Source organism: Trachypithecus francoisi, unplaced genomic scaffold (genome assembly GCF_009764315.1).
Source record: "Trachypithecus francoisi isolate TF-2019V2 unplaced genomic scaffold, Tfra_2.0 Lachesis_group12, whole genome shotgun sequence".
In the NCBI taxonomy this organism is placed as follows: domain Eukaryota; kingdom Metazoa; phylum Chordata; class Mammalia; order Primates; family Cercopithecidae; genus Trachypithecus; species Trachypithecus francoisi.
Window position 1 is genome coordinate 30,116,794 of NW_022681457.1, and position 72,089 is coordinate 30,188,882.

The 72,089-nt window shown below is 37.1% G+C and overlaps 1 protein-coding gene and 1 pseudogene across 2 annotated transcripts; both read right to left on the reverse strand.

Annotated features, from left to right (window-relative positions):
- Positions 1–21,668: 21,668 nt before the first annotated feature.
- DEPDC1 (DEP domain containing 1) lies at positions 21,669–51,626 on the reverse strand. 2 transcript variants are annotated; one of them, XM_033225260.1, is made up of 12 exons: positions 51,343–51,626; positions 48,400–48,665; positions 36,940–37,096; positions 36,385–36,503; positions 35,834–35,964; positions 34,402–34,449; positions 31,418–31,558; positions 29,514–30,365; positions 28,908–29,080; positions 26,668–26,844; positions 25,306–25,491; positions 23,095–24,587 (listed from the first exon to the last, which is right to left on the reverse strand). In XM_033225260.1, exons 1-12 carry the CDS (start codon positions 51,412–51,414, stop codon positions 24,447–24,449), a joined length of 2,463 nt encoding a protein of 820 aa, XP_033081151.1. In that variant the 5' UTR covers positions 51,415–51,626; the 3' UTR covers positions 23,095–24,446. The 2 variants fall into 2 exon arrangements, with proteins under 2 accessions (XP_033081152.1, XP_033081151.1); XM_033225261.1 differs by lacking the exon at positions 29,514–30,365 and having other exon boundaries at positions 21,669–24,587; positions 51,343–51,473.
- A 4,796-nt stretch (positions 51,627–56,422) lies between these two features.
- On the reverse strand, positions 56,423–56,730 carry LOC117093504 (annotated as a pseudogene).
- Positions 56,731–72,089: the final 15,359 nt, after the last annotated feature.

The window sequence follows — 72,089 nt, forward strand, 5'->3', positions numbered from 1 at the left end:
GGAAGTTTGGGAGTGTCTAATCTTCTGGCTTATACTTCCTACCTCAGAAGCAATCCATTTTTTTTTTTTTTCCTATTCTGCCATTGGTGTGAAGTTAAAGATCAGATGTCCACATCCTTTCAAAGCATGATTTTGACCTCTTTGCTCCTATAGCCTCAAATGTAGACCTCTTTTCTAGGTCTAACTTTATCTTTCTTGGTTTCAGTGTGATTCACCGGATCCACAGTGTATTGCTACTTTTCCTTTCATCCTCTCCTTTTATTCCTTCCCCACCTTAATTTTTTGCCTTTTGGTAAAATCAGATCTTTATGTCCAATTTCTGTGTCTGCCTAAGAAACTGTTTTTGATATACTTTGGTACATTTTGATATACTTTGGTACATTTACCAAAATAATATTCCATGAATTAAAATAGCAAAACATCTTTCTACAGAGATTTCTAAATAGAAATGGATTCCACATTTCTTTGAAGAAACTGGTTTTGAGGGTATTATAAAAGCTGCTTTTTCATCCTGATATTAGGCAGATCAGCTGGGGCCTGCAGGTCATGGTGAGGAGTTTGGATTCAGTTCTGAGAGCTATGGAAAGATATTCAGGGATTTAAACAGGGGAATGACTGAGGGATCTGATTTATGTTTTGGGAAAAAATCACTCCCACTGATATTTGCAGAATGGATTATAAGTGTCTAGAGAGGAAGTAGGGAACTGGCAGTTCATTTCAGGTGATGATGATGATGGTGCTTCGATTAGAGTAGAGCAATGCATATGGAAAAAAGATGGAAAGATTTGAGATATGTTTTGTAGGTAGAAATTACAGGACACATGGGATAGGTTGATATATCTGGGATATAAGAAAATGAGTTAAAGGTCATCATGTATCTATTGCTAATATGGTAGCATAAAAGCCAGACAGCAAACCTCAGTGTCACACAAGAGTAAGTTTCTGGGGTGGTTGGCGAGGTATATCTGCAATATGTCTTGATTTGCTTTCATAACTGGAGTTTACCTTGCTGTCTAGATACTGGCTGAGATAAGTGAGGTTATTTGGCTCTGCTATACCTCTCCTCTCCAGCAGGCCAGCCTGGGCTTATTCTCCTAGCAATGACAGATGAAAGAGCAAGTGAAAACAGGAGAAGCCGTTTAAAGCCTAGGCTCAGAACTAATCTACTGTCACTTCCACCACTTTCTAGCAGCCAAAACAAGTCATGCGGCCAGCTTAGACTTCGAGGTGGGTGAAAATAGCTTCTACCTTGGTAGTCTTTAGTGAGAAGAACTACAGTGTCACACTGCAGAGGTCGTGAAAATAGGGAAGGATGTAGAATTGAAAGCGTTTTTTCAGCTTAGCACATGAGAGACCCAAATTTGATTTCTAGGTTTTAGAATGAGCAATTGAATGACTGTCACACTATTCTCCAGGACTAGGGGAGAAACGGCAGAGTGGAAATGGGTATATTACGAATTCTCAGTTAAACACGAGATGTGAGAAGCCTGTAAGACATTCATCTTTTCCAGACACTTACTTGTCCCTCTTGCTCCTTCCCTGATAGCAGCACTCATCCTCCCTTCCCTGAAGGAATTTTCTCAGTAGAGGTAGGATTTGACCCAAAGTAGTCTGAGCCTATATTTTGTAAGTATTTCTTCCATCCACATATAGAAATTCTAGCAAATATAATTTTCTTGGTTTCGTTACCTGCTCAGTGATACTTTAGTACTCCTTATAGACAGATGATCCTGGAGGCTTCCCAGCTGTCTTGCTGGGAAGTTAGCTGGGAAGGGCTGAAATCTCTCTTCAACCCTTTCCCAACCATACTGCCAGACGCATTCTTTTAAAGGAAAATCTGACCATCTTCCTTCCTTGAGGTTTCTAAGAGCTCTATAGAACTTACTTGATAAAGCACAGCCATAAGATCCTGCCCATCTTGCCCCCTGCTGGCTTCTTAGTGCTATCGTCTGCCATTTTCTCCTTTCCTTTGTGCTCCAGTAGGAGCAAGCTGGCCACTGTCTCTCCTGGAGTGCATATTGTTTCAGGCCTCCCTTCACTCTGTCTAGCCCTTTGCTTGGGCCTCCCCTCCTTCTAGTGTCCATCTGTCAAATTCGCAGTGTCTGTCATACCCTGATAGAGTACAACCTTGCTGGGATGCCTCAGACAGGATGGTATCCTTTGTTCTTTTTCTGAAACTCATATATGCCTATTTTTGTATAGATCACATTATATTATTTCACTTGTTAGCATGTCTGTCTTGCTGTTCTTGCTTATTGTAGAGAAATAGAATTGTCACCCCTAGCACATGGATAGTTGGCTAAACTGTTCAATATCTATCATGGTGGAAACTGGAGACAGCCACCTGTTCCCCCAGGGGAAAATGGACAGACTAACAAAGCTTTGCACTCACTTCTGCTTTACACCTATAAATCACATGCAAGGCAACTTTCCTTGCTCCTCTTGTCTCCCCACCACTGCCAGAACTTAGTCTCTCCTGGCAAGATTCAAAAATGTCATGGGGAAGAGGGACCTAGGGATAGCCCCGGCCACGTATCTTTCTATCTCCCCTCCTCTAGTGGACATCAGAGTGCCCTCTTGCTGGTGAGTTTCATCCCTCATTTAAAGAATCCTTCTTGCCTTCCACATGCCTGTGTGTGTAGTAAACATCAAAATTACTTGTGGTCTCTGGCTTGGATGTGATATGTATTGACATTTGATATCTTGAAAATGTGGAGCATTACGCTCAGGGCATCAGTACTTAAAGAGCTTAGAACTTGTCGATGTTTGACTAAGTTAGTAGAGGCCACTAGAAGAGCTGCCTGAGTGAACTGAGCAGGCAAGAGTAAAAATTTTGTTTATAAATGAGTGCTTAAGGATTTTTTTTTTTTTAGAGAATTTGAAATATTTTACTTAAAATCTTGATTGTACTCTGATTTTAGTTAATCAGCTCTTGATTCACACCCACCAAAAAAAAGCACAAAAGAGGATTCTGGGTCAGCCCTGTTGGATTAATGGTGGCTCAGCTATTGAAGGCCTGTGGTACCTCAGCTATTGAAGTTCTCAGGTCATGACAGTCGGTGCAAATGCAAAGAAGAATGAGCAGCTGAAATCTTCTAGGAGAAGAGACCCTTCTCCCTGACTCTTTGGACCAGAGAACTGGTTTATTTGATCAAAGAACCTCAAGTGTAGATAAAACCACTTACTGTAGGTATCAGACAAAGAGCTATTCTAATAGCATTAGGAATTCTGGTTATGCTGAGCCAGTTTATGGAATTTTTTGGAATTATTAGATTGCTTGGGGGGCCTTCTTAGACAATAAAGAATAGGCTTCCTAAATAGGAGATAGTTATTAATAAATTGACTGAATGTCCACATTTATATTTATTTTTCTTTTTACCAGCGTGTATTTATTATCTGGTTTTATGTTTGACTCCCTACCTAGAGAGTTTCTTGAGAGTAGTGTCCCTGTTAATTTGTCACTGTATTGTAGAACCCATTAGTTAAAAATAAATCCTCGTCACCCCGTTCTTTCTAGATTCTCAGTTTCATCTCCTCGACTCAGAAAGTGTGTTGCCTGGCTTTATCTACGCTCACTTCTTGCATACCACAGCCTGAAAACTTTTTATAACACTAAGATGTTGCAATTGGATGGCTTCCACCTTGTTTAGTGATTATTGTTCTTTATTCGCTGATGTCTTGTATCTTAAACACTGTTGTTTTATTTTTGAATTATTTTAGGCAGAGGCCAACTATGGTCCCTAGTGCTCAATCTTAGTTGGAAGGTGAAGTTCATCAATTGATAAGTACTTGTTTTGAAATAATTTCAGAGAACTGTCTGACCTTCATAGAGAACAGTGTGTTGGGGTGGGAAGCATTTATGTTGTGAATCTTTAGATATGAGAACATGAGATGATAAAGTTTCATGACTAAAACCACTAGGTATGATATGGTGGTAGTGGAAGTTCAATAATATAGGAGGCAAGAAACCTAAGAAAGACTACGGTTAGACTCATAAACTATAAAAGTTTCCTGTCGTATACTGTGTATATGGCAGTGAATTAGAAGACAAAGTCCTTTTTTAAAATCAAACTTCATCCTAGTGAGGCAACAGACAATATAACCAAAAGATACACAACACATGACTTATGTTACATTATAGCCTTATGCTGCCCCTGTTATAGCACTTGTTACATTATTTTGTAACTGGTAATGTATTCATCTCTTTCTCCAACCAGTTTGCATACTTCTCTAGAGTCAGGACCAGGGTATCCTATTTAGTCTTTTATCCCCATTGTCTAGCACAGTACAGAGCCTATAGCAGGTATCAGTGAATGAATAGGTAAATGGACAGTATGAATTTTTTGTATCAAAATTGATGGTTAAGGAAGTTATTTTGGATAAATGGTCTTTTGGTTACTTTTAGCTAATTGCCCTGACATCTCTCAATTGAATAGCCAATGCATTCATTCTCAACCCCCACTGAGGGTGGTGTGTTGTAATATGTTAAGTCTCCGTATATGTTTTCTAAAGTTCTAATAATAATCTTCTAGTGATGATTTTGTTTTTCCAGTTCTTTTGCCTTCACATTTAAACAAGTGAACAGTTATTCACTTGTTTGAATCCACTAAATTCAAAGAAGACAGAAGCTAATTATGTGTCTACTTGTGTATTATTTAGTACTTACTTCATAATATGGTCAAGACAGCTATGTGGCAAAAAATGCTAAGGCAAAAAAGGACAGCAACTAATTGTGTACCATGTCCATGGCAGCAGGATCCTTGTATCTGTCCCCAGGATCTCGAATAATGTTTAGAAACGAATGAATAAATAGATGAATGAACAGTACCTCAGGTATCCTTCTCAAAGCTAATTCACCGTCAGTAAAATGAGTCTGAAAGGTTAGCTGGAAAAAGGAAAGGTAAGTCATTTTCCATAGAAATATCTACATCTGATGAGGATGCTTTTATTATGGTTTATAAAGACAATTCCCATTTCCCAACCGGTGTCCTCTAAAACTGCCTGTTCAGCAAAGTGGGTATTTTAAAACCAAATGGATGGACTTGGGCTACTATATAGAGAATGGGCAAGCAAGCTATTTTAAAAAAATATCTGTGGAATAAAATGTTTTAGCTCAGGCCAAGCTATTCAAGTCATGTTCAATACCTTAAATTTCAATCAAGTTTATAAAAGAGAGCTCGATTTGAAAACCTCTGCCAGAATTAGTTGTATTTTGAAGGTCCTTGTATCCAAACGATAAAAGAGGACAGGAACACACAGGAGAAGAGAAGGAGAAAAGTCACATATAAGAGAAAATGTGGTAAGGTTATGCATACGTTATTAGGTTTTAATCTTATTTTATAATTAAACATTTGGTCAAACATTTGATAAGACATCAAATGTAATTATGAAAAGGTAAAATAGCAGACAATAATCTATTAAAGATGACTAAATCAGACTTGTTAAATTAATTATTTCCAGAATCTGCTTATCTTGCATATGAAGATTTCAAAAAGCTTGATGGTGGGCAGATTAGTAGATTCTAACAGTTTACCATGCAAGCTGTGATGATTAGTTTGCAGCTGCTGATATGTGCATTAAAGCTGTGAAATATTTCATGAAACTGCTACAATGTCATTCTCTGACATCAATCTGTAAATGTAGAAATTCACACTCAATCAGATCTGCTAGCAATTTTTTTTTCCACTGTAAATCCTTCATAATCTTTCTTTAGCTAAGTTAATCATATCTGCACAGGCTGTGTGCAGTTAAGGTAATTACCCAAAGAATCTTGGCCTTAAAAAACACTTTGATCGCTAATGTTCGTACTTCTAAATGAACACTTTATTTTTTGTCTGAATAATCTAGTATTAAGTTCACATTTCATTTCTCTTTGTGAGGACAAGTTTTTGAATACCAAAATTATCATTTTTTGCATTCATTAATTAGAGATGTTTTGTTTAACTAGGAATTTTTTTAACAACTGGATTTAGAAAGGTTCCAATTGCACTTAAATTACATTTCAACTGTTACATTAAAAAAATCTACCTTAGATTATTATGGCTGCAAAATTCATAATTAGCAGATGGTAACAGATTTGAAAGAATCAGTAAAGTTAAAATTTGAAATGGGGTGGAAGAAGCAGCAGGGTGGCTCCTTTCTTCCTTCCCTCCCTCCCTTCCTGCCTTCTTTTCCTTCCTCCCTTCCTCCCTCCCTCCCTTCCTTCCTTCTTTTTCTTCCTCCCTTCCTCCCTTCTTCCCTTCCTCCCTTCCTGTCTTCCTCTCTTCCTTTCTTTCTTCTGACAGAATTTTGCCCTTTGCCCATGCTGGAGCACAGTGGTGATCATAACTCATGGCAACTTCAAACTACTGGAATCAAGCAATCCCTCTGACTCACCCTCCCCAGTAACTAGAATTAAAGGCACATGCCATCATGTCTAGCTAATTTGTTTATTTTTATTTTTGTAGAGATGGGGATCTCTCTATGTTGTCCAGGCGGATCTGGAATTTCTGGCTTCAAATGATCCTCCCACTTCAGCATCCCAAAGTCCTGGGATTATAGTCATGAACCAACATGCCCAGTCTATTTTCTGAAGGGCGTTAAGGGAATTTCTGCACTTTGAAATAAGTGAGCACTATTTCAACAATCGTTGGAGCATGGGACCATTTCAGGTCTGGAACAAGAAGTAAAGGAATGACAAGGAATTCCTTCTTCTTTCCTCTTTCATATCCAAACTTGGATTAAAGAAAAATACTAGCTGGGCTTGTAGAAACACATTATTTATTGGTCTTTATCATATTAATCAATCAGTACAGTAAGTTTGACTAAACTGACTCTAAGAATCCAAGATTCTTGTCTTTAAAGGAGTTTAGAGATAATCTCATTCAAACTTCGCATTTTACATATTGGGAAATTAAATTTCAAAAAGAATAGTAATCTAATCTATTAGTAAAAACCCGAGGGGTATCATTACTTTTACTTTCAATTCAGTTAAAATTGAAATGGCATTGTTATAGCATATAGCAACTAGATTTTAGGCATATTAGAGCATATTTGTTTTTCTATTTATCAGTCTTATTCTTTTCTGCCACCAGAGAATGTTTATTTCCAACAGCCGACGTGTAGCCCATATGGATACTAGATAGCAATTTTCCACATCACATTTAATTATTAGGAATGGGAACCCTAGGTCTTGCCTTCTGTTTGGGCTATACCCAACATGTTGAAACAGAATGCCCAGGCTGAGTTTCCAGGCAAAGTTTACTTCTCACCACAGAAACCAATTTTCATGAACCCAGCTTTTAGGACTTAGTTAAGTCCATCAGAATTAGACTGTATTTAAAGTCAATCTAGTTAATAGGTATGGCAGGATTTACCAAATCTACATGATTATAAGACTCACCAGGGGCACTTGTTAGAGATACAGGTTCTCTCCTGAAGATTGTCACTCATTAGGTGTGTTTTAATATATTATGCAAGGTTGAAAAACACTAGAATAGGATATGTGAGCTAACTGAAACAAGGCAGACAGAGTAGAGTGTATAGATGGCTGTTTCAAAGAAGGAAAAGTTTAAAAGGCAAGCTCTAAACAGAAGCAGATTGGACATAAAGGCAGAGGGTCTTAGACTTATTGGATAGCAAGGACTTCAAAGTTGAGGTTGTTGAGTGACATTAGTGGCTCTGAGGACAGGCTCACTGCTCTTGACTTTCCTATTTGGTGCTTCCTCTAGAATTATCTAATCAGTTGAGTTTAATATGTCAAACCCAAAGTCTCTGTGGATCTTAATATGCCCAGTGCCCGACACCATTGTCACTTGATACATATTGCTGAAATTAAAATAAAAGATTCCATAAAGATGGTGAGGAAATCTTATGCAGAGGAATTCTTCTCATTACAAATGATTGAAAAGGTTTTCTTGTTGTTGTTGTTGTTATTTTGTTCTTGTTTTCTGGCTGAGATGGTAAATGTACAAATATCTCTTTAACAATGATAGGAAAACTTCACTTCCTCAAGTACTTTAGCCTCTGAATCTTGTGGAAAAGATAATGCCTTTTGGTGGGACAGGAGCTTTGTAAAGGTGTTCATGTTCTCAGACGATCCAGAGATTGCTATGAAATTATCATTACTATCACATAGTTTATCCTCTGAGGCCTTTTGTTTCCTGGTGCAAAGGTCTTGGTAAATTGTTTTACCTTCCTGTGCCTCAGTTTCTTCACTGTACTATAGCAAGAATAATCGTACCTACCTCAAAGAATTCTTGTAAAAAATAAATTATGAATATAAAGTGCTAAAAATAGTGTCTGGCAACAAGTTCTCAGTAAATCGTTAGCTATTATTGTTATTATTGTTGGTTAAGCATGAGAGTATCTAAGATACTAAGGGGAAGAAAGAAAAAACCACTGGACAATGGGGAAGATTGACAACAATGGTGGCCCGAATTTGTTTTCCCTGTTTCCATGCTTTCTGCAATGTGTCTGGGCAACTCCTCTTATCAAGAGATAAGGCTATTTTTCCAACTCTTTTTTTTTTTTTTTTTTGAGACAGAGTCTCACTCTGTTGCCTGGGCTGGAGTGCAGTGACCGGATCTCAGCTCACTGCAAGCTCCACCTCCCGGGTTTACGCTATTCTCCTGCCTCAGCCTCCCGAGTAGCTGGGACTACAGGCGCCCGCCACCTCACCCGGCTAGTTTTTTGTATTTTTTAGTAGAGACAGGGTTTCACCATGTAGACCAGGATGGTCTCGATCTCCTGACCTCGTGATCCGCCCGTCTCGGCCTCCCAAAGTGCTGGGATTACAGGCTTGAGCCACTGTGCCCGGCCTATTTTTCCAACTCTTAAATCTGGGCTGGCCATGTGACTTCCTTAGGCCAGTAAAATGCAGTGGAAGGGACGGTGCACCAGTTCGGGTCCTAATCTTCTGAAGGCTTTGAACAATTCCACTCTGTCTTTTGAGACTTTGCCTCTATCTTGAGAAAAAGCCCAGGGTAACCTGCTAGAGAATAACAGACCACATGAGGCAGAAATGAGACATTTCAGCTGAGGCCATTCTACAGCAGCCAAGACCAGAAAACTTGCCCTTCAGATTCCAGATGAAATTGATCACCTACAGAATTGTGAACTAAATAAGTGCTCATTATTTTTAAGTCTCTAAATTTTGGGGTGGCTGTTTAATGCAAAAATACTTACCCGATACAAGCTATAATTAAAAATAAGGGACAGGCATTAAGTCATAAATATTTGCTTATTTGCTGTGAGTCACCTATTATTAGTAGTTAACTAATCCTATAGAACATATTATCATATAATAAAATTTGAAGTAGACCTTAAATGTCTCCAGGTGGAAAATACTCAGTTTACAGGTAAAGAAACTGAGACCCAAAGAGGTTAAGTGATTTGTAAAAGATCATATAGATCATTGTAAACCTTGATTTACAGGGTGGTAGCAGAGTAATAAAAAAGGCAAACCATAGCAAATGAATATCAATTTTGGAAACACAGTAAAGGAAAACGCTCAGAAACTCCTCTAATAAGACTGAAGAGAATGACACATGGAGAGCTTAAGAGAGCAGCTCTGCCTGACTGGGGATCTTCCCATCTTTAACAGTATTCATGTGCTTCTCAACTCTCTTCACCAAAATATGCTCCATGTTTAAGACCATAGCCAGAGGCTACTGGCTGGAGGGACCACCTTTTTTTGAAGTTTCTTAAAAATTCATATAGCCTACTGTCTGGACAGAGGGAGAGGTAAAACAAAGAACAAAGGTGACTAAGATGGCGTACTTCCGGGTTCTTCATCACCAACTTTCCCGCGCCCGGGAAAGGCACAGGTCAACTGCGCAGGCGCAGCATGACATCCCACCGAGGAAACCGAAACCTACCTGGCGGCGCCCACCGCAGGGCCCTCGACCTGCCTGCACCCCGCCTACCGCCCTCCCACTCCCAGGCCCAAGACATAAAAGCCGCTCCTGGCAGGGCGCAGTGCGAACTTCCTCCGCCCCTCCTCAGATGCGGACGTAGGAACCTCACCCGAGAAAGCCTGAGCGACTTCCTCAGCCTGAGACTGGTGAACCTCGCCTCCTCTTTCTTTACATTGGCTACGTAATAAAGTCTCCTTTTTATCTTGCCTACTTGCCTTTTCTCTGGCGCCGGCTCTGGTGGTCGCATAAAACAAATCACCTACCACATAAAATACTATGTTTATATGAGTATATACTTTTTCTTCTCTAAAATGTTATGATAAATTGATTCTGCAGAAAGATGAGTCCTAGCTGTCCTGTGTGTTCACTTACTCCCTGGCATATGACCTTGAATGCTAATGGAAAAGCACATTAGATCAAGATGGTGGGGCAAAACAGTCACATGCTATGCACTGAGGACTCAGTAGTTAGGTCTCAGGTTTTCTCTGTGATTTCTCATTGTGAGTCCTCCCTCGCTCACTCAATTCACAAATGTTTATTGAGTGTCTTCTATGTGCCGGACACTGTTTAGGCACTAGAGATACAGCAGCGAATAAAACAAAAACTCCTGCTTTCAAAGAATGTTATTAGTTTCCAATTGCTGCTGTAACAAATTACCACACATTTAAGTGGCTCAAAACAACACAAATTTATTGTGTTATAGTTCTGGGGTTCAGAAGTCTAAAATAGTTTCAGACTTCCCTTTCTTTAGCCCATTGAGACCTTTGCTTGGACCACCCTTCCTTCCCTTGTCCGTCTGGCAAATTCCCAGCATCTGTCACAACAAACTCCTTCTGAAGCCCCTGGGGGATAAGATGCTCCCTTACTGGTTCCGGTTTCTAGAGGCTGCTTATAGTCCTTGGCTTGTGGCACCCTCCTCCCTCTGTTAAATCAGCAGCACAGCATCTTCTGTCCTCTCTGATTTCTGCTTCCATCTCCACACCTTCTCTCTTTGACTGATCCTCCTGCTCTCTTTTCATAAGGACCCTTGTGATTATATTGAGTACATCCAGATAATCCAGGATAATTTCCTCATCTCAGAATTCTCACTTTAATCACTTCTGCAAAGTTTTATTTTATCACATAAGGTAACAGAATCACAGGTTTTGGACATTAGGATGTGGACTGATTTGGGGGCCCATTATTCTACCTACCAAAGGAGGTTATATTTTAGTAAAGCTCATTTTTCTTTTCTTTTTTTTGTTGAGATGGAGTCTCTCTGTCACCCAGGCTGGAGTGCAGAGGCGTGTTCTCGGCTCACTGCAACCTCCCCCTCCCAGATTCAAGTGTTTCTTCTGCCTCAGCCTCCCCAGTAGCTTAGACTACAGGCACATGCCACCCCACTGGGCTAATTTTTGTATTTTTAGTAGAGACGAGGTTTTGTCATGGTGGCCAGGTTGGTCTTGAACTCCTGACCTCAGGTGATCCGCCTGCCATGGCCTCCCGAAGTGCTGGGAATACAGGTGTGAGCCACTGCACCTGGCCATAAAGCTCATCTGTCCAGAATAAAATTGAAGTTCTTGAATATGACTCAAATGAATTTCTGTGATGTTCTTTCTTCCTAGCCCTATCTCTAGTAATTCTCTACTACAAATACATAGTTCAGCAGTCCTGACCTTCTTCTATTATCCTCCCCAACTCAGAACACCTCTGCTGTTTCTCACCCTTGTGATTTCCAGCTGTCTGCCAGGCTATACACCCCCATTCATCTTCCCTACATCTCTACACCCTTTGTCTGGCAAAATATTCAGCTAGGGCATCACCTTGTCTAAGAAATGGGGCCTCTCCCATTTACTCTCAAAAGACTCTGTGCCTGCCTCTACCACCAACTTCATCACACTATATAGATCTGTTTAGGTGTTGCCTGTCTTACTCCATTAGTTAAAAAGCTATTTGAGGGCAGGGAAGGTGTCATTCATTTTTCTAGCCCCATCACTTAGCATAGTACCTGGCACACAGTTAAGGGTTTAAGAAATGTTAACTGAACATGTGAGTATCACTGAAACTGTTTATCAGTTAATTAGGAGAGGAAGAAGCAGGGGAAGAGAAGGGGAAATAGTTTTTATCTTGAGTTGGTAAGAAAGTTTAGTAAAGAGTGGATCTCTGCTGGGTGTGGAGAAGGAACAGCAGACAAGAGAAAGATGAGATGAGATATACATGACTTTCAGGCAGTGAGGAAAATGAGCCTGAGGCGCTGGAGCCTCAGGGCTGCATTTCTCAGCAGGGTTGCTTTTGATGTGTGCCTGCTTTGATCCCTGCTGTGTAACTATGGCCCAGGATGTTCTGGAATGAAGAAAAGCTACTTATTGTGTCCTGTTCTCAGGACCCATGGTGTGTGAGAGAAGAAACACTAGGGGAAAGGAATGGTTTTCTGGTGGCAAAATAAAATCATTTCCCAAAGGTAAATAGTCTTTCCTACATGGTGGAGCACTGAAGCAGAAGAGAACATGCAGAGAGAGGACATGATAATGTAAGGTAGAGAGACACAGAATGCAACATAAAAGCTGAGATAAGATCAAACAGACAAATGCAGAAAGGCTGCAACCCATGGGAGAGGGGAGCAAACTCTGTTCATGGGAGCAACAGGACATGGGGCCATAGGTGGAGAGAATTTTTCTGCCTCTTGGACAAAATATGAGAACACAGGAAGTGACATTTCAAATGCCCCTACACCCAACACAGCAACACAGGTGGGTAGATCATGGCTGGCAGAGAAACACAGAAGTAAGGAGAAACAGAAACACATTGCTACCCCTCCTTGTATGAGAGGCCAAGGGGAACTTCCTTGTATTGTGTAGTTTAATTTTAGAAGCATAAATTCTGTCACTAATTATGTTCAAGTTAAATCAGCCTTATTAAACGTAACTGGGATATGAATTCAGTTATTCTCAAAAACTCCTTTTAGAAATAGTTTCCATTTTAGAAATGTTAAATGTGTACACTAGTCAGGTCCTGTTGACCGTCGCAGACTAACCTAGTGTAAGTGTACTGCTATGTTAGTCTGCCCAGGTTGTCAGAAAGAGAGAGGAGAATGTCATGGACTCTCAAAGGAAGGGAACATGTGGAACATGCTTTGGAGAATTATTGTTTGAAAGAAAATCAAACACTCCGATGCCACACATATTAAGCAGTTTAAAGAACAAACAACTGGGGTGGTCCTTGAGCAACTACTTGATGGGACTTGATTTGAAAAAGAAGCACTTTTTAGAATATGCTATATTTTATGGTTAATTACCTTAACCCTATCTCCCCGTATTCAAAGGGGTATATAAGTGGAAGTCAAAATCACTATAGTTCTCCTACAGAGGTATAAATTACATGTTTTAACCCATGGCAAGAACCAAGGCAAGATCCTTGTCTATTTTAATCAACATTAGTAGAGTACCTGTCCATCATGAACACTCAAGAACAGTTGATAGGCTGGGTGTGATGGCTCATGTTTGTAATCCCATTGCTTTGAGACGCTGAAGCGGTAGGATCACTTGAGGCCAGGAATGGACAATATAGCAAGACCCCGTCTCTATGAAAAATAAAACAATAATTAATTGGGTGTGGTGGTGTGCACCTGTGGTCCCAGTGACTACGGAGGCTGAGGCAGGAGGGTCACTTAAGCCTAGGTATTGGAGGCTCTAATGAGCTATAATTGTACCACTGCATTGCAGCTTAGGCAACAGTGTGAGACCCTGTCTCTCCTAAAAAAGAAAAAAAAATTGATAGCATGAACATAAGGGATGAGAAGCTGAGGCACTGAGTCTGTAAAATTTGTGCTTTTGAGTGGGGATAATAACTAGGATAAAAGTCATGATTTCCCAAAGATGTGTAAGCCATTGAGGCTTGATTTCCTGCAGTTTAATCCTAGGAGAAAGTTAATAATATTCATGCCTGCATTTTTATTGCATGTCCATTGTATGCTAAATATTGAGCTGGATAACTTAGCTATATTGTTTCTAATCCTCAAAATAAGGCCCCATAGTGTTATCCTGGTTTTACAAATGGGGAAATAGGTTATGAAAAGTTAAACAACTTTTCCAAAGTTATATAGGTACTAACACTTACTACATAGGTAGTAAGTGGCAGCATGGTGACTCAAACCTAGATCTGACTGCTACGTAATTACCTCTTATTCATACTACAGTATCACAAACAGTGTCTCTATTTTTAAAAGCTTTATTCCTTGTCACAAAATTAGTACATATTCATGATTATAAATTTGGAAAATATAGCAATATGTAGGGAAAACAAATCAACCATGATACCGCCACTGTTTTGTAAACATATGGTAATACAATTGATTCTCGTTATTTGTAGAAGTTATGTTCTATAAAGTCACTGCAAATACTGAATTAGTGAATACTGAACTTTTGTTCCTAGCAGATACGCAAGATTAGGCTACTGTAAGCCCAACATTTTTATCAACCAGTCAATACATTACCTTATTTTATGTTTATTTCTATTATAAAGACACATTATTTTATATATATTGCTGATCCATTAACATGAAACTCACAGCCAACAGCACTATAGCTCAGACCTGAAGTTTATCTAACATACATGTTTTATCTGTAAGTAAGGCACATTGGCCTTGTCCTCAGGGATGCTAGACAGTACCTTAGAACCAGACTACGTGGCCATTTCAGACAGTGAAATCGGCAACAAAAAGCAGAAAAATGTGGCACTAAACACACCTCAAAAAGGACACTTGTTTACAGTATAAAAGCCGAAACAAGATGGTAGAATTATCACCTTGTTTGACTTTGATGAGAAATGTGTATGTTGGGTGACTCAAATATTGCATGACTCTGGGTAAGTCTTTGAATAGCCATGAAAGTGCTGCAAGTACTGATTTGGGGGTTACAAATACATTTTAGCAAGTAGGTGCATTTGTAAATATAGAATTATGAATAATGAAGATTGACTATTTCCTTCTGAGGAGTCAAAAATCTGATTGATTTTATCAAAATCAAGAAACCATAGAAGAGGACTTTTCAGAAACATTTTCAAAGCTTTCTTATGTACAGACTATGGTGCCACAGGCTTGACACAAACCCATCCTTCCATTTATTTCATTTAACATCTTTTGAGTAACTTCTAAGTATATGTTAATGTAGGAGCTAAGGGAAAATGTCTTTACCTTGTGAAGGTTCACTGAAAAATCACATGACAAAAGCCAGCTTGGAGAAAAGGCACATAAATCTATTAGCATGCACACGGGGAGAGTCTCGGAGTGATGAAATTCAGAAGCTCATATACTATCTGGAGGATACAGGAAAAATAGGGGCTCAGAGCATGGCCCAAAGTAGATGATGGTGGTTAAATCAGGTTGTATTGGCAAGACATGTTATGGGAGAGAGAAGAGAAGAGGAGGCCTGGCTAGCAAAGGTAGTCTTGTTATATAAATGAAATCTCACAGGTAGTAACCCTCAAAGAGAATAGATGGTAAATATTTCTTTCAGACTTTTAAAGCGTTCTTACTCTCAGTTAATCTTTTCTAGATTTGGACAAGGGAAGGCCTGCGTGCATCAATGCAGATTCTCTACAGATGTAAATCTCCTCCACAAAAGACAGCTTAGTAGAGCTACTTCTGTTTACGAGATTTCTAAACAGCTATCTCAAAATATGTCAAGGAAATATATTTTGGAGTGAAATAGTTTGATTTACTTCACTAGGTACTGTGATAGGTATTGGAGTTAACAAGAATGAACAAGAAGGTTCCTGTTCTCCAGAAACTCATGGTTTGATGGAAGAAGCCAGGCATATAAACAAAATATTTTAGCAAAATGTGGTAAGTTCAGTAATGGACACAGATTACAGGGTCTTTTGGGAGCACACCCAGGAGGAGATCTACTTAGTAGGGTGGGTGGTGCCTCAGCTGAGTACTAAGAAATTAGTCTGATTTAGTCAGGTGAAGGGTGGTGGAGGTTGGAGACTATTCCTGTGGATACTATGCAATAACATAGTAGATGATAAAGTCTAATACATTTGATTCAGAAGTCTTTGGAAACTACAGGTAAGATGATTAATTACCGGCCGGGCGCAGTGGCTCAAGCCTGTAATCCCAGCACTTTGGGAGGCCGAGACGGGCGGATCACGAGGTCAGGAGATCGAACCATCCTGGCTAACACGGTGAAACCCCGTCTCTACTAAAAAAAAAAAGATGATTAATTACCAATTATTCTAGCCTATATCTTCCAGATAGCACAGATTTTATTGTATCTCTTCTCACCTAACCTGGAATTGTTGCATCATCATAGTATGAGGAATACATGTAACATGCCTTAAGTGTTTTGTTAGATAGGTAAAGAATCTTGTCTTCTTGTAGCATATACCAAGGTAACCGTACTTATGTTAGTTTCCACATAGATGGTAGGCTCACTTCAAGGCAGAGTGCTTTGTTAAAAAGTCTGCAAATAGAAACCATTATCTACTACATGACAAAGAGCTAGCAGTTGAATATGTCTAGCTCAACCTCTGCTTCCTAAGAGAATTATAGGTAGTTTATTCTAATCAATTTTGAGGAAAATTGTATACAGATTCCTTTAATAGTATATTTTATGATTTCAAAGGAAGTTTATACAAAATCTGATTGCTCTATTAAACTTTTTTTTCTATCTTGTTATACTTAGCAGCAAAGATTAGATGGGGAGAGATAATTATCTTTTGTTTTGTTTTGTTTTTGTTTTTTAAGGCAGTGTCTCACCCTGTTGCCCAGGCTGGAGTGCAGTGGTGCAATCATGGCTCACTGCAACCTCAACATCCCTGGGCTCAGTGATCCTCCCATTTCAGCCTCCCAAGTAGGTGGGACTTCAGGCCTACACCACTGGGCTAATGTTTGTATGTTTTGTAGAGATGGGGTTTCACCATGTTGCACAGGCTGGTCTTGAACTCCCGGGTTCAAGCAATCTGCTTGTCTTGGCCTCCCAAAGTGCTGGTACTACAGGCATTAGCCAACATGCCTGGCCTTATCGTCCATTTTTAATGTAAGAGTAGTCTCATATATTTTTCTTTTCTAGGTGTTTATTTTTGTGTGTTTTTATTTTCAAAAAGTAATATTGTACATGACTGAAGTTAAAATAATACTAAGGATATACACATTAAGAAATAAGACCCTTTTATAGCTCCAAAATTCAACAACCACTATTTATCAATTTCTTATAACTATCTAACAGTTATATTCTATGCAGATATTAACATATACATCTATAGGTAAATTTTAAAGGATGTCAGAATGAAAACAGGTGGATGAGTTTTCTAGGAAGACAGTTCCTTCATACTCTGTTTTCTCTAAAAGGGTAATGATATGTTCACAACTTTAAAATTTTCTGGACACAAAAGCAATAAATGGTCTAGAGATATTTCTGTTTTAATTTCAAGGAAAAGGGCACTATTATCAATTGAAGGCATACTGTATGCACATTCTGTACTAGGCACTTTATCCATGTCATTTAATTTCAACTCTCAAACATGTAGTGAAGAAAATATTATCCCCATATTATAAATAAAAAGCCAGCATCTCAGAACGTTTAAGTAACATTTTAAAGGTTTCACACAGCTGGTAGGTAATAGGGCCCCAAGAACGCAGTTCTGTGTGATCTCAAAAATCCATGCTCATTCCATATATATTCCAGATGCTGTACATTATGTTTGATATTTTGATTATAAATATAGACAGTCGATATTAGCTTAGTGGTTAAAAAATTTCTATCAGAGATCTATACCTGTAAATTCACCCTTTTAAAATCTGTGAATAACATCACTGTGTATTTGATATTATAAAGCTATATTTAGTGGAGCCAAATCCCTTTTAAGAAGAGATTTTCACAAACTAAAAAGAGTTGCATCAGAGGAGGCCTGCAGATGGCACTGCTGCCTGAGAGTCACTTAAAAAAAAAATGCATAAAAAATTACTTTAGAAATTATCCAATGCTGATTCCAAAAGTTAAATTTCAACCAATATTTGAGTAATTTATAGTTTGTGTAATTCCTTCCATTTTATGGTTGATGTTGAAATTTAATTTTCAATTTAATGAACAAGTAGAGTAATGCTTAGTAGCATTTCTATCCAGTAAAAGGTAGAATATAAGCCTTTGTGGATGGGACACATGAAGATCCATTAAATTGGAGAAAAGAAAGAGATTCAGATTCTTTGCTTGGGCATAAGGTGCTGCCTGACAAATCAGATTACTGAGGAATCAGAAGACAGATGGAGACTGCTAAGATCTACAAATGAATGCAGGAATTTCCAAGTTATAAATTAGAAAGCTAATGAAAACACATGAATACAAAAGTCTGAGACATCAATTGTAATAAAAAAAATGGCAGGTCTTTTATCAGTGTATTTTTAGTGTTATCGTGAATTTTTTTTTTTTTTTTGAGATGGAGTTTCACTCGTTGCCCAGGCTGGAGTGTAATGGTGCAATGTTGGCTCACGGCAACTTCCGCCTCCTGGGTTCAAGTGATTCTCCTGCCTCAGCCTCCCGAGTAGCTGGGATTACAGGCATGGGTCACCACACCCGGCTAATTTTGAATTTTTGGTAGAGACAGGGTTTCTCCGTGTTGGTCAGGCTGGTCTTGAACTCCCTACCTCAGGTGATCTGCCCACCTTGGCCTCCCAAAGTGCTGGGATTACAGATGAGAGCCACCGTGCCCGGCCTCATCAATTTTTAAGAAAAATTATTGCAAATCCTTAACCCTAGCTAATCATGTAAGCTTTAGAAGACAAAAAGATACTTTTTCTTGAGTAGTTAAGATATATAAAGTTCTGGAAATAGAATACTCCAAGATTTTCATAGGGTCATATCTGGATGATAAGATTATAGGTGATTTAAACTTTCATTTTCAAATCATCTATAATATATATTTTTAAAATAAGAAATAATCAATAAATATTAAATTTTAAGATAACCAAAACCATTGTTCTCATTCCTTCTGTCTCTGTCTTTTATATATTAACACAAACCATTTTTTTTTTTTTCTTTAGTTTTAAGGCTACGGATCCCTTGTTGTGAATGTGGGGTAATCTGCACAGATCCTTTCAGAGCTGAGTCATTTATTCCTCCAGCTGTCAGGAATATTGGCTACATTCCTCTTTAGGAACTGTGCTTGGCTAAAGGGAACTACGTTACAAAGCTTACATCTCTTCCCCAGGATCAGTCCATATCCATTGACTGGTTTATATGAAGATAAAAGACCCAGCTCATTTATTAATTTGGGACAATTCTGAAAAGTCATCACAGCTCCCGGACCCTGCCATGGGATCAGCTGAGGCCTTTATTGCAATTGCATTGTGGTTAAATTTTTTCTTTTGCCCCATCCCACTTCCATCACTTTCTTACAAATGTCATTCCCAAGTAAACCTCATAAACACAAACATTTGTCTCAATATTGTGGGGAACATGACCTAAGACAAAACTAGGAGTAGTCCTAAGAAGCTGACATCAACTCGCAGCCAAGTTAGCAAATCTACAATAACATATCACTCAGTTGTTTTCTGGATTGCATAGTTTTTGACAAGAAATCTACCTTCATTCTTACTTTTTGTCCCTCTGTGTATGTTTTGTCTCTGGCTACTTTTAAGATTTTTTTTTTTTTTTTTTTTTTATCACTGGTTTTCAGCAACTTGATTATATGTTGCTTGGTGTGGTTTTATGGTTTTTTTTTTTTTTTGAGACGGAGTCTTGTTCTGTCTCCCAGGCTGGAGTGCAGTGGCCGGATCTCAGCTCACTGCAAGCTCCGCCTCCCGGGTTCACGCCATTCTCCTGCCTCAGCCTCCTGAGTAGCTGGGACTATAGGCGCCCGCCACCTCGCCCGGCTAGTTTTTTTGTATTTTTTAGTAGAGGCGGGGGTTTCACCGTGTTAGTCAGGATGGTCTCGATCTCCTGACCTCGTGATTCGCCCGTCTCGGTCTCCCAAAGTGCTGGGATTACAGGCTTGAGCCACCGCGCCCGGCCTTTTTTTTTTTTTTGAGGTTACTTTAGCTTCTGTGAGTTTGTTTTTCATCACATCTAGAAAAAATTTAGTCATTATTTTTGGCCAATAATTTTGTGTTCTCCCTCTTTCTTCTCTCCTTCTCAGCCTCCAATTGCACACATTAATGTTTCGTATTTTTACACAGCTCACTGAGGCTCGTTTCATTTTTTTTCAGTTTTGTTTTCTCTGTATATATTATTTTAGTTTCTATTGCTATTTTTGAATTCACCAACGTCTCTTCTGCTGTATCTAATTTTCTCTTAATCTCATTCCATGTATTTTTTTCAATTTGGATATTGCATTTTTCATTTCTTGAATTTTTTATTCGGATCTTTTTTATGTCTTCCATTTCTATTACTTTATTTCTGATTTCCTTTTTATCCTATATTTATAATAACTCCTCGGAAGTTTGCCTGTTAATTCCACTACTTCTACCATTTCTGGGTATGTTATGATTGATTCATTTTTCTCCTGACTCTCATATTTTTTATTTCTTTGCATGTCTGGTAATTTTTGATTGGATGATCAACATTGTGATTTTTACATTGCTGAATGCTGGATTTTTCTCTGTTTCTTGAGTGGGAAACCTTGTTTTGGCACACAGTGCTACTTGAAGACCAATTTGAACATTTTAAGGCTTGCTTTTAAATATTAGAGTAAATCCATAGCAAATTACTTTTATTCTAAAACTAATTTGGCCCTGCTACTAAAGCACAACCATGTTGAGGATGTCACCCAATGTCCCCTGTATTACAAGTTTTCTCCATTTTGGCTGATGGGAATGTGAACTATTCTTAGCCCTGTGAGACCCAGGAACTGTTTACTGCTTTCCAATCATTCTTTCCTTGGCTTTGTTACATTACCACTCAACTCATTTCCTTTACCCCATGCTAATTAATACTCAACAAAAACCTCTAGGGAGGACTACTCTGCAGATCTCTGGAGCTTTTTCTCTGCAGCTCCCTGAGTCATTCTGAACTCAGTCATCTTTGGTTTCTCAATTGCAGTGAGATCACTGGGCTTTAGTTTGGTTCCTCTGCTGGCAACTGCCTTCAGGCAATAATTTGGGGAAATCACAAGGCTCATCACCTGTTTTTCCTCTCTTGGGGATCATAGCCCTGCATTACCTGTAGTCCAATGTTTGAAAAGCGTTGTTTCATATATTTTATCTCATTTCCTAGTTGCTTATGGTAGAAAGGACAATTTGGAAGTCCACTAATATACACCAAGCTAGGCTGTGGTAGAAAAATTGTGAGTTTTTATAATGAGCAAAAGTCAACAATACTTACACTTGTCTTATAAATTCTGTTTCCTCAGTACACATTCTGAGAGGTTTTCAGATGACATAAAAACAAGTAACATATATATTTCTCCCAGTTCTGAGAAAACAAAAAAAATCCTTTATAAAACTTAATTCAGAGTAAATACGTAAGTCTGAGTTGCTGTACTTACTGTATTTAGAACTGTGAAATTTATTTTGGTGAAACGATTTTTCTTTCAATTTAATATTAAAACTAGCTATCCTTCATTTCTTTCCCAGAAATACTTCAACAATAACACCACACACACACACACACACACACACATGCATGCACACACACACATTTTCTCTCTCCACTTTCAAAATAAAAGGGTGGCATATCTCTTGGTGGTACAGATTACCAGGATATAAAATTCCATAACCATTTCTAATTTCACCAAAAATGAGGTAAACAATATTACCACTGATAGGGTAGAAAATATATTGTGAAATACAAGAAAAGAAACTTGATAGCAAAAGAGTTTTAATCAGTAGAGATCTTAAAGTCAATACAAAGCAAGAGGAAAGGATATAAAAATTGAGCATGGGCTTGCTAAATTCAAGATTTAAATATATTGCCTTTCTTTCACTACAATCACAACTCAGTTAGGTAGATACTTTAATTCACATTTTATAGATGAGAAGATTCAGAGTTTAAGTTTCCCAAGGACAGAAAGATAAGTCAGTGGGAAATTCCATGTACATTCCATTACTAAATGCCACATAACTGTTTGGATAACGTGAGAAGAGTGGGTCATTATATGATACCAATTAGGGATGGTAGAGGCAGTAATTTCTGGGATAAGAACTATAATTTACAGAATAACCAGACATCATTTGATCTGGTGAAACCTGTGCATTCCCACAATTAGACTTCACACTTTCTCTCTTTAAATGTGCAACACCTTTCCCATCCCCTCTTTACTTGTAGCAGTTGATTTTCTTATATTCTGAGAAAGCAACCACCACCAAATCTACCAGTCAACTCATCTATATTTGAACTTAAAGATCTTTCTGTTAGAATGGAATCTATCCATGCTCCAGCTTAGGCAAAGCTCTTCTGAAGATATCCATTCCTTCCTTCCTCATCAAATTTTCCCTCTCGACTAGATTAAAAAATTTCAACAAGTAGGCATAATAAGAAGCTTTGTCTCATAATGAAAAGATAGTTATTAACTTATTAACTAAGACTCATCAATTGTTCGTAATTTTGTTTTGGTTCATGTCTGTCCAAAGCAACAGAAAGGACCACATTTTTGCTAAGATCTCTTCTAGTGCTATAATTCTAGGTGATTCTAGTAAAAGCTAATATTTGTAGAGTGCTTATTCCATGCGAGACACTGTGCTAACACTTTATATGCATTATCCTACTTAATCCTCACAATCCTAAAGAGAGGTACTATTATAATCTTCATTTTATAGATAACAAAACTGGGGCTTAGATAAGTTAAATAACTTGCCTGAGTTTACCAGCTAGTTAATAGCACAGTAGGATTCAAACCTGACTGGCAGAGTTTATGTTATTAAAGCATTGTACCATGTATTTTGTAATCTCTATTGCATATACATTAATGCAAATGAAAGTTTCCTGCCTTTATGATTTATATATTTGTTAATAATACAAAAGCAAAATTATATTGTTATAAAACCCCAAATAATTTTAATCTCAATTTGCAACGTAATCCACATTTTACATATCTGTAAACAATAAAAGTTTTAGTATACAAATGCCTTAGAAAGAATTCAATTTGGTCCAATAATTTTATAGCCAGGATAAAGTCATACTTATAATTATAATTTTCTGTCCAGGTTTTTAACAAAAATCACTAATGGTAAATGGAACACTATCATTTTATAGAGAAATAGTATGAAATTACATTGAGAAATAAGAATAGTCATTAAACATTAAGATTTTATTACAACCCAGGCATGATATATTTCTTTACACTTAAGGAATACATATGAAACAATCTTAGAGTAAAAAATAGAAGACAACTTGCTTTTTTGTACCAAGTCAATCAAACAGAAACCTGAATAATCTTGTTTTAAGATGAGAGTCATTTATACTTGGCAGGCATTTTCTTCCAATGAAAAAACAAAATCAATGTGCCATTATCTTGACCCTTATAAAAATGTTTATGAAAAGCATTTAGGCCATTGATTCTCACAGTTGGCTGAATATTGGAATCACCTAGATTAAAAAAATACTAATCCCTATACAACATCCCCAAATTCAGATTTAATTAGTATAAGTTAGGCCCTGGGCATATAGACTGTTTTAAAACTCCTCGGGTGAGTCTAATGTGCTGTACCAGTTTGAAAACCACTAGCTTAAAGACCTGTTCCATCATCATAGAAGTCAGTCTTTAGCTGAATGATTCTATACACCCTGATTTCAGTGGGTAGTGTTGTTATTTTAAGCATCTGATAGGTGTATCTCCCTTGATTAAAAAATAAATACCTTATGGAAGAGATTATATGTTTTATTTATCATTGTCTCCGCATATCTGGAACAATGAAAGGCACATAGCAGTTGCTAAATAAATATCTTTTGAATGAATATATGATTGCCTTATACATCTTTTATATCCCCATATTCTAGTAGATTATGAAAATGAGAATTCAAAATATATATATATTGAACAAATGAATGACTGAAGCAGTTGGGGATATTTAAGGCAAAGTCAAATCTGATAAAATATACACATATTATAAAAACACATACATATATATAAATAGATCAAAAGTAGAAAAAGAATATATAAGAGAGTGCAACATTTGGCAGCTGAGAATTATTTCATTGAGTTTTCAAATATTCTTCACATTCTTATACTTAGAAACAAAGAAGTAACCCCAAACAACTAAATCATTAGCTAATATTTCAGAACTTGCATGTATGCAGATAAATTTTCTTTTAAAAACAGAATTATAGTTTAATCCCTAACACAGCTCAGTTTTCAAAATTCAAGTAAATAAAATTTTAGCACACATCATGATAGCCTTATTGGATAGCTGTGTTAAAAACAAAAAGCATTTGGTATCACCTATTGTTATGTGCTCTCAATTGAGACCTAGTTAGTTTACTAGGAGTCTCACATTGATAAATAACTATTTTGGCACTTCCTTACATACTGTGTTTATTTAGAAATACCTTATTAATGACAGACTTCCTTTTGAGTAGCTACATTCTCAGATATGGCTTCATTTATCAAAGTTCCACAAGTATTACATAATTTTTAATTCAGTTAGTATCTTAGACTACGGAACTTTGGTTTTCTTAAAATCAGCATTGGTTGCTTGATTGCAGGTTTGTCACCAAAAAGTGCTGCTTCACTCTCCGTGGTTGGAAATCTTTTCTGATATATCAAGGGATATTCCTTCTGAAACTTAAAAATGAGGTGAGAAATTAGAAGGTATTTAACATTATTTCCCCAGCTGAAGCAGTGCTCAACATTTTATAAGAATTCAGTGTCTTTCTCAAAGAAGTATTATAGAGATTAGTATCCTTTCATTTTATCCTTGCCTTTCCCTCTGTCTTCTCATGTGAATACTATAAGATCTGTTAGATCTCATTAACATTCACATTCTAGGATTCTTTCTCTTCTGATGTTAATTCTCCCCCTAAATTCCAGATCTTCTTTCCCACTGGTGAAACCTATGCAGGGCATAGGCATCTAGTATTCATACTTCTTTGAGTGTCTCAGACTTAGAATTGGATGTGCCAAAATCATGTGGCTACTGGGCTTTCAGAGCTAAAAATTCTAAAACATAGCGGTAAATCACTCAAAGATACATATCCATACCTTATAATTGTTTTCCCAGGCTAATCCAAGCTATAATTATACAAAATACTAGTGAAAAAGGAGAGTATATATTATTATTGTTGGTATTATTTCAAAATTCAGGATAAAGAGCAAAATCAGGTAGGTACTCACATGTTTTAGGTTAATGCACATATATAAGACATCATAATATATAGTCCATATACCTCAAACTTAAAATCTAAAATATTAAAATAAGAAAGTAGATTCTAAATGTTATTAACAACCAGGAACAGCAGATTAGAAAATATTTACATATTTGAGAACTTGCTCATTCTCTTACCTGTTTTAGTTTTTTTCTTTTCTCTTTTAGAGGTAAACTCCTGTTTTTAATAATATTTTCTAAAAGTTCTGCAATTGCAGCTTGAGAGGTAGAAACTTTTTGCTCATCAAACTCCTGAGCACTAATCTGCTTACAGTATGAGTAAGTTGGCAAAGGAGCAAATAGTCCATCTCCAGGATTTTCAATCTATAGTGAACAAAATGATATAACTCTGTTAATTCATGTTCTTATATGATAAGGTATTCTTTTGATGGGATCTAGCACCTATTAAGTTACCACCAATCAAACATTCAGCACATTATAAAAACCATGCATTATGCAGTAGAGGTGTGTAAGTCAGCAGGTTCTAAATCCAGCTCCATAATCTACTTCGTCTGTAGCATTCAACAATGTATTTAACTTTTCTTGGTCTGTTTCATCATCATTAAAATGGAAATTACATAAGAAAATGTATATAAAGGGCTCAGCACACAATAAGCATTAAATAAAGACAGGTGTTATAATTATTACCATTAACTATGGATTTTATTCTTTTAACTATAAAATAACAATCTAAGTATTATTCTAATTCATCTTAAGACTTTAATGTTCCGACAGTACAGATAGTAGATGATCGGCATATTTACTGAAATGAAATATTTTTAGTTTTCATGTATTTTTTTTTTTTTTTTTTTGAGGCCTAGGGACATAGGCAGCGCTTCTAGCGTCTTCTGATAAGAGAAAGAAATTCTAGGAGATAGTTATAATTATAAGCCAGGGCAATATTAGAATGGTATGTGTGGGAAAAACATAAACATGTGTTGGGCAGCCAAAGACAGAATACAGTAGATGTCTGTCATTTTGGCTGCTCAATATTCCTTCTTTCCTTCTTTTAATAGTTCCTTTCCATTTTAACCCCTCTACCTTCACCTTTTGTGAAGAATAAATTCTCCTTTAATCTGTGTAGAACCAATCAGAGTAAGGCCCTGTCTCCATCCTACTCACTCTTAACAACCTAAACGATGCATATTTAACCTCAACTAGGCTAAGAGTCTATCTTCAGAGCTTTTAAAATTGGAGATGGAGGAATGACTCTTTTTCCTTCGAACTGCAAATGTAAGGCTCTAACTCATGAACTTCAACTAGCCACATTCCTCATCATGTGAAGGAGCCACTGTCAAACACAGGATCAACACAGAAATAAGAGATGGAGGGATGGAAAGAATCATACAGCTATTTGAGTCCCAGATTCTGTCTACATTCCTGACTTTTAGAGGTTGTTTACGGGAGCTGAAAAAGTCTCCCTTTTTGATTAAGCTACTGAGATGAGTTTGCCACTTGCAACTGACTACTGCAGAGAATTTTAAGACTCACAATACTTACATGTCCCTTTTTTAAGTAGTCAAGATGTTTTTCCACTGCAGTCTGTAAGTAAGAGGGTACTTGAAGAATTTCCTGATGATGATCCATTAAGAAAGAAACTAATCTTCCAGCAAGAAGCTCATCAAGATCCACTTCTTCAGCACAGCATAACACACATCGAGAAAAGGTATGTATCATCTAGAGAAATATTAAAAGATGTGCATTTCAAAAGCTAAGGTTGCATACAAACTAGAATATCAGTAATTTCCAGGTAGCATTATGTGAAGTATTGGGATAAAGTGATAAGCAGCCCTCAGTTTAAAAATGAGGACAATGATTTATACAGTTAGAAATGTAAGAATTTGATTATACTTAAATCCTTTTTAAAGTTTTTCCATGGCTGAGCATGGTGGCTCATGCCTGTAATCTAAGCACTTTGGGAGGCTGAAGTGAGAGGCTCACTTGAGATAAGGAGTTTGAAGCCAGCCTAGGCAACATAGTGAAACCCTGTATCTACAAAGAAATAAAAAACCAGCCAGGCATGATGGTACATGCCTGTTTCTTGAGCCCAGGAATTCCAGGCTGCAGTGAGCTGTGATCACACCACTGTACTCCAGCCTGGGTAACAGAGCAGGATCCTGTGTAACCAGAAAAAAAAAAAAAAAAAAAGGTGTATCCATAATGTAATTCCCAAGAATTATAAAAGGCTTTGGTTTTTCTACAATTTTGTCACAATTTTATCAGTAAACACCATAGGTTCTATTAATACCACATATATATGTTGCTTAAGCTTAAAGATGGTCAGAGAACAATAACTAATTACATTAAATGAACCCCACAAAAAACAGAAAACAGGAGAATGTATAACATATAGAACACTTATATTCATAAGTGGTTGCAAAGTTGATGCCACTTAGCTTTTGAAATGCTGGGAAATAGTTTTAAAAAAGGCTTATTCTGTCAGTCTTTAGACAGCAATTTAAAACACACATTTTTCAATTCCATCTTATGGGATCTTCAAATCCTGGGATAAAATTAATTACTATCACTTATTACTCTCACTTATATCTATGCAACCCTCTGACTGTAACACACATACACACCTCATTCTAAAATACTTAGAAATCAGAATTCTGTTTTAAGTATTTCATACACAGTAGAAGATTAGCATATTTACAGAATTGATAGATTTTTAGTTTTATTCCTACTACACATCAGTCAGGGTTTTCTGTCTCCTTCCATGGCTCAGACCTCAGCCTTTTGCTCTTTCTCCACATTCTCAGCCTTGTAGAGCTCATCTACTCTCATAGCTTCAAGTACTATCCCTATGTAAAAGACCAAAACAATTTGCCTTCTCCCCTGATCTTTCTTCACCTGGCTCATAATTCCAACATTCTGCTGGATAAATTTCACTTAGAGGTCCTATGACTTCAAATCCTAAAAGTGCAAAATCAAAATTATCGCCTTCCCAGTCATGTATCTGAAAACGTCTTCCTCTATAAACTTCCTATGCTTTTTAATAGTGCTATAATTTCTCAAGAATAATTCCTCTTCTTTATATTAGGTCTGTCATTGTTAAAGAACTATCTTTAATAACAAGTGGAAGAAAGCATAACTCTAGATTCCTTGCTATAAAAGCCTCTTGTCAATTGAAGTTGCATTTTGAGGAAGTGGTGACTTAAAAAAAAAAGAGAGAGAGAGATTAAAGATACTATTTCAAGAGTTCATTTGCAATCAATTATCTGCATATGAATGCCCTTGTCCTCATTCTCACAAGGAGCCTAAGGCTGTTTGGCAATAGTGCTTCCTAACTTCTTGTCCACAATGACCTACTTTCCTATCACTATATTCTCTGAAACACTGACTTACTGTATTAAGATCCATTAGTTCTCTACTTCCACAGTTACAGTCTCTTTAAGCTTTCAACAGTACCTACATTTCCTCTTCCTTATCCACCAAACAAAACTGGCACAAGGCAACATAACGTGTTCTGACTGGTCAATCACTATGAAGTGATTCAGGATGAATGAGCAGGCAAAGTCCTCAGTCAAGATTAACACCAGCATGTGAAAGTATAACGATTGTGCACAAAAGATTAATACACTAAAATTCTGCTGTTAGGAAAGGGTAAAGAGCCTTTCCAACCTAAGAATCTAGCACTTTAAGACTAAGACATCACTTGAGTAGTACTTTTACATAGTTTGGTTTTCTTATTTTGGTTTATGAATCAGATTTATTCTTTCCATAAGAAATCAACTTACCAGTGATCTCGTACCCATTGTATCATGAAGTTTGGGCATATCAACATTTTGACTCATTCGGGAAATCATACGCATTAAAAGTTGCAGCTTTCTACGATTTGGTGGGGGAAGTAACAAACAACATAACTGTAGAGCATCGATGGCAACCCTCTCTAAATGAGGTTGCAGCAAACCTAGAATACAAAAATACCCCCCCCAAAAATCATCGATGACACTAGTTTCTTTCATATTACCAGTATATACACCTATAGAAAGAAGGTAAAATAATATCTTAGTATTTCATTTCTTTTAACTATTTCTAGATATTACATTCCTCTAAAGCATGGTAAGATTCTCATTTTCTTTACAACTTATTTCTAAGTATAAAAATTCTTCACTTATTACAAATAAAGTGACTTGGAATAAATGAAATTGCAAACAAGAAAATAAGTGCTTTAGGTAAATAGAATAAATCTTGGTTATGTCATAGACAAAAGTCTTTTATAATAATTCCTCTTGGAGGAAAAAAAATTAAGCAACTTCAAGGAATAAAAGCGAGGTAAGCAAAACACAGAGTTAGTAAACACTAAAAGTTAATATTGCATGCATTGAGAGCAACAGCCTTACTTTGTGTGCCAGTCAACATAGAAGAAGCTGGAAGTAAAGAATTTTCTGAAAGTTCTATTGTACTTTTGCAGAGTCTTTTATTGATTGTGGCACTAGACTCTCCGAGTTCACCTTCCATAGCTGTTTGCACACTTGTGCTGCCTTGTCCAACATTTGGTTTCATGATAATTTCAGCCACTGGTGTATTGATATAACTATTCCTTCTTGTACTACTTGTTAAAAGCAAACTCTGAGACCTACAAAGCTCTTTTGACTTGCATTTCCCATTACACAACTCCTCTTGGTCTTGAACAGTCAAAGTAGAGGTTCTCTTAAAACCAGCACTGAATGGCTTTTGAGTATTTTCCTCTGAATGAAGATTCAACAGGAATTCCTGTTTAGGTTTAGACTCTAAAAATAGTTTATTATTTTGTCCTTTTATGTTCAGAAAAGATTGATGAAAGACACTGGATGCCTCTTTACTTGAATTCCCTGACACATCTACAATTCCTTCCAAAGAACAGCACCTTGGTTTGTTGTTAGAGGCTAGATCATGCATACTGCTTAACCCTATTAAATTATGACAACTTCCTCCCATTATGTCATTAGCACTCACTCTTCTGTTTCTTAAAGTAACTAGCTGCGTTTTCTTAGCACATCTTTCTTGAAATCCTGGATTGCTTATCTGTAGTCTCTCAGTAGAATCTGATTCTTCTTTGTTTTTTTCTCTATGAAGCAGACTGAGAAGAAGGCACTCAGTTGATTTGAAGGAATTCAAATTGTTTAAGTGAAGGAATTTTGAAGACTGTGGATCATCTTGGATTTTATGTATCCCACTGGATCTATCTGAAACTGTGACGTAGCCACAAACAACTACCAGGAAATGAAACAAAAATTAAGATGCAACTGTATGACAGTGGACAAAAATAAAACAAAAACAATAGTAAAGTTAAAAAATAAAGCATTACTACAGTGTATGTTGTTAGTATAGTATACATAGTAGTTGCTTAATTCAGAAGCCACTTAAATAGGACACATGCAACATTCGGTTACAAACGTGCAAGACAGATGAGTGGTTTTCCCACTTGTAATATAACTTTAAAAAATTATTTCAACAGCCTAATTAAATGGATTGAGCCAGAATACGTTTAAAAATATCTGTTCTCAGTCTGCAAGTACTAGAAACCTCATAAATATAAGACAATTGTGGTGTTATAAAATACATATATTTGACCTTTGTCCTTAGTACCTGGTATGGAGCTACTAAAATCCTTGGAATTTCCTGAATGATAAAGGTCTTTGGTTATTCATAACAAGCCTATTTCAACATATCTGAGTTCATGCTAAGGTAACTGAGGGCTGGCCATGATTGGAATTTTCATCACCAACTACAACCTTGTGGGAGGAGAAATGGGCTAGAGATTGAGTTCAACTGACAACAGTGACTAACCATTGGGTCAGTCATGCCTTGGTAATTAAACTTCAATTAAAACTCTAAAATATGCAGCCTGAGGGAGTTTCTAGGTTGGTCAAACACATGGATGTGCTGGGATCACGACATGACTAGAAAGGGTAGAGAAACTCTGTGCTACCCTCACCCTCATACCTTGTCCTGTGTAACTCTTCCATTTGGCTATTCTTGAGATCTAGCTTTTATAATAAACTAATAGTTATAGGTAAAGTGCTTTTCTGAGTTCTGTGAATCACTGTAGTGAATTATTGAATCTGGTAGGGGGTTGAGGGAAGTCCCGAATTGGTAGTTGGCTGGGTGGAAGTATGAGTAACCTGGGGACCTTATTTCACTGAATTTTAAAATAATCTGTAGGCTGCCACCTTCATATTTACCTATGGTTTTAGATCTTCTAAATTATAAGAAATTTGAAACTTTAACAAAATGAACGAAAATCAGTAAAATCCATACATACCCAAAATGTTCACAAATAATTCGTAATATTCAAAAGTAAGTAGAGGTTCAGGGAGATCTAGAAAATAATCTGCGATTGTTCTGAATACATCTCGTTCAAATCCAACATAAGTTGGATTATTCATATCATTGCTTCTTGGCCCTAAGAAGTAGAAGGCAAAAGAAAAAGGTAAAGTATATTTTAATTTAAATACAATTTTTAAATACAAAAAGTATAACATCTGTGTTTCATGAAGGAGTTATGTTTAACATCAAATTCTGCCACAGTTCAAAAATTTAAAGGGCATATCTCATTCTTCCTCATTATCTTTCCACTAGAAGCAGTCAGTTGCTAGTATTTTGTTTTATTTTAACATTTGTATACCTGAAAAATCATACATAAAGCAAAATTTTAATATCATTTTTAAAACATTAGGGAAGCTTAGTTTACTAAGATTTTACTGTAATTCATTTTGTAAAGGAAAGAATATTTGGATAATACAAATAATTCCTTCAAATTGTCTTTTTGTAAATTTACATTTTCATGAATACATTTTGTCTGACATGAAACATAGCCTTAATGAATTTAAATAATATCTTTACATTGTTGTTTCTTAAGCTTGACACAAATATTGAAATAATCATACTTACTCATTTGTATTTTCCTCAAAAATAAGATCTGATCTCATTTTATAGAGAAGAAAACTGAGGCTAAGAGTACCTTGCCCAAGATGAAAAAGACTTTGGTAGCAAAGTTTGAATTAGAAGTTAGAGCAGTGTAAAATAAGAGCAAGGCCCAGGACTTTTAGCTCCAACAACACTTAAAGTGTGGCTCATGGATTATATCACAGAATCATCCAATGTGCCTATTAAAAATACAAACTCCTCTATGGAGACCAGAATCCATGAAGGTGGGGCCAGAAATTTACTGACCTAGAAATGTTTGCTTCTGGTTCACTAACTGAGTGGTTTCCAAACACTAACCTGAGAACCTTCACTGTAATCATCTTCTGGGGGCTTTTTTTTTTTTTTAAAGATTCCTGACCTACTAAATCAACCACTTCAGAATCTCTGGAGAGTCTCTTTAGTGACTGTGGTGTGCATCCAGGTTTTAGAGCCATTATACTATCTTCCAAGTTAAAATGTTTCTCTTCCCAAGTCCAAATACTATTTCTTACTTCCCTGTTTCCAAACTTTTGTATGGACATACAAATGTGAGAACACACTAAAAAGAATTAAAGAAAACAATTCCCACTCTTAACAATAGAGCAAAATAGATATTTTTTTTAAGGACATAAGAAATAGTATGTGGAATAAAAGATTTGATAATCATTAGAAAGTTCTCTAAGACAGAAAATACATGTTTACAGGAATTAAAAATATTAAAAATATAGAATTTGTAGAGAATCTAGGTTTGAGCTCTAGCTCCTTTGCACTAAAAGAAGATACTCTAAGCTTTGGTTTTCTCTGTTGGAAAAATTGGGATGGTATACTGATTACTAATTCCTACATCTCACAGAATTACTCTAGGGGATCCAATAACAAGTAAAGTAAGTCTTAACTGTGCCTCTGGCTAAATACATTGTTGCTAATTTGGAATCCAGTAAGTTATATAATTGGCATCGTTTAGGTATTACATAGACTGGAAAGAGAAGGAAGACAGGCTCCCTAAAGACCGGATGTCAGAGAAATCCCTGTCAGTATGCCTATCTGAATTCCTAACTGTGAGCAAAGGAAAGAAAGAGAAGAATACTTAACTATACTTGGAAAGTAGAAAGACAAATTCAAGTCTTAAGTTCATAATAAAGATTTTTATCTTAATTTGACAAATAAACTGTTTCTGTAAATGTATTTACTTTATTGCTATTTATTCAATGTCATTTTATCATATTGACACCCAGCGGACAACAAAGGAATATAAAGTTACCCTGAACATTAATAAATCCCTATTAGCATTTTAGAAAACGCTAATTTTACATGAACTAGAAAATTATATTTGTAACTAAAACATAATTTAGTTTTTGATGATTTAGCTTACACCTTTGTACATTTAAAAAATTAACTTTGAAAGCAATTAGGATTTTGTACTCATACTAGGGTTTTATGTTACAAAAATCAATTATCACTGATCATGATGAAAAAGCTCGATCAACTAAATGCTAAAAAAATTTCTGGATTAGTGACTGATAAGGTTTGGATCTGTCCTCACCCAAATCTCATGCCAAATTGGTAATCCCCAGTATTGCAGGTGGGGCCTGGTGGGAGGTGATTGAATCATGGGGGTATATTTCCCCTTTGGTGCTGTTCTTGTGATACTGAGTGAGTTATCACAAGATCTCGTTGCTTAAAAGTGTGTACCACCTCCGCACACAACCTTCCTCCTGTTCCAGCCACGTAAGACGTGCCTGCTTCTCCTCCGCCTTCTGCCATGACTGTAAGTTGTAAGTTTCCTAAGGCCTCCTCAGCCATGTTTCCTATAAAGCCTGTGGAACCATGAGCCAATTAAACCTCTATTCTTTATAAATGACCCTGTCTCAAGCATTTCTTTATAGTAGCACGAGAACAAACTAATACAATAACAGATAATCTTTTTTTCATAACATAAAGTCACATTAATATATCTAGTATTCTATGCTTCTACACTATAGAAATCCCATTGAGTTCAAGCCATTTGAACTCTGTGCCTTATTCATGCAATTAGTGTGGATTTCACTTAAAAAATCCTTTGAGATCCTCTAGGCTATGACTTTAGAATTTATGTGAACTAAACCATAAATAATATGCTTGAATTAAAAAATCACCTTCTTTCTAAACAGAAAAAGTTAAGGGCTCCATAATGTAATAAATTCCACTAGACTGATTTATATGTCAAGATAAATGATATACTTTAATTTTATCAGGACTTTAATAAATTATTTTAAAAATTTCCTTGGTTCGTGTTAAATACTATCAATATAAAACACACACACACACACACACACACACACACACACACATTTAACTTACAATTTGCTAGGCACTTCATGGCAGATAATACCCAGTGAGGGAGGTCATCTACACAAAAAGAAAAATATTACTAAGTAAACCATACAATTTTTATGACAGTATATTTCAAAATATCACCCTTATGTGCAATTAAATGTATCTATACACATACACATACATGTTACATTTGTATATGTGTGTATTACCAGGATTAAAAAGTATTATATGTGTAATAAGACACAGGATCAAGTCAATATTTTAAAATAGAAAAAGTCTGAAAAATTATAGCGATTCTGAGTTTGGTCCATATTACATATAACAATTAAATACTGCCAAATTGAGGATTTATTATTTTGAGGGAGTGCTTAGATATAAATTCGACATTCATTTTTATCTACTACCACTACCTTTTCTTCATCCCTGTTTCTATTCTGCCTATTGCTATGCTATTTGAATATTAATGATTTGGGTGAGACCTATGATTGAAATGAACTGTATCTCATTATTATGCTCCTTTTATAGTGAAGTTTGCTTAAAATCTTTCAAGTGCTGCTGAATAAAATATGTTCCATAGAAATCTAGCACTTTTTTTTACACAGGGTTACAAAGAATAGAAATCTTAAATGAGGGCATATACTGTTAACCATGTTATTTTTGGTTATGGAAGAAGGGACTGGTCTACAGCCACATGCATAAGTTACATAGCAAACTCATCAGTTTTAACATTTACCTTTTGCTCCTATAATTAAAAACTCAATGTTATTGCCCATAAAAAGAAAACCAAAGTAATATATGTCAGTTAATTCCACAGCCAGAAACTTAGCACAAAAACATTAGCTACAATTTTGAGAGATTTATTGATACCTTTCTCATAATCTAAGTTTTCTAATACATCTATCTAGCTTGAATCATTTCCCTGCTTTTTGTATCTACATCTGAAATCAATCAACTATATAAATATATAAAACAAAAAAGCCAGTCCCTTTAGAATCCTCATCTTTAAAGTCTGAGCTTATTTTGTTGTGTTATTACAGTTTTGTATATATGTTTGACTCCTGTTAATTTGTACATAACTACTCATGTAAGCCTCATGAGCGTATGGACCATTTCTATCTTATCATTAAACTTTAGCACAATGTCTGACATGTTGGAGGCCCTCGACAAAAATGTGCTTAATCAAAACTTTTCTTATACTTGTATACCTTTTGGATGCTTAACTTTGTCATTTTTTAAATACCATGCATAAATCTATCTTAGCAGATAAAATATTTCTTATAATAGCATGAATAATACTCACTTAAAAATTACTCCACTGTTATTACTAAAGCATTTATGATAGCCCCTCTGATGCTCCATGAAAGTATTCTACTTTCAACATTTGGGTCTCTCTTTACACCACTTGCAACCTTGTTGGCAAGTTTTTAAAAGTTCCAATTATTTTATTAATACCAACCTGATTTGTTTTGTAGTATAACTACTCCATGTTTACTTGTATTAGCCATGTTGTACATTATATATTGGGGAATTACTTGTTTTGGATTTATGACTTCTTCTAGGGATGGCACACCTAAAATGGTTTGCAGGCTAAATAGAAGAAAGAATATTAACTTTTTTTCTTTGTAAATAGGATAGATTATACATGTGAATGAATATGACTAGTAAACAAAGCCATCAGAATATTTTATTTTTCTTAACCAAATTTCTAAGACTTATATTTAGTATCCCCTTTCAAATGTATTTATCTCGATAATCTTAAAAGGATTCCAACATATATCCCAAACTACGGCCACAATGTTGATTCAAAGAAAAGCTGAATCATACCAAAGCACTCAATTTCTACTCTCTTAAGCTGTAACAAGAGTATTTATTTAAAAACACATATACAGGTTGCATTCTAACCTTTGATAATTAATCTGTTCTGATTCATTTGCATATTTTGAAGAAAATGTCAAAATAATAATCAGAACACTTCAGGAACTTCATTAAAGCTTAATTTTATCTTACTAGATCAGAATAACATATCTCCAAACTTCTTCAACATTTTCCTGGCTTAATTCTCTATTATCAGCTGCATTTTCTTGATCTTCTTTGATTATTTCATGCTTTATTTTCTCGGCATTTTCCTGAAAAAAGGATTATTTTGGTTTAATCTGGTATGCTCAAATTTTTAAATACTGAAAGCAACAATAATTCTATTACTATCAGTCCATTGTGGAGTTATAAAGTATCTCCCGAAGAAATAATGTGACACGGTAATGGGGTTTTTAATTTTGCAGTTGTCCCTAGCACCCTCAAATCAATTTAAACCAAAACACACTTAAATTATATAACTGTTGTTTTCAATTATGTCTCACTACCATTTTTATTATTCTTTCTATGGGTCACAAACAATTTTATACATACATTTTCAGAATGTAATGTAGGTTAGAAGGTTTCAGTTCTGGATTTAAATCCAGAGACTCCGTCTCAAAAAAAAAAGAATCATTTACTTTTAATGATTCTATTATTGAGTACACCATAATTATATTTAAACTAGTAATTAGTAAAAGGATGTGTTACCTGAGATAAATGTAATCCATGCTTTTTAGGAGTTCTACGAGATAAGTTTCGTAATTTAAAAATACTATCTTTATCTTTGGAAAAGTTCTCTATGTTGTTTTTTCGCAACTCTGGATGCCTTCGTGGTGGAGTTTTAAGTGGCGAAGCTGCAGGAAATCTGGTTTAAAAATAATAAGTAATTAAATAAGGTGAGATTAGAAACAAACTTTAGAGTCTATTTATTTTAAAATTCACATAAAGAGCCTGATTTATTAATACTACCAAGTAATAAAGATTCTAGACAAATAAATTTTCCCATTAAATCTTTAAAAAATAGGTTTCTTCTTTCTTTAGTATATTGTGTATATTTTAACTTTATTTCTGGATAATTCAGGGTTATTACTAGGGTCAATTCTGGTAGAGGGGTATTGCTTACAGAAAAAATGGCTCTAGAATGCTACATTTTCTAAATTTGTTTCATGAGTTATCTAGTTTGTATATTCCCCCTTTTGTTTGTGCTTGTCCTACATTCTGGAACTTAGTTTCTGTTGTTTCTTTTGATTGTAATATTTTGGCCTCCTTTTAATATAAAATATTTCAAAGATATAATAAAACAATACCCATGTATGTAACTGGCAACCAATGTAATTGTTGACATTTTGCGACTTCTCCTTTATTATTTTTTTTAACTTTTATTTTAAGTTTAGGGGTACATGTGCAGGTTTCTTACATAGGTAAACTTGTGTTGTGGAGGTTTGTTGTACAGATTATTTCATCACCCAAGTATTAAGTTGAGTACCCATTAGTCATTTTTCCTGATCCTATCCCTCCTCATACCTTCCATCGTCCAGTAGGCCCCAGTGTCTATTGTTCCCCTCTATGTGTCCATGTGTTCTCATCAGTTAGCTCCCACTTGTAAGTGAGAGCATGTGGTATTTAGTTTTCTGTTCCTTAGTTAGTTTGCCTCCATCTCCATCTATGTTCCTGCAAAGTACATCATCTCATTCTTTTTTATGGCTGCATAGTTTTCCATGGTGTATATGTATACTTTTTTTAATCCAGTATGCCACTGATGGACATTCAGGTTGATTCTTTGTCTTTGCTATTGTGAATAGTTCTGCACTGAACATACGTGTACATGTGTCTTCATGACAGAATGATTTATACTCCTTTGGGTATATACCTAGTAATGGGATTGCTAGGTTAAATGGTAGTTCTGGTTTTAGGATTTTAATAAACCACTATACTGTTGTCCACAATTCATATGGAACCAAAAAGAGCCCAAATAGCCAAGGCTATCCTAAGGAAAAAGAGCAAAGCTGGAAGCATCATGCTCCCAGACTTCAAATCATACTATAGGGCTGCAGTAAGCAAAACAAAATGGTACTGGTGTAAAAACCAACACATAGACTAATGAAACACAATAGAGAGCCCGGAAATAAGACCATGCACCTACAACCATCCGATCTTCAGCAAAGCTGACAAAAACAAGCAATGGGGGAAACGATTTCCTATTTAACAAATGGTGCTGGGATAACTGGTTAGTCACATGCAGAAGATTGAAATGGGACCCCTTCCTTACACCACATACAAAAATGAACTCAAGATGGATTAAAGACTTAAGTGTAAAACCCAAAACTATAAAAAACCTGGAAGAAAACCTAGGCAATCTCATTCTGGACACTGGAATGGGCAAAGATTTCATGATGAAGATGCCGAAAGCAACTGCAACAAAAGGAAAAACTGACAGATGGGATGTAATTAAATGAAAGAGCTACACAGAAAAAGAAACTATCAATGGAGTCAACAAACAACCTATGGAATGGGAGAAAATTTTTGCAAACTATGAATCTGACAAAGCTCTAGTATCCAGCATTTACAAGGAACTTAAATTTACAAACAACTCCATTGAAAAGGGGGCAAAGGACAAGAACTGACACTTTTCAAAAGAAGACATATATGCAGCCAATAAGCATATGAAAAAAGTTCAATATTACTGATTATTGGAGAAATGTAAATCAAAACCATAATGAGATACCATCTCACACCAGTCAGAATGGCTACTATTAAAAAATAAAAAAATAACAGGTGCTGGCAAGGTTGCAGACAAAATGGAATGTTTATACACTGTTGGTGGGAGTGTAAATAACTCCTTTTTGGGGGGCGGAGCAAGATGGCCAAATAGGAACAGCTCCAGTCTCCAACTCCCAGCGCGAGCGACAAAGAAGACCGGTGATTTCTGCATTTTCAACTGAGGTACTGGGGTCATCTCACTAGGAAGTGCCGGACAATTGGTGCTGGTCAGCTGCTGCAGCCCGACCAGCGAGAGCTGAAGCAGGGCGAGGCATCGCCTCACCTGGGAAGCACAAGGGGGAAGGGAATCCCTTTTCCTAGCCAGGGGAACTGAGACACACAAGACCTGGAAAATTGGGTAACTCCCACCCCAATACTGCACTTTAAGCAAATTGGCACACCAGGAGATTATACCCACACCTGGCCGGGAGGGTCCCACAGCCACGGAGCCTCCCTCATTGCTAGCAGAGCAGTCTGCGATCTAACTGCAAGGCAGCAGCGAGGCTGGGGGAGGGGTGCCCGCCATTGCTGAGGCTTAAGTAGGTAAACAAAGCCTCTAGGAAGCTCGAACTGGGTGGAGCTCACAGCAGCTCAAGGAAACCTGCCTGTCTCTGTAGAATCCATCTCTGGGGACAGGGCACAGCTAAACAACAACAACAAAAAAAGCAGCAGAAACCTGTGCAGATGCAAACGACTCTGTCTGACAGCTTTGAAGAGAGCAGTGGATCTCCCAACACGGAGGTTGAGATCTGAGAACGGCCAGATTGCCTGCTCAAGTGGGTCCCTGACCCCTGAGTAGCCTAACTGGGAGACATGCCCCACTAGGGGCAGTCTGACACCCCACACCTCACAGGGTGGAGTACACCCCTGAGAGGAAGCTTCCAAAGAATCAGACAGGTACATTCGCTGTTCAGGAATATTCTATCTTCTGCAACCTCTGCTGCTCATACCCAGGCAAACAGGGTCTGGAGTGGACCTCAAGCAATCTCCAACAGACCTACAGCTGAGGGTCCTGACTATTAGAAGGAAAACTGTCAAACAGGAAGAACAGCTATACCAAAACCCCATCAGTACATCACCATCATCAAAGACCAGAGGCAGATAAAACCACAAAGATGGGGAAAAAGCAGGGCAGAAAAGCTGAAAATTCAAAAAATAAGAGTGCATCTCCCCCTGCAAAGGAGCACAGCTCATCGCCAGCAACGGATCAAAGCTGGTCAGAGAATGACTTTGACGAGATGAGAGAAGAAGGCTTCAGTCCATCAAACTTCTCAGAGCTAAAGGAGGAATTACGTACCCAGCGCAAAGAAACTAAAAATCTTGAAAAAAGAGTGGAAGAATTGATAGCTAGAATAATTAATGCAGAGAAGGTCATAAACGAAATGACAGAGATGAAAACCATGACACGAGAAATACGTGACAAATGCACAAGCTTCAGTAACCGACTCGATCAACTGGAAGAAAGAGTATCAGCGATTGAGGATCAAATGAATGAAATGAAGCGAGAAGAGAATCCAAAAGAAAAAAAAGAAGAAAAAGAAATGAACAAAGCCTGCAAGAAGTATGGGATTATGTAAAAAGACCAAATCTACGTCTGATTGGGGTGCCTGAAAGTGAGGGGGAAAATGGAACCAAGTTGGAAAACACTCTTCAGGATATCATCTAGGAGAACTTCCCCAACCTAGTAGGGCAGGCCAACATTCAAATTCAGGAGATACAGAGAACACCACAAAGATACTCCTCCAGAAGAGCAACTCCAAGACACATAATTGCCAGATACACCAAAGTTGAAATGAAGGAAAAAATCTTAAGGGTAGCCAGAGAGAAAGGTCGGTTTACCCACAAAGGGAAGCCCATCAGACTAACAGCAGACCTCTCGGCAGAAACTCTACAAGCCAGAAGAGAGTGGGGGCCAATATTCAACATTCTTAAAGAAAAGAATTTTCAACCCAGAATTTCATATCCAGCCAAACTAAGTTTCATAAGTGAAGGAGAAATAAAATCCTTTACAGATAAGCAAATGCTTAGAGATTTTGTCACCACCAGGCCTGCCTTACAAGAGACCCTGTAGGAAGCACTAAATATAGAAAGGAACAACTGGTACCAGCCATTGCAAAAACATGCCAAAATGTAAAGACCATCGAGGCTAGGAAGAAACTGCATCAACTAATGAGCAAAATAACCAGTTAATATCATAATGGTAGGATCAAATTCACATATAACAATATTAACCTTAAATGTAAATGGACTAAATGCTCCAGTTAAAAGACACAGACTGGCAAATTGGATAAAGAGTCAAGACTCATCAGTCTGCTGTATTCAGGAGACCCATCTCACATGCAGAGACATACACAGGCTCAAAATAAAAGGATGGAGGAAGATCTACCAAGCAAATGGAGAACAAAAAAAAGCAGGGGTTGTAATCCTAGTCTCTGATAAAATAGACTTTAAACCATCAAAGATCAAAAGAGACAAAGAAGGCCATTACATAATGGTAAAGGGATCAATTCAACAGGAAGAGCTAACTATCCTAAATATATATGCACCCAATACAGGAGCACCCAAATTCATAAAGCAAGTCCTTAGAGACTTACAAAGAGACTTAGACTCCCATACAATAATAATGGGTGACTTCAACACTCCACTGTCAACATTAGACAGATCAACAAGACAGAAAGTTAACAAGGATATCCAGGAATTGAACTCATCTCTGCACCAAGTGGACCTAATAGACATCTATAGAACTCTCCACCCCAAATCAACAGAATATACATTCTTCTCAGCACCACATCGCACTTATTCCAAAATTGACCACATAGTTGGAAGTAAAGCACTCCTCAGCAAATGTAAAAGAACAGAAATTATAACAAACTGTCTCTCAGACCACAGTGCAATCAAACTTGAACTCAGGACTAAGAAACTCAATCAAAACTGCTCAACTACATGGAAACTGAACAACCTGCTCCTGAATGACTACTGGGTACATAATGAAATTAAGGCAGAAATAAAGATGTTCTTTGAAACCAATGAGAACAAAGATACAACATACCAGAATCTCTGGGACACATTTAAAGCAGTGTGTAGAGGGAAATTTATAGCACTAAATGCCCACAAGAGAAAGCAGGAAAGATCTAAAATTGACACTCTAACATCACAATTAAAAGAACTGGAGAAGCAAGAGCAAACACATTCAAAAGCTAGCAGAAGGCAAGAAATAACTAAGATCAAAGAAGAATTGAAGGAGATAGAGACACAAAAAACCCTCCAAAAAAATCAATGAATCCAGGAGTTCGTTTTTTGAAAAGATCAACAAAATTGACAGACCGCTAGCAAGACTAATAAAGAAGAAAAGAGAGAAGAATCAAATAGATGCAATAAAAAATGACAAAGGGGATATTACCATCGACCCCACAGAAATACAAACTACCATCAGAGAATACTATAAACACCTCTACGCAAATCAACTAGAAAATCTAGAAGAAATGGATAATTTCCTGGACACTTACACTCTTCCAAGACTAAACCAGGAAGAAGTTGAATCCCTGAATAGACCAATAGCAGGCTCTGAAATTGAGGCAATAATTAATAGCCTACCAACCAAAAAAGTCCAGGACCAGATGGATCCATAGCTGAATTCTACCAGAGCTTGTACAAGGAGGAGCTGGTGCCATTCCTTCTGAAACTATTCCAATCAATAGAAAAAGAGGGAATCCTCCCTAACTCATTTTATGAGGCCAACATCATCCTGATACCAAAGCCTGGCAGAGACACAACAAAAAAAGAAAATTTTAGACCAATATCCCTGATGAACATCGATGCAAAAATCCTCAATAAAATACTGGCAAACCGGGTTCAGCAGCACATCAAAAAGCTTATCCACCATGATCAAGTGGGCTTCATCCCTGGGATGCAAGGCTGGTTCAACATTCACAAATCAATAAACGTAATCCAGCATATAAACAGAACCAAAGACAAGAACCACATGATTATCTCAATAGATGCAGAAAAGGCTTTTGACAAAATTCAACAGCCCTTCATGCTAAAAACGCTCAATAAATTCGGTATTGATGGAACGTACCTCAAAATAATAAGAGCTATTTATGACAAACCCACAGCCAATATCATACTGAATGGGCAAAAACTGGAAAAATTCCCTTTGAAAACTGGCACAAGACAGGGATGCCCTCTCTCACCACTCCTATTCAACATAGTGTTGGAAGTTCTGGCTATGGCAATCAGGCAAGAGAAAGAAATCAAGGGTATCTAGTTAGGAAAAGAAGAAGTCAAATTGTCCCTGTTTGCAGATGACATGACTGTATATTTAGAAAACCCCATTGTCTCAGCCCAAAATCTCCTTAAACTGATAAGCAACTTCAGCAAAGTCTCAGGATACAAAATTAATGTGCAAAAATCACAAGCATTCTTATACACCAGTAACAGACAAACAGAGAGCCAAATCATGAATGAACTTCCATTCACAATTGCTTCAAAGAGAATAAAATACCTAGGAATCCAACTTACAAGGGATGTAAAGGACCTCTTCAAGGAGAACTACAAACCACTGCTCAGTGAAATCAAAGAGGACACTAACAAATGAAAGAACATACCATGCTCATGATAGGAAGAATCAATATCGTGAAAATGGCCATACTGCCCAAGGTTATTTATAGATTCAATGCCATCCCCATCAAGCTACCAATGAGTTTCTTCACAGAATTGGAAAAAACTGCTTTAAAGTTCATATGGAACCAAAAAAGAGCCCGCATTGCCAAGACAATCCTAAGCCAAAAGAACAAAGCTGGAGGCATCACGCTACCTGACTTCAAACTATACTACAAGGCTACAGTAACCAAAACAGCATGGTACTGGTACCAAAACAGAGATATAGATCAATGGAATAGAACAGAGTCCTCAGAAATAATACCACACATCTATAGCCATCTGATCTTTGACAAACCTGAGAGAAACAAGAAATGGGGAAAGGATTTCCTATTTAATAAATGGTGCTGGGAAAATTGGCTAGCCATAAGTAGAAAGCTGAAACTGGATCCTTCCCTTACTCCTTATACGAAAATTAATTCAAGATGGATTAGAGACTTAAATGTTAGACCTAACACCATAAAAGCCCTAGAAGAAAACCTAGGTAGTACCATTCAGGACATAGGCATGGGCAAGGTCTTCATGTCTAAAACACCAAAAGCAACGGCAGCAAAAGCCAAAATTGACAAATGGGATCTAATTAAACTAAAGAACTTCTGCACAGCAAAATAAATTACCATCACAGTGAACAGACAACCTACAGAATGGGAGAAAATTTTTGCAATCTACTCATCTGACAAAGGGCTGATATCCAGAACCTACAAAGAACTCAAACAAATTTACAAGAAAAAAACAAACAACCCCATCAAAAAGTGGGCAAAGGATATGAACAGACATTTCTCAAAAGAAGACATTCATACAGCCAACAGACACATGAAAAAATGCTCATCATCACTCGCCATCAGAGAAATGCAAATCAAAACCACAATGAGATACCATCTCACACCAGTTAGAATGGCAATCATTAAAAAGTCAGGAAACAACAGGTGCTGGAGAGGATTTGGAGAAATATGAACACTTTTACACTGTTGGTGGGATTGTAAACTAGTTCAACCATTATGGAAAACAGTACGGCAATTCCTCAAGGATCTAGAACTAGATGTACCATATGACCCAGCCATCCTACTACTGGATATATACCCAAAGGATTATAAATCATGCTGCTATAAAGACACATGCACACGTATGTTTATTGCGGCACTATTCACAATAGCAAAGACTTGGAATCAACCCAAATGTCCATCTGTGACAGACTGGATTAAGAAAATGTGGCACATATACATCATGGAATATTATGCAGCCACAAAAAAGGATGAGTTTGCGTCCTTTGTAGGGACATGGATGCAGCTGGAAACCACCATTCTTAGCAAACTATCACAAGAACAGAAAACCAAACACTGCATGTTCTCACTCATAGGTTGGAACTGAACAATGAGATCAGTTCGACTCGGGAGCGGGAACATCACACATCCGGGCCTATCATGGGGAGGGGGGAGGGGGGAGGGATTGCATTGGGAGTTATACCTGATATAAATGACGAATTGATGGGTGCTGACGAGTTGATGGGTGCAGCACACCAACATGGCACAAGTATACATATGTAACAAACCTGCACGTTATGCACATGTACCCTAGAACTTAAAGTGTAATAAAAAAAAAAAAAGAGGAAAAAAAAATAACTCCTTTTTCTAAAAAAATGAAATTCTTTGCTCACTCATATCCCCCTCTTCCTAAGGGAGAGTAAAATATAAACTTATAGTTTCATGAAATAAGCCTATAGTAGTATTTCTTTTTCATGCTTTTATACTTTTAATAAATGTATATAAACAATATGTGGTTTGGTGCTTTTTCACTTTATTGTATCTTTTACATCTTTTTTTTTTCTTCTCTGTCACCAAGTATGGAGTGCAGTAGTGTGATTATGGCTGACTACAGTCTTAATCTCTCGGGCTCAGCCTCCCAAGCAGATGAGTCAACAGGCACCAGGCACGTGCCACCATGCCTAATATTTTTTTTTTGTAGAGACAGGGTCTCCCTATGTTGTCCAGACTGGTCTCGAATCCCTGGATTCAAGTGATACTCCTGCCTTGGCCTCCAAAAGTGCTGGGATTACAGGTGTGAGCCACCCTGCCTGGCCTCATACATCAAATTTATTGAAAAAGTTTGTAGTGATCTCAAAAGTTTGAAGACTTCAGAAGTGTGACCTTGGTCTTCAAAATTCTCTTAGACTTTTACCAAATGAGTTTTAGAATCTGCTTATCAAGTTCCACAAAGAAACTATAGTGAAGTTTTGAATGAAAATGCACTGAATTTCTATTTCATTTTGGGAGGAATTGACTTGTATATACATGATACTAAGTATTTTCATTCATGAACAGGGTATTTTTCTCCATTTATTCTATTTAATACAATTTAATACTTTTCTCCAATAAGGTCTTACACATTTTTGGTAAACTTTATTTTTACATACTTTATAGTTTTGTTACCATCTTTGTAAAAGACTAAGAGAGGCCAGGCGTGGTGGCTCATGCCTGTAATCCTAGCACTTTGGAAGGCCAAGGTGGGTGGATTGCTTGAGGTCAGGAGTTTGAGACCAGCCTGGGAAACACAGTGAAACCCCATGTCCACAAAAAATGCAAAAATTAGCTGGGCGTGGTGGTGTGAGCCTGTAGTCCCTGCTACTTGGGAGGCTGAAGTGGGAGGATCGCTTGAGCCCGGGAGGCAGAAAAGGCTAGGGGCAGAGAGACTAGTTGAGGATTTATGCAGAAATCCAAGTAAAACATAAACAAAACAAATAAAGAGAAATCCAGGTAAGAATTATAGCCTAACAAAAAGAAGAAAAGATTCATCTTGGAGAGAGATGTGCACAGATCAGAGAACTACTTAGGCAGCACAACAGACTAAATCATATTTAAAGAAGAAAGGGAAAGAATGAAGGCCGCTAGAGGGAAGGCAATGCCATTTATTCAGATAGAAAACCTAAGAAGACAAAATTTAGGTTAGGGGTGATAGTCATTTTTCTATATGGTATATTTGAAGTGCCTTTCCAGGAGGCAGTTGAAAAAAATGGGCCGAAGGCTCAGGAGAGATATTTCAGGAGAGGCCTGAAAGTCTTAAGAAAAGTAGGTGAAGACATGACATCAGATTGCCTAGGGAGAAGATGAAGTAAGGACAAGGGCAGGAACTTGAAGATGGGTGAGTTAAAGGATGAGCAGCAGTAAAGGAGCCCACAAAGATAACTGAGCAGTAGTTAAGATAGGAAAGATTTGTAGAGTGCTATACAAAATGGATTATTCATATGATTGTTATTGTAGTTTACTTGTACGACATAAACCATTTTTGGTACATAGGGAACAATAAATTCTTAGACATTTCATGTGAAAAGTACCTAATGTTGTAGAAAAAAAAAAGCATGGACATTAGATTTCACAGGCCTACTTTAATGGCTATATAACAAAGAACCGTAGGTCATAAGAGAAAAAGCAATTAGGCTGACCTCTAGGAGTCAGAAAAGCTCCACACAAGAGGTTATAAAAGAGCTGAGATTAAAATAAATGTATAAGTTTACTAGCCTGACAAATGTGTACAGTGTCTCACAGTGGAAAAACATTTCAGGCAGACAGAACAAGATTTGTTGAAGCATGGTCTCAGCTTCCCCATCTGTTAAAAGGGGTTAATACCTACCCTGCTTGGCTACTACAGCAATTAAGTAAGAACACATATGTAAATCATCAAACGGAGTTTCTGTTATATCTTAACTGCTTAATAAATATTCTCTTTAACCTGTGGTATACTTCTTCTGTTATCATTGTTATTTTTTGAGAGAGTCTTGCTCTGTTGCCCAAGCTGCAGTGCAGTGGTGCAATCTCAACTCACTGCAACCTCTACCTCCCAGGCTCAAGCACTTCTCGTGCCTCAGTCGCAGGTGTGCACCACCACACCCAACTCATTTTTTGTATTTTTAGTAGAGACGGGGTTTCACCACGCTAGTCAGGCTGCTCTCAACTCCTAGCCTCAAGCTGATCTGCACACCTCAGCCTCCCAAAGTGCTGGGATTACAGGCATAAACCACCTCACCTGGCCCTGCTATTTGTTATGTAAGATTTGCTATTATTCTATTACACGTATTCTTAAATTAAATGTTTGAAGGGAAGGATCTGTGAACTTATAAATCTAGAAACTATGCAATTAAGGTCAGTAATATGTCCTTAAAATGTTATAAAGTGTTCAGAAAATGCAGAAGTGATATCTCACTATTTCCCTTCCAATTCCCTACTTTATTATATATGCTAACACTTAAAAACTTTAAATTTTGGCCGGCCGGTGGCTCAAGCCTGTAATCCCAGCACTTTGGGAGGCCGAGACAGGTGGATCATGAGGTCAGGAGATCGAGACCATCCTGGCTAACACGGTGAAACCCCGTCTTTACTAAAAAAATACAAAAAAACTAGCCAGGCGAGGTGGCGGGTGCCTGTAGTCCCAGCTGCTTGGGAGGCTGAGGCAGGAGAATGGCGTAAACCCCGGAGGCGGAGCTTGCAGTGAGCTGATATGCGGCCACTGCACTCCAGCCTGGGCGACAGAGCGAGACTCCGTCTCAAAAACAACAACAACAACAACAACAACACTTTAAATTTTGTAGCAATTAAGTTTCATATTACATTTGTTCTAAATGATTTTAATTGAACTGAGAGCATTAATAGTTTTCCAAAAAAATATTACTTCTTTGAAGAAGCTGCTGTTATAGTAAAAGTGTTAAGTAGAGATAAAACTACAGTGATTCAGTTTTACAGTTACATATCTGTTCATTACCTGAAGAGCTGGTTGTTATCATCAACATTTTCTGATCCCCACCTCCCTTTGATATCTTCAATTACATGATTCTTAAGAAATTTCCTCAACAGTTGGATAGTCTGTTGCCTTGTAACTTCAGGACCAAAATTGCTATTATTTCTTAATAGGTCATAAAGCCAATCCACTGCTTCTCCTGCTGTGAAACAATTACCATATTTTTTAAAGTGCTGTCTGTGTTTTCTTAGAGGCATTCCTGCGCGAAAAGATGTGGTAACTTCATTCCACTGTAAAAAGAAGGAAAATATTTTTAAAAATTTGAAGAAAAATTAAGTCTCATATTGATTTGAAGTACATTAGGTAAAGATAATTCTTTAATTCACATCTGATTACATCATAAAAATTCTTGAAGAATCATTCATCTTATTTCTGCCATATAAAATTTTATATCTGGCCGGGCACGGTGGCTCACCAGAAGTCGGGAGTTCGAGACCAGCCTGACCAACATGGTGAAAACCCATCTCTACTAAAAATACAAAATTAGCCGGGCATGGTGGTGCATGCCTAAAGTTCCAGCTACTCGGGAGGCTGAGGCAGGAGAATTGCTTGAACCTGGGAGGCGAAGGTTGCAGTGAGCTGAGATCGCACCATTGCACTCCAGCCTGGGCAACAAGAACATAACTCAGTCTCAAAAAAAAAAAAAAAGAAAGTACATCTTACACTGCTTTCTTTTTATTAATTCTAGTGCTGTAGTAATATTTTTATGTAATAGTTTTTTTATTAGAAGCACTTCATTGGCTTATCAGCTTGTTTAAGAAACCTAGAAATAAGGAAGAACTACAATCAATATAGAAAACATTCATCCTTGTTTTTTACCTCAATTAATATTAATGTTGGTAGCACTGTGCTTCACATTCATTATTTCACTTTAATTATCACAATTCTATGAAAAGGTACTATTAATTTCTCATTTTTCAAATAAGGAAAATAAAGCAGAGAGATTAATAAAATGACCAAGGTCACAGAGCTAGGTGATGAATGCAGGCATTCAAATCCAGGTGTGATTGACTTTAAAACCTGTACTCTCAACTACTGTGCTGGCCAAACAAAGCTTATGGCAGGCGAAGTATCTTTAACATGAAAAATGGCTTATGTATTTACTATAGCATCTCTTTTGTGAAGATTCCTGTAATGAACATACAACAGATGGGATAAATTAAGTAAGTTGAAAGTCCATTGCATGTTTAATGACCCTGTGACACTTACATTTTGCAAAGATATTGATAGTTTTTAAACTGTCCTCAAATCAGCCAGACCTCTACATTTATGACCGCTCTAACGGTGAAGCATGGAGGTGATGCTGGTATAGAATAAACACATCACTTTTTAATAGAAAAATCCTACGTTAGCGGTCAAATCTAATTTGCAACCCATTATGCCACTACTAGCTATGTTACTGCTTTTCTAACCTTTGTGGCCCCGATACCACAAGACAGAATTTAAGGGCTGAAAACTTGATGATTATATTGTTTTCTTTCCACACTTTCCCACTTTATATATTTATTTATCGAAGAAACTGATATTGAGCTGCTCACTCTATACTGGCCTGAGGATACAGTAATAAAAATGACAGAAAGGGTCTCTGTACTAAGGGAGATTACAGAATGGCTTTCCTGAGATGTAGTACAGGGGAGTGGTTTTAAGAACAGGCTCTGGAGTTAAGACTAGTAGGGTTGGTTTCCCAGTTCTAGCTCTGCCACTATTGTTTATGACATTTTGGACCTATTTTCAATCTCTATGCCTCAATCTCCTTAACCACAAAACAGGGACAAAAGGACCTAACGAATGGGCTTATTGGAATGATAAAATGACATAATATATGTGAAGTACTAGTAAGCATTCAGTGCATGTTTTCTTTTTCAGCGTGTTTATACTACTTTCATCTAATGGGTTTTTAAATTATGTGGCAGGACTACCCGATTGAGGTTTCTTCCTGTCCTAAATTCTACCCTTCATATTGATAAATATGGCCAATAACTTCCTAAGTAGCAGAATCCATGTGAGATTGCCATACCAGTAAGATCTGAATTCTACCTCTGCCATTTTCTGTTGATGTGACTTTAGAAGGCATGTAACGCCTGTGAGCCTCAGTGTGCACACTGGTAAAGTAGGGCTAATAATACATGCTCGCCTGAAGGGCATTCCTAAGAGGAAAGTGCTTGTTATTCTGCAGATCACAACACACTTTCAAAAACAGCATCCTCCTGGGAAACCCCTTAAGGCAAGCATGTATTAGTAACCTTTACCAGTGTGGAAACAGGCTCGCAGAAGGTAGGGGACTCACCTGACGTCACATAACCAGTACCACAGTATCCTATAGAACCGAAGACCCAACTGCACGAAACGCATTAGGAGTACTATACATGCAAATTCAGGAGCCAGCAGCACTGGTTCCTGATGGGTACTCAGAAGTACCGTTTTGAAACAGGCAGCTGTTATCCTAGTGCTATTCGGCCGGTACATCCTGCGTTAAATTCTATGGGTTCAATAAACAAAATTGTCACATTCGGGCTTGCCCACAACCTAACCCTACAAAGCTTTGGAGCTCATTCCCAATTGCTCCCTAATTGTGAGGCGGGTAGAAAACCAGGCGTGGTGAGCGGCTAAATCGGAATATTCTAAGACGCCCCCAGGGCACAGGAGTTGCTCCTCAAAGCGAGTCTGGTGCGGCCAAGCGCGGCGCTTCCTTTCGGACCTGAGACCCAGATCCTCAAAACAGAGCGAGCGGTGAGTTTGGCAAGGGTCGCACACCCGTTACTTCTCGCCAGCGTTTTCACTGAACCTAGGGCTCCTGGGACTCATCCCTCCGACCGAGGTAAAACTGCGAACGGTCGAGGTGAAACTGCCAGCAGTGGTGACTGCCGTCAGCCCGCTGACCGGTCCCGTCTATCCGAGCTGTCTTACCAGCTTGGTGGCCCGATAAGGCCCGGGAGGCACACCCCGACTCTCCATAGGTCTGTCAGCGCCTGGTGGCATCCATGGCGGCGAAGGCGACACTCAGGCCCAGCGGCCCGGGTAGTGGCGAGTCTCGGCACAACCGTTGGCCCCGCCGCCGATTTGAATAGCATAGAGGGCTGCGCGGATTGGCCGCGCCGCGGGTCACGTGATGCCGCAGCCGGCCTCGGGACTGAGTCGGCTCCACGGCTGGGGCCGAGGAGACTCGGCAGCGTCCCGGAGCTCCGGTAGCTGGCGCGGGCTGGGGTGGGCTGGGCTGGCCTGGGACCGCCTGGGTGAGACAGGCTCGGGTTTCCCTGGCGCTGCTTCTCGCTCCTGCGGTCTACGGCGAGGCGGAGTCCTGTTTTCGTACTCAGAAGGGATGAGCTGTTTAGTTCCAAACGAAATCATTTGGAGTCCAGCCTTTGGTTTAAGGAAATTTGAAAAGACAAGAAAATACGGTTTTTCTGCCTGGCCCTACAGGATCTTCAGCAGTTAGCTTAGAAAGCAAAGCAGCCCGATGGATATATGTCGCAGTTTTTCTCTCTCTGCTCTCTATCCTCTCTCTCAGCAGGGGCCATGATTCTCTGAAGTGCTAAAATGCAGGTTCACAACCCCCTAATTGTGCAGTAAAATGGATCATTCAGAACCCCCCTGATTGGGTAATAAAATGGATCATAGGTAGACTTTCTTAAGTACATACAATGTGGGGCTTGGGAAAGGTTGTGTATAACTTGCCAAATTGCTTCCCTTAAAATCTGCCACTGTATAAGAATCCTGGTTATGTTTGGATCATGATTATACACTTAAAATTTCACTGGGATCTTAGAAAATAAATCTTCAATAGAAGTCAGTTTTCAAATGACAAAAACTACATTCCGAAAGTTGAAGAGACTTAGTCTTAGGTCTCCTTGGCAAAGCACAGACTTCATGATTTTAATAAATACCCTGTCACCAGTCTGAAACTGTTTGATGCTAAGAATCCCTTAGTACAGTGGGAGATTGCTTGAGTGATTTGAAGCTGTGGAAGAATTCACTTGGAAATTAAATAGCAGTTTAAGAGGATAGGATGCAGTAAAAAGAAGAGATAAAGGAAAATGTTCAGTGAGCGGTAGTGTGGGTCTGTGGAGTTTTCCTTAATTTGGGTTATTTAGGCAGAAACACATCTGTTTTCTACCAGAACCAGTGGGTAGGAATTTTCAAAACACACTTGGTAACCAGGAACAATCTACTCAATTTTCCACTTATGTTAAGGAAAAGTAAAATGATTGATGTTACAAAATAATGTTAACCGTTTCTTACCTGGCTTTATGATACATTGTCCCAGGATTCCCTTTTTCTTTTCTTTTTCCTTTCAGAAGGAAATGGAGATGAGACTGTGGAAGCCAGACTTTATTTTTGCCCAGTTCCCCAAGTTGAAAATCATCTCACATACAGCCTTTGATATAAGTAACCACATTTTAATAGTACCTTAATAATCCACTGTGGCTGTGGATTCACTGCACCATCTGCTTTCACATTTATAGTGTCTTTAGATGATAAAATATTCAAAAGTTAGGTTTTTGTTAAATGTAGGTGGTCTGAGTTTCTTTAAGGTAACGTTGCATACCTCTGCTCTTAACAATTATTCATTGATTGCATAGTTTAAATCCTGGAAGTAATTTTATTTCCTCTCATTACCAATTCTGTGAGAGTCACTTTATCATCCTTTTCCTAATTCTACATCAGAATTTCTCAGAGTGGGTTACAAACTACATGTTTTAGGATTTCCTGCAATACCTGTTAAAATGCTGATTCCTGGGATTCCCCAAATCCTAATCAGGTGTTTGTGTGTGTGTGTGTGTGTGTGTGTGTGTGTGTGTCATGGGAGGGAAAGTAACAGGGTAAATGTGTGGGGTTGGAGGCGCCTGGATCTCTGAAGGCTATGCAGCTGAGATGCTGTAATGCCCATGAACTGCCTAGCTGTGGACTTACATATGAAAGAAATATGAGCCTCTGTTAATTTACTCTTCTAGCTGAACCTAACCTAACCTAACCTACTCATTGTGATACAGTGAGTATCATGAAAGAAAATGAGCTCTCTTCTTTTGTCTGCCACCATGTGAGATATGCCTTTCACCTTCTGCCATGATTGTGAGGCATCTCCAGCCACACAGAACTTAATTCAGGTAGCTGGAGAGAGAATGGTGGATGGGAGGCAGGACTAGATGGCAGCTCCCACTTGGATGGAAAGAGCAGAGTGTGGAGGCTTGCATTGTGAACTTTTGCTCCAGAATGACTGCAGGAATAAATCAGGAAAGCTGAGAGAATTGATAGACCATCTGAAGGAAGCAGATTGCTCCTGCAGGACCCGGGAGACACCCCAAATACTCTGCTGGCTGGTATCCATGACTGAGAGACCCAAAGACAGTTCACATCACACGATTCTGTGCAGACAACCCCCAGTACCAGCCCAGAGCCTGGTAGACTTGCTGACTGAATGGGGAAAAGTTGAAAGCATTCCTCTGAGAACTGGAACAAGACAAGGATGCCCACTCTCACCACTTCTCTTCAACATAGTACTGGAAGTCCTAGCCAGAGCAGTCAGACAAGAGAAAGAAATAAAGGGCATCCAAATCGGCAAAGAGGAAGTCAAACGGCCACTTTTTGCTGATGATATGATTTTTTACCTAGAAAATCCTAAAGACTCTTCCAGAAAGCTCCTAGAACTGATAAAATAATTCACAAAGTCTCTGGATACAAAATTAATGTTCACAGATCAGTAGCTCTTCTATACACCAGCAGTGACCAAGCTGAGCATCAAATGAATAACTCCCCTTTTACAGTAGCTGCAAAAAATAAAAACAAACAACAACAACAACAACAAACTTAGAAATATATCTCACCAAGGAGAAGAAAGACCTCTACAAGGAAAACTACAAAACACAGCTGAAAGAAATCATGGATGATACAAACAAATGGAAACACATTCCATGCTCATGGACGGGTAGAATCAATATTGTAAAAATGACCATACTGCCAAAAGCAATCTACAAATTCAAAGTAATTCCCATAAAAATACCACCATTGTTCTTCACAGAACTAGAAAAAAGAATCCTAAAATTCGTATGGAACCAAAGAACATTCCACATAGCCAAAGCAAGACTAAGCAAAAAGAATAAATCTGAAAGCATCACATTACCTGATTTCAAACTATACTGTAAAGCCATAGTCACCAAAACAACATGGTACTGGTATAAAAATGTCACAGAGACCAATGGAGCAGAATAGAGGACGCAAAAATAAGCCCCAATACAGCCAACTGATCTTTGACAAAGCAAACAAACACATAAAGTAGGGAAAGAACACCCTATTCAACAAATAATACTGGGACAATTGGCAAGTCATATGTAGGAGAATAAAACGGGATCCTCATCTCTCACCTTATACAAAAATCAACTCAAGATGGATCAAGGACTTAAATCTAAGACCTGAAACTATAAACATTTTAAAAGATAACATTGGAAAACCTTTCTATACATTAGCTTAGGCAAGGATTTCATGACAAAGAACCCAAAAGCAAATGCAATAAAAACAAAGATAAATAGCTGGCACTTAATTAAACTAAACAACTTTTGCACAGCAAAAGGAGCAGTCAGCAGAGTAAATAGACAATCCACAGAGTAGGAGAAAATCTTCACAATTTATACATCTGACAAAGGACTAATATCCAGAATCTACAATGACTCAAACAAATTGGCAAGAAAAAAATAGATTCTAAATTATTTGACATGTTTACTTATAAGCATTTATTCCATTATATTACCTAACAGTTAATTTTTAAAATAGTTTACCTACATTACTTATGAAAACTGTGACAGTCATTATTTAAAGATGGGAATAATTAAGCTTAAGAGAATAATTGATAATGTACAGAGAGATAATGCAAACTCTACGAGAAACTGAGAATAGAGTAGAAGTGGAGAGACTGGCCTTTAAAGGAGCAGGAAATACTTCCTTTTTTATATTAAGGAGACAGTGATAGGCCTTTTCTATTGTAATAGAAAGAGTATGGGAATGGAAAATGGGTCAGAAAAACTGTCTTGTGTCTCAACTCCTACCTCTATTATATAATTTATTGAAGAAATTACTCTTTGGCACAAAGTTTCAATTATTCATTCATTTGACAAGTATATTTTGAACTCCCCAAAGTAGAAGTTACTTTGGCAAAATAATATAATATTTTTCTCTAGGAAATTAAAACCTACTTCAGAAATGGTCATGCAAAGAAGCACTGAACTGCAGTTATTTAACTGTGATAATGGAGGTGTGTTCAAAGTGCTATGGGAACACAGTAAAAAGAAGGACCCATACCTTTTCAGGAGAGACTAGAAAGACTTCATGGAAATGTTTAATGACAACTAGAAGGAGAAGCAGAAATTTATATTTGGGCTGGTTAAGGTTAGCTGTGATAATAAAAATTGCAATGCAATGATGATAAATGATGAACCTAAGAAACCTCACTCACATATGGGACAACACAGAAAATTACTTTTCACTTTTCTCCCTTGGTTTATATGAATGCTTTCACATAATTGCACATTATTTTCTTAGAAGTAGAATTAATATTTTATTCTCATTCATAATCAGAAGGCAGCTGGATCTCCATAGTTCATACTTCCTGTAAATAAAACATTACAAGTTTTAAGGAGCTAATGGCTGGTTATGTTTTCAGAAAACATGATTAGGGTTGGGTGCAGTGGCTCACACCACAAAGTATTAAGACAAAATAATTCCAGCACTTTGGGAGGCCAAGGCAGACAGATTCCTTGAGCCCAGGAGTTTGAGACTAGTCTGGGCAACATGGAGAAACCCCATTGCTCCAAAAAATACAAAAAATTAGCCAGGTGTGGTGGCACATGCCTGTAGTTCCAGTTACCTGGGAGGCTGAGGTGGGAGTATCACCTGAACCCAGGAGGTGGAGGCTGCAGTGAGCCATGGTTGCACCAGTGTACTTCAGCCTGGGTGAGAGCGAGACCCTGTATAAACAAAAAAGAAATAGAAAACATGACTAGGTTAATTTATTAATAGTGACTTCAAGCTTTTTCTTATTAGAAAATTTACACACTTTTTGTCCTTTAAAATAAAACTCAAAGGTTGGCATGCATTTAACTTCACACTCTGAAGCAACTTCCTGACAGTCTTCTATGTCTACTTCAAGCAACACCGTCTTGGAATACTTTGCAGAGAGGGAATGAAAGTCTCAATTATTTTGTAAAGCTTGCAACACGTGGCTGAGAAATCAACTACTATAGGTTTATCTCCTGGATTGTCCAAGGCCTACTGAAAAGCATACTTGTTCTCAATATGCTTTACCATTTTGGCTGTTGGGGTCTGACTAGCAACTGTAAGAATAGACAGAAATGAATCCAAAGCACCAGGCTGAGCTTTTTGCATATTAGATCTTTAGTGGACTGTCTTTGGAGTTCTCTGTAGTAGCACATCAATGTACTCACTTAAGCTTGACTACTTTTAACTCATACCCCATTTAGAAGTCTTCAGATAGGGAATTCAAAGTGTTTTTAAAAGATGAATACCAATATCTTAGACTTTCCAAATGTAAATACTGCATTTTAGAGTTTATTCTCTGTGAAAAGACTGTTTAAGCATCCTGACTATATATCCATATATCTACTTCTATATATCATATATGTATATATTTGAAATTCAGGTTAAAATAATACTTAAGTGTGTATGAGGTATACTAGTTAATCAGAATTTTCTGTTTAATGAAAATACTATTGGTTTCAACATAATTGCTGAAAATCCTCCTAAAATAAATCACTTCCTTTGATGTCCTGTTAATGCTTAATATGTGTATTAAAAGTTATGTGAAAATGTTTTTAATTAAGCACTTCTTAATTTTGTTTTGCCTGGGTTTTACTATACTTGAATATTATTATTTTTAGCTTCCCTTGAATTTCTTCACTCTGAATAATTCTTATTTGTGTGTGTGTGTGTATTTAGTGCATGATAATAAAAGTAACGCCATTTTGTAAATTATATTCCACGGTTAATACAGAGTTTTAGTTTTTCCATTATAATCATTCATATGCAGTAGTTTCCTCTTACATCTTCCTTCATTCTGTCTGCTTTTTGCTTTTCTTTCTTTATCTTTTGTCTTTTCTGCAGAGAGATGAAAGTACGGGATGTAGCTGTAGGAAATTCTAGGCTTCATATCATATGTAATTTTATAGTCTTCTACTTTTCTTTGAACTCTAATGCCAACTTTTTATTCTCTTTTAACTTTGCTTAGTCAGAGCTTATCTGCAGGGAGATAAGCTATGAATTTCAGTTAATATACATGAAAAATGTTATTTTAATATACAACCATCAAATGTCTGGATTTGCCCTTGCTTAATGTAATTTTTTATGTTTTTCAATAAAAGTGATTTATTAAAAATCAGTCGGTCTTTAGCTATACAATTATACAGGTCTAAGACACAGATACGTATATATGCATTATGTTTATGTTAATTTACAAAGCAGAAAATTATTTGGCTGACTGCTTTGTAACTATAGTGTGTACATGGGAAACCTGATAAACTCAGGGTATGAAAATGACTGGTAGAAGATTTGTAGAGGAGGAGGTAGTTTGTGAATTTTGTGTTGAGGAAAGACTGCCGTGAAATCTGAAAATGACCCTGTGTCTAGAAGAAAATTCATAGAACAAGGAACATTCTCTCCTGCTGTAGTGGACATTTATTGATTGATCACTCAGCATCCATTTCCCTTACAATACCCAGATTTTTCTTAGGTCTTTCATCCCTGTTACATACTTCCTATGAATTTAGGGAGATAGTCACATTGCTGCCATATCTAGGGTAGGCCTACATTACTTAATATAATAAGAACATTTAGTTCCCCTGGACACTCAGTGTTGGTTGGACTTAAGCCAGAAAGTATGTTGAAACTGTCATATTTAATGCACGTTTTTCCAGCTCCCACAGAAAAGTTTTGGAGTCAGGAAGGCACACAGCTGAGGATGGCTGGCAACTACAAGACATCTGGCAGATATTCTAAGTACAGGGGAAAAAATAATCTAATCCTTACAAAGTTGGATATTAAAGGTGGGAAAGTGTTCTAGAATCACAATAATACCTGGTTAGAAAGTCATCCTGCATTTTTCAACTGCAAGAATCATTAGTAACATGTGTTCATGAAACTTCATCTATGAGGTGTAAGGACTTTCACATAAAACTAGCCTTCCCTTTAACTTTAATTCTTCCCCATTGTGCAGGCTGTTGAATTAAAAATTATTAGTTCCTTTATGTGGGTATTATATTAGAAATTCTGTAAAATTTTAAGAATTATTTCCAGGGTAAAATGAATTCCCAGTTCAAGCCACAAATGATTCATAAATGAATATTTAAAGTACAATCCATTCATAAGTTTAGAATTTACTGTATCTATGAAAGGTTTTGTACTGTGCTAGAACGAGCACTGCTTTAGGAAGGAGTCAAAGAATATTGATTCTAATCCTGGCTCTGCCATTAATTAGCTATGAGACCTTGGCAAGTCCCTTCCCTGGTTCTTAATTTTGTCGTTTGTAAAATGAAGGAGTTAAAGTAGATGTCTAAGATTCTTCCAGTTCCAGGAATTTGTAATAAATTAACCAAATTTCAGAACACATGCTTATTCAACAGTGACTTTAAAATACTAAGTTTTAAAAATATGTTTTGAAAATTATCCTAAAATCTATGATATTAGGATAATTAAACATTATCCTAAATGTTTAATTTAGGATCATTAAACATTATTCATAAAAGTAATTTTACCTTTGGGCATTTAATTTAATACATTAGTTAAGATCATTCTAATAATGGTACCAAGGTACAACTAACTAGGAGAAGTATTAGAGGTCATATTAAATGCATTTTTTAAACTAATCTAAATTTATTTTAAATATATTCATTTATTTTCAAATTTTTTTCATGATGCATTGATTTAAGAGAACTTTTGCTTTGTACACACACATACACACACACACATATACATGCACATGCCATGCACACAAACATATATAACGTTTCTTACATTCATTCAGCCTACTTTATACCAGGTACTATGCTAGGATCCAGGGACATGAAACTTGCAGTTATTGGCTGCAAGGAGCTTACGGTCTGTTGAATGAAATAATCATGTAAACTGGCAGCTGCATGGTCAGTTAACCTATGAAATATCTGCACACACTAATCATCAGAGAAATTCTAATTAAATAGTATATTCCAGTTTTTGCACATTATAAGATTTATAACATGTAAGGCAGAATGTGGCAAAAGGGACACTGTTTTGGAATGATTATAAATCCTACTCCTTCTTTGTCCCATTATCCTGTTTAATTTTTCTTCTTAGATACTATCAGCATCAACATATTATATTTATATTTTACATAATCTGTTTTCACCTACTGGAACGAAAAGCTCCATCAGAGAAAGGATTTAAGTAGAAAGATAAAAAACTGGATAAGCACACACTCATTTGGGGGAGGCAAAGATACATGAAGCAAATGTTTACTCCATGTAAAATTTGTATTCGTTGTTTCTGTAAGATGTATTTTATTCTCTTGTTTGAAATTTTTATATTGGGCACAGATTTCTTTATTAATTGAATATGAAGGCAAATGAACAGATAGTGTATTTTTTTAAGCACCATGGCCCCTGTAATAAACTATGTGGAATGCTTAAGAACGTCATGAAACCTAACTTTGGAGGGAGTTATGTCAGGAGGAAACACCTGAACTAATCTTGATGAATGAATTTAATTAGCCAGGTGGAGAAAGGAAGGAAGGAGGTCAGTCTCACAAGAAGAAGCAACTTATACAAGAGTCATAGAGGCATGTAAGTATAGAATACACACAGAATTGCAGGTAATTTGCATAAGTAGAATATATAGTACAAGGAAAAGGAGAGTGATACGAAGCTGTAATAGTAAGTATGGATCAGATTCTGAGAATTTATTTGCTATATTAAGAATTTCACTTTACACCACTTCAAATCTATTCCTGATAATTCTTGCTTCTGACTTTAAAGATCACTTTCCTGTAGGCAGTCACATTGTAATTGTAGCTCCCACATCTATTTTTGTTTTCTTATAGTTTATCCTGCATAAAACAGCCAGTTACCTTTTCACCATATAGTTCCCTCTTCAGTTGTATTTACCATAATGTATTATATCTACATACATTCAAAATGCACGAGAGAATGTTACAATTTTTGCTTTTAAAGATCAAACACACTTTAAACAACGACAGAAGACAAGAAGACTTTGTTATATTTACTGAGATGCTTAACATTTCTGTTCTTCCTTCATTCTCGATGCTACAGGCATCTTTTGGGTATTATTTTCCTTCTGTCTGAAGAAGTTCCTTTAATGATTCTTGTAGAACAGATCTGCTGGCAACGCATTTTTTAGTTTATTATCCATCTGAGAATATTTTATCTTAATTCCTAAAAGACATTTTCTCTGAATATGGAATTCTGGGTTGAAAATTATTTTCTTTCAGAACTTTATAAATGTTGTTTCACTTCCTTCTGGCCTCAATGAAACAGCTGCAGTCATTAGAATAAATGTTTCCCTATAAGTAATACATCATTTTTCTTTGGCTTTTTTCGTGATACTTTCTTTGTCTCTAGTTTTCAGCAGTTGGAATAGGATGGCTCTGGGCATTTTTTCATTGTTGTTGTCATTTTTCTGTTTGTGTTTGCTGAATTTTTTGAATCTGTAGCTTAATGCCTTTTCTTCACATTTGGGTTATTTTCAGCCCTTATTTCTTCAAAGTTTTAAAGGTTAACATATTCTTTTTTGTCTCTATGACTAAAATAACACAAATATTAGTTCTTTCATTATTACACCACAGGTTCCTGAGGTTCTGTTTAACTTTCTCAATTATTTTCCCCCTGCTTTTCAGATCATATACCATAGTTCCCCCTTATCCTCAGGGGTTACGTTCCAAGACCCCTCGTGGTTGTTTGAAAGGCAGATAGTATCAAACCCTGTGTAGACTATGTGCACATTTCCTTTTCCTTCTTTACAATGTCACAAATAGAACATTCATTCTTACTGTAGATCTTAGTAATCTCGACATATGATTTATTTGATTTCTTTATTAAATTGAAAACTTTCACCTTATTAAATCAAGTTTAGCCTAAAGCTACATCCTTACATATTCTAAGTTCAGCCTAAAGGGTTCTCTGTACATCGTGAACTATTAACAAGTGGAGATGTAAACAGACCATAGCCTATTCTTGTGCCAATCACCGAGTTTTGGCCAATCAAATGCAGCCAGCTATTCAAACCATGTTCCCATAAGGTAAACACCGAGCAGTAACTAATCCAGGTGTTTCTGCACCTTACTTCTGATTTCTGTAGGTTACTTTCCTTTTTCTGTTCATAAATCTTCTTCCACCACATGGCTATGCTGAAGTCTCTGAGCATACCCTGGCTTGGGATGCTTTCCAATTTGTAAAGCATTAATTGCTCAATTAAACTCTTTCAAATTTAATTCCACTGAAGTCTTTCTTTTAACAACATTTTCACTTAAAAGTAGCACCTGATGGCTTCTCTTTTGCATATCTAAATTGCCGGCATCACTACTTGTACCTTGGGGACAATAGTAAGTAAAATAAGGGTTACTTGAATACAAGCTCTGCTATACCACAACAGTGTGGTGACACAGATGTGACAACAAATATGGCCACTAAGAGACTAATGGGCACATGTAATACACAGTGTGGATATGCTTTGATAAAGGGATGATTTCATGTCCTGATTGGGACAAAGTGGGGTGGTGTGAGATTTCATCATGCTGCTCAGAACCACACATGTTTTAAAAGTTGTGTATTGTTTCTTCTAGAATTTCTATTTAATATTTCAGATTGCAGTTGACCATGGGTAAGCAAAACCTTGCATAAGGGGGGACGATGAAAATTTCTATTGCTCTATCTTCGAATTCATTAATTTTTTTTTTTTTTGTCCTCTCTATTCTGCTAGTGAGCCAAAGTTTTAAAATTTGTTATTGTATCTTTTAGTTCTAAAATATCCATCTGGTTCTTTTTTATGTTTTCTATGATCATTCCTCCCTATCTGCAGAGGATTGGTTAAGACCCCCCTGTGGATACCAAAATCTGTGCATACTCAAGTTCCACAGTCAGCCCTGTGGGACACTCAGATACAAAAAGATTGCCTTTGTATACTCAGGTTTCACATTCCATGAATATTGTACTTTCAGTTCATGTTTGATTGTGGATATGGAACCTGCCAATACAGAGGGCTGACTGTATTTATTGAAAAATATCCACTATGTGGACTCATCCAGTTCAATCTTTTGTTGTTCAAATATCAATTGTATTTTATTTCAAGATTTCAAGATTTTATATCTGCACTCTTTCCTGTACTTTCCTGTTTCCTGGGGCTCCCCTCATTAGTCCTCTTACTGTATCTTTGTTACTCCACTCTGCCACATGCTTCTTGTGACTCTCTCCACATCTGGTACAAAGCAACAAGATAATAAAAGAATGTGTTAGTCCATGTTCTCACTGTTATAAAGGACTGCCTGAGACTGGGTAATTTATAAAGAAAAGAGGTTTAATTGACTCACAGTTCAGCATGGCTGGGGAGGCCTCAGGAAACTTACAATTCTGGTGGAAGGGGAGGCAGGTGTTTCCTACAGCATGGCAGGTGAGAGAGAAGACCAAAGGAGGAACTTCCAAACACATATAAAATCATCAGATCTCTTGTGAACTCACTGACTGTCATGAGAACAGCATGGGGGAACCACCCCCACGATCCAATCACCTCTCTCCCTTGACCTGTGGCATTACAGGTCCCTCCCTAGACATGTGGGGATTACAATTCAATATGAAATTTGGGTGGGGACACAGGGCCAAATCATTTCAAAGGGGGTGGGGGAAAATTACCTTATTTGCTTTAATTACAACTCCTGTGACTGGAAATGAAAGTTTTCCTCCCTTAGAGTTTTCAGCTCTTGTACCTCCCATTGCTGCCTCAGCCATGGTCTTTGAGCCACTATTGGATTGCTTGGGGGCAGGGACATGAGAGAATGGAGAACAAGAAAGAAAAAGGGAGTTCCTGTATTCTCTGAGTGTTGGGAGATTGCTTTTCCACTCCTTGAGCTTCTTAAGCCAGAACTGGAGGAATTTTCCTGGCACTTTATCTGTTTACAATCAAATTCTATTTCCAGATTTCCTGCTGAATTGAGTCCAGGCCAGGAGATGCTAGAGTAAAATAAAAGTTAAAACTCACTGCCCTTTCAGTGGTACTTTGAATTCTGATTTTCTTCCCAGTCTCCTTGCCACTTACTTTTCAGAGTTCTCAAACAGCTGCTGGATGCATTCTGTTCAGGTTTTACACCTGTATTAGGTACAATAGTGAATTACTAATAAATAGTTACTTGATTATTGAGTGAGGGATATCATAACTTATCAAATTAAGAATTTTTAAATGAATTTTTTTGCCAATATTTTTTATGAGGGAAAATGGAATTTCTCTCTTGTAAAATTCCTTTTCTAGATATTAAACTAATTGTTTTTTGTTATCCTGAAAGAAATGATCTTCATCACATTTTTGTTTAGTTCTCATAGTATTTGCTGCAGGCTCAGTATGTAATTGATTTTTGGAATATTTTTACATTTTTGTACATTCTTATTTGTAGATCTTTGTGTTCCAATAATTCAAAATTTAAAAAAGCTTCAGTGTTTCTGTAGAAATAGTAAAACTGTTAACACTATGTAGTAAAAACAATCACCACAGTACAAAAATACCCTATCAAATCATCCCAACCATTTTAGTAGTGTTTGTTCTTTAAAAAATTTAAATGTAATATATAACATTTTGTGTGTTACTATACTTGTTTCCTTCTTTTTCCTTAAAATTGATATGTTCATTTTTGTAACTTGAAAATAAATTTTAAAATAAAATTATCCACAGTGAAATTCTTGGATAATCAGATACAAGGACTAAAAAACTTTTTAAATTTTATATTAAAAGAAGTTATTAATAACTGAAAAACTACCATTCAAGGCATATGTTAACTCTTAAAAAATAGGGGGAAAAATAAAGTGTTCATATGTACCAAATAATGATCAAAATGCTAACTTATTTATAGGTTGTCTCATCATAAAACATGGTTATGGTACAGTCACAAGCAATTGCAATGGGGTTGTATTGTAGTTGGCACTTTAAAGCTCATGAACTTTCAATGTAATTTTATCTTCACTGCAGAATTTAGTCTTACTGGGTTTCAGTTATTAGAAGTAATTCTAAATATAGGAAACATGGTATCATGAACACTATAAAATGAACTGCTAGACTCTGAGAATCAGGCTTGGATAGAAATGAGTCTAGCATATTTGCCTTCCTTTGTCACCATAATGAAAATGTAATTAGGTTGGATGTCTACTTCCTAGAAGCCTAAGCTTCTAACAGGCATACATTTCCTAGGGGCCATAACATCAACCCTCCTTAAGATTCTTTAGGAGTGCCTATCAAGAAATGACAAATTTCTTAAAAGAAATCTAGTTTAAAAACTAGATATTTTTGACTCTTTTGTAAGTCATCACTCCTATCTAAGTGCTCTTTCATTACTTCAATAAATATTTGTTGACTGCCTACTATGTTCTGGTAACTTTGTTAGATCTGGATCTATATTAGTCAGCAAAATACAGTTTCACTCCAAGTTACAGTCTAGCAGGAAATACAAGCCAATAAAATAAGATTTAATTGTTGCTCTGATAAGAGAAGTATACAATTTATGGAGGTATATTGGAGGGACATTTAGCTCAAAGAAGGCTTAGAATAATACTCAACACCAAGTAGGAATCAACCAAGTGAAGCGGTGTTAGAAATGCTTTTTGCCTTGTGAGGAACTCTGTATAAGAGGCTCTCCTGAGACTTGTAGCCTGTAAATCGTGATGCTTTATGGTCCCACTTCAAGGTTATTTTGTCTCTTCTAAAGAGTGAGTGCCCAGCAAAATTTACGCTTTTTCTCTACGTTAAATAATGCTGAGGTTCTAATTAATACACAATTCTGATCAGATACGAATAAATAAAAACAGTGATCAATCATAAAGAAACGTTAATGTTCTCATACATCACTGTCAACTACTAATAAATAATTTTATATGTATATTGTCTCCTAGGCCAAGCATATTACTATGCTTCTTGATGGCATCTGTTAACAGCTTACTTTTGCTGTTATCTTGTCTGACAGCAGATCCATTTACATATTTGCTTGTCTTATCATTTTATTTCTAGGTTCCTTCCACATTTCTTATTCTTCAGCGATCATTCTGCCCTTGTGAAATATAAACACCATTTCTGTTAGATTAATTACCCATTTTATCCTCACTTTTCCAGACAAATCACCATGGCTTTGAAGTGTATAATGTATTATTTTAATTCCTCTGCTAGCTTGCTCTCAGATAACTTTTGTTTTCTTTTCCGTGTCTTGTCATTGGAAGTTACATTTCTGAGTGCATGCCTTCAAGTTAATTTCTGAATATTCTTCTATAATATAGTAAGAGAAAAACAATCTTATTTGGCTGGCCAATGGTGATGAATGGAGTGTAGACCAGCCTATAGGGTCCAAAGTCTTCAAGAGAGAAAGAGCAAGAATGAAAGGTGGTGGTAGAACTAAATATTTTTGTAATCATGGACAAGAGTATTTGGGATCATGATAATTTATTTCAGGTTATTTGCAGGTGAACTTCAGACTTCTGTGAGTGACAGCACATGGGGTCCTAGATGCTCTGATGGAGAACCTGGGTATTACAAAATGTATGAGTCGGTGGGCTTATATTAAATGGAGTACTTAAAGAAGAACTACTCACGTTGCCCAGATTGTGCTTGAATGGACACAGTCTCAAGAATACAGTGTGCTCGAGTGTTAATATATGCCCATTGGACTGTATTTTCCATGAAAGGCCATATTGTGTCTATCAATAAATGCTGTAGAATAAGTGATGAAACATGACATGAACTGCAATACTGTGCTTTTTCACAAAAGGCAAAATTATCTGCCACTTTAAAGAGAGTGAGATTGCACTATCATACAAAAGAAAATAAAGATCGTACCCCTATACGTTATTTGTGGTATTTGGGATTGAGTGGGTAGTTTGGGGCAATTTTGAAGAGATAAATACATTGGATAGCATTTGACTCCTATATACATGGAATATTTTACAGAACATTATAATCTAAGGAGATTTGTCAACTTTAAAATCGAGAGGTCATAAGGAATCATAAAGAGCTAAATTTACGTTGCCTTTATTACCATGAAACCATCTATTCCTAATAGAAAACAGTAAGTAAGAATACTCTATAATTAGAGATCTAAAACTGAAAATGATGGACTAGCTTTTTCACTGAAAGCAATTTCTATTCTGTTACTCAATTACTCAGTTGCTTAATTTTAAGATTTTATTATGTCTTTAAATCATGATCAATATAGGAAATATGATGATTTTCTGCTTCCTACCCACTGCTTATCCAAGCATCCACAATCTTTTATAATACTATTTTGTACTACCATATTTATTTTAAAATGAAAAGTATTGGATTTTTTATTATAGTGACAGAATCTTATTGTGGTAGTTGAATAAAGCAACATTGACTTAAGTCATAGAATTAGAATATGAATATACATTGATATTGAGACATACATATTTTTGAAAAATTTAATGACAGCAATACTAAAGAATAAGAAAAACTTTTACAATTATAAGTTCAATGTTCTAGAAATTCATGTTGAAAATTGCTTAAAATTTTTATTATGAGGTTTTTAGGAACATTTTCTATGTTGAAAATATAAAATACAGCAAAGAGAACTCAGAGATTCAGAACTTCCTAGGATCACATCCCTGACTTAATGCAATTCAATTCAAAAGACATATGCAGACATATAGCTCTAAAAAATGCTGTGATCTGATGGTTGTCTGTAAAGAATGTACACTTTAACAAAAAAGTGGGATAACTTCAATACAATGCCGTGTTTGGTGCTTTGATAATGGCATGCACAGCATGCACATAAGAGGAAACTTAACATTAGCTGAATGGAAAGTGATGTTTGGTCTAGGACTAGCTTCCTGCTTATAAAAGAGCACAGTTTAGGGCTCTTGACTATATACTCTCTAAAATTCAGAATAATGGTGAGGAATAACTGGTGTACCCTGGGAAATAAGAATGCTTACCCTGGAAGTTTGGGTGGTTTGGAAGGCATTGGCAGATGCCTTCATGCCACAGAAATAACTCCAGAATAGGGCACCATGACTATAACTGAGAGACTGCAGTGCTAACCAACCCCATGGTGACATGGTGATCGAGCATCTCTATAATGTTCTTGTTCAGGTAGGACCCTCAGATAGGTTCTCTTGTGGAGACAGTGAACCCCTCCTCTTTACCTTCCTTCCCATTACTCCAGTCTCCCAAAGACAAGGAAAAGTGAATCTGGTACAATGGAGCAGTGAGAGTAGAGAACCTAAGAAAAAATAGAGATATATATTAGTCAACTAAGAATTATGTTATGACACATGTATAACCAGTTTACCTGTGCCAAATGCGGAGGAACTCCCTAGATGCCAGGGAGATGAGTTTTGGAGAAATGGTGAGGAGAGGAGCTCCTCTTACAGCAGCAGCAGAACAAGGCATGCTGGTATTGGGCTTTCTAATCCAGCAAGGCTTACCTCACTGGCCTGGGGGTAGCAAACAAAGTATCTGTCTTGATGTTTACCTAGAATTATAGGCATAAGTACTGGAATTGTGTGTTGAAAGGGTGTACCATGGCCTGGTTCCAATCAGATATCAGGTAAAGTTGGAGAGAGTAACCTGGGCTTCTTAGGACCAAAATGAAGATTTAAAAAAAAATTCTTTTTAAGGGGCCTTGTCTCAGGCATAGGTTTTCCTAAAACTGGGAGGTTTGGTTCTCTATAAACTCCAACTTCCTGGAAATAATACTTTGTATATCCTAGAATAATCGTATAAGGCATCCTGAAAAATGTGATTCTGAAGGCATTGGCCGACTGTTGCTGGTGGTGGAAGTAGGTGTTGTGGAATATTCTAGATGTATAATATTTAATCAAATTATTGGAGATGTTAAAAAATTACACAAGGGCACATGTTTAATTTGGTTTGGTGCTAATGGGCAAGTGGAAGTTCACTTTGATATTTATCTTACAATATTTTTGACTTTCGTACTGTCAACTTGAATGAAAATTATTATAATTAGAAATAAGCACATGATAATATAAAACTTGCAAAAAGTACAGAAGAACTGTAGGGAAAGGAGATTGCTGATGAAGCTAGAATTAAAGAAAATTTCTTATAGAAGGTTAGTTCTTTCTGGAGGGATGTAATAGATACAGATTGACATCTATGTTTTAATTTGTATTGACCAACTCATTTAACCTTGTCAAAGGCTTTTCACCTTGAGCATCTCACTTTATCCCAACAAAATTTCTATAGCAGTTTCCATAATAATTGGATTAATAAAGAAACTAAGCCATGAAGAACTTAAATATCATCTAAGGATACATTTGATTAGCTGGATATCTGGGACTTGAGGCCAAATCCCCTGTGTTCTGGTTCATAGGATGTCTTCTCTTTCCTATTTTGTCCCTGATAATATAAGTAACAAGGAATAGACTAGAAAAATATGGATACTTCTAATAATTTTATTATTAATTTAAAAGCACAAACTAGTTAAGCTATTAGAGTAATTATACAAAACCCAATTATGACCAAATCCCAAGAAATTAGGGAAAAATGAATTCTTATCAAAGATCAGGTCAACTTGGTCAGATAAAGTATACTAAGCAAGTATTTTCCCTTTTTTTTTTTTTTTTTTTTTTTGAGACGGAATCTCACTCTGTCACCCGGGCTGGAGTGCAGTGGCTGGATCTCAGCTCACTGTAAGCTCGGCCTCCCAGGTTTATGCCATTCTCCTGCCTCAGCCTCCCGAGTAGCTGGGACTACAGGCGCCAGCCGCCTTGCCTGGCTAGTTTTTTTGTATTTTTTAGTAGAGACGGGGTTTCACCGTGTTAGCCAGGATGGTCTCGATCTCCTGACCTCGTGATCCACCGTCTCGGCCTCCCAAAGTGCTGGGATTACAGGCTTGAGCCACTGTGCCTGGCCTTTTTTTTTTTTTTTTTAAAGACAGAGTCTCACTCTGTCGCCCAGGCTGGAGTGGTACAGTGGTATGATCTTGGCTCACTGCAATCTTGGCTTCCTGGATTCAAGCGATTCTCCTGCCTCAGCCTCCTGAGTAACTGGGACCACAGGTGCAAGCCACCATACCTGGCTAATTTTTGTGTTTTTAGTAAAGATGGGCATTTCACCATGTTGGCCAGTCTGTTGTTGAACCCCTGACCTCAAGTGATCCACCTGTCTCAGCCTCCCAAAGTGCTGTGATTACAGATGTGAGCCACAACACTTGGCCTGCAAGTGGCTTTTCTTAAGGCAATGCAATATTAGCTTTTTAAAGTTCTCCTCATGAGACTCCATATAGACAATTTGTTTTGTTGACCAGCAACCAGATCTAAGTGATGTGTCGAGGTGTTTTCCCCATCCTTTTGCCATGATGTGTCTGGAAATAGAACTAGATGTAATGCTCTGGTCCTGGGCTGTCATTTCTGAGGCCAGGAAGTGTTAGAGAGGGGTTAGGTTGTTAGCAATTAACTCTCGATGTTTCTCAAAAGCAAGGAGGGAGCTTTGCCCACCATTAATTCTTCCACATGTGGTTATTGCCTACCATAAGGTACTACTCCTAGGCTAATTAAAAATGGCTTGTGTGCCAAGCAAAATTACTGTCACATTTCACACTTTATTCTCCTTCTGGTTTGTTTTCTTTAGGATTTAAAAATTAGAAATCCCTTCTTGAATTATAGTCTTTTCTTCTTTCTCCCCATATCCTCCCACACTTTTGCTTCTTTTGAGTTTGTACTTCATCTTTGGCTCCAGATATTTCAACTAGTAGATAACAAGTGTCGTAGTTTTATAAAATAGAGATAAAACATACAGTTTCAGCCATCGAGGAGCTCACCGTCTAGCATGACGGGCAAGAAAGGAATCAGAAAATGACAATATTGTGTGGCAAAAGTTATGTTAGAAATTATTGCTGGTACCATGTCTCTTTTTAGTAGTGTGATCCTGGTTAACCATATAAAAGACAAGCAGAGATTTGAGACTAAGTAGAAAAAGCCCCAGTGTATTACTTTTCTATTGCTACATAACAAATTACCCCAGAATTCAGTGATCTAAAAAACCATTTATTAGTTGGCATTTTCTATGGGCCAGGAATTTGGACCTGGATTAGCTGGGTCCTCTGACTAACAATGCTTTCATCAACCTTGAGGCTGTAGTCATCACAAGGTTTGTCTGGGTTGCATCTGCTCCCAGGCACACTCAGGTAGTTGTTGGCAAGATTCAGTTCCTTGCAAGTTCTTGGACTGAAGCCTTTAGTTCTTTGCCGCTATTGTTTGGAGACCACCTTCAGCTTTTATCAGGTGTGCCTCTCCATAGGACAGCCCACAACGGGGCAGTTGGCTTCACCCAGGTAAGCAAGTAAAAGTATGCAAGAGAGAGTGCAAGCAAGCAAGGAGTCATAGTTTTATAACCTAATCTCAGAAGTGTCATCCATCACTTTTGCCGTATTATATTTGTCAGAAGCAAGTCACTAGGTTCAGCCTATACTCAAAAAAAAAAAAAAAAAAAAAAAAAAAAAAAAGACATCACCCAAGGGAATAAATAACAGGAGGTGAGGATCACTGGGGGTTGTTTTGGAAGCTGCCTATCACACCCAGAATAAAACATCTTTCAAAATATCCTTAAACTTTTTCTAAAAGAAGATGAGTATATTTTTCAGGCCTAAAAGTAGCTTATAGTTAATTATTGAATTGACAAATTATCTCATTTCTGGTTAGGTGCAGAATGTACTAGATTGGATGCAGTCAAAAGGGTTAAACAAAACTGAAGTATAAAGAGGTGAAAAGCACCTGCCATTTATTAAGTCTGTATACAAGAAACTGTGTTGGCTGCCTCTATACACTTTGTTTCAGTTAACCTTCAAAAAATGTTGCATGAAATAGGGAGGCAGCCTATCTTAGTGGCAGGGCTGTTTCACAGAGCTGTGCAGGTTGTACCCTGAAGAACAACAAAGCCATCTCTGACAGTGTGAGCAATACATCTTGGATTGTCCTCTTAGTGGTCTATGAGTCCTTGGATCTGGAATCAGTACTTTGTTACTAGTGCTGTGACCTTCAAAAGTTGCTTAACATCTCTAAGCCTTAGTTTCCTTATTTCTAGGTAAGGAGGTCATAATATTAACGAACTCTCAGGACTGCTATGAGGATAAAATGAGATCATCATCATTATCACTTACTCAATGCTTACTACAATCTTGGCACTCCTCTAAGTGTTAACAAATATATCAACTCTAACAATAACTCCACAAGGAAGGTATTTTTATGATCTCATTTTTACCAGTGAGGAAAATAAGACATGGAAAGTTAAATAATCTGTATATGGACATAGAGATAGGAAGTGGTCTGACTCCAAAGTCTGAGTTTTAATCTCACTATACTATTTCTCAACATTGTGGAGTCAATGCTGTAGTACAGTATCTGACAATTAGTACACATTAAATATTATCTTTTATTTCTATACCC

Excerpts from the sequence above, each read along its gene's own strand:
- DEPDC1 (XM_033225260.1), bottom strand. The coding sequence starts at position 51,414 with ATGCCACCAGGCGCTGACAGACCTATGGAGAGTCGGGGTGTGCCTCCC. Across the intron at positions 31,559-34,401 it reads CATGAAGTGCCTAGCAAATT|GGCCAAGAAGCAATGATATG; the intron begins GTAAGTTAAATG and ends TCTACTTCTTAG. Across the intron at positions 30,366-31,417 it reads ATTATTTGTGAACATTTTGG|TTGTTTGTGGCTACGTCACA; the intron begins GTATGTATGGAT and ends ATTTCCTGGTAG.